The following is a 72,089-nucleotide window of genomic DNA, read 5'->3' on the forward strand; positions in this document are numbered from 1 at the left end:
TTTGATGCAGAAGATCATGACACTGTGAAGACAGCTCTCAAGAAGTGGCTTAAATATAGCACAACAGTGATATTACCTAAAACTGGATGTCCATCAAAAACATTTACTACAAAAAGTACTACATTTGCACATTATTATGCAGATGTCTATGAGACTGTAGCCAACCTCCCTGGATATGACAGCAAGAGGAAAAATGGTAACTAAAGTGTCCAGAAAAACTTCCAAAGAGATCAGAAGTGAACTCAAAAGTCAATTAACGTCAATATCAGATTACACCATCCATCTCTATCTCTAGGCTGAGTTTTGTTTCCCCATTAGTTGGTTTATGCTGCCTGTCCCTGACAATAAACCAATAAGTATTTAAAGAGACAGTGTTCCCATTTTTCCTACTTCTCTGTGGCACCACGTGAGTGAACTACTACAAGTGGTGTCTTGAATGCGGGCATCGTTCGAAGAACGCCAGTAGCAGTTGTGGTCAAAATCGCATGTTCTGGGTAAAAGAGGCCTCAAGCCAGCGAATGTCGTCAGGCAAAATGGAGGACCTCAATCAACTCTACCTGCCCATAACTTGTAGGTTTAGCCCAGAGTGACATGTTTGCCAAAGTTGTAGGCTGGTGGCCCAAGAGTGGCATGTACAGTAGAGTAGGACCCATCAGTGGGAGATCACCTTGCCATGGTTGATGGGCACACATGAATTGGCCAATTTATGCGCTAAGAATCTTCATTTTATCTATAACTGTAAGTTTTAAGAAAAAAAATGTTTTGAAAATTTTTTTATTAAAAAATATTTTTGAGTAGTATGATTCATATCAAACATTTGTCTGTGTTTTCACATGGCCTAGATTCATGTACATGTGCTGCTGTGTTCTTTTATATCTATATGATACAGCTTGCAAGCTTGCATGTGTTCACATTGGGAGTGCTGGTTGGCTTTTTTTTCTCTCTCTATATATATACAGTGGGGCAAAAAAGTATTTAGTCAGTCAGCAATAGTGCAAGTTCCACCACTTAAAAAGATGAGAGGCGTCTGTAATTTACATCATAGGTAGACCTCAACTATGGGAGACAAACTGAGAAAAAAAAATCCAGAAAATCACATTGGTTTTTTTTTTAACATTTTATTTGCATATTATGGTGGAAAATAAGTATTTGGTCAGAAACAAACAATCAAGATTTCTGGCTCTCACAGACCTGTAACTTCTTCTTTAAGAGTCTCCTCTTTCCTCCACTCATTACCTGTAGTAATGGCACCTGTTTAAACTTGTTATCAGTATAAAAAGACACCTGTGCACACCCTCAAACAGTCTGACTCCAAACTCCACTATGGTGAAGACCAAAGAGCTGTCAAAGGACACCAGAAATAAAATTGTAGCCCTGCACCAGGCTGGGAAGACTGAATCTGCAATAGCCAACCAGCTTGGAGTGAAGAAATCAACAGTGGGAGCAATAATTAGAAAATGGAAGACATACAAGGCCACTGATAATCTCCCTCGATCTGGGGCTCCACGCAAAATCCCACCCCGTGGGGTCAGAATGATCACAAGAACGGTGAGCAAAAATCCCAGAACCACGCGGGGGGACCTAGTGAATGAACTGCAGAGAGCTGGGACCAATGTAACAAGGCCTACCATAAGTAACACACTACGCCACCATGGACTCAGATCCTGCAGTGCCAGACGTGTCCTACTGCTTAAGCCAGTATATGTCCGGGCCCATCTGAAGTTTGCTAGAGAGCATTTGGATGATCCAGAGGAGTTTTTGGAGAATGTCCTATGGTCTGATGAAACCAAACTGGAACTGTTTGGTAGAAACACAACTTGTCGTGTTTGGAGGAAAACGAATACTGAGTTGCATCCATCAAGCACCATACCTACTGTAAAGCATGGTGGTGGAAACATCATGCTTTGGGGTTGTTTCTCTGCAAAGGGGCCAGGACAACTGATCCGGGTACATGAAAGAATGAATGGGGCCATGTATCGTGAGATTTTGAGTGCAAACCTCCTTCCATCAGCAAGGGCATTGAAGATGAAACGTGGCTGGGTCTTTCAACATGACAATGATCCAAAGCACACCGCCAGGACAACGAAGGAGTGGCTTCGTAAGAAGCATTTCAAGGTCCTGGAGTGGCCTAGCCAGTCTCCAGATCTCAACCCTATAGAAAACCTTTGGAGGGAGTTGAAAGTCCGTGTTGCCAAGCGAAAAGCCAAAAACATCACTGCTCTAGAGGAGATCTGCATGGAGGAATGGGCCAACATACCAACAACAGTGTGTGGCAACCTTGTGAAGACTTACAGAAAACGTTTGACCTCTGTCATTGCCAACAAAGGATATATTACAAAGTATTGAGATGAAATTTTGTTTCTGACCAAATACTTATTTTCCACCATAATATGCAAATAAAATGTTAAAAAAACAGACAATGTGATTTTCTGGAATTTTTTTTCTCAGTTTGTCTCCCATAGTTGAGGTCTACCTATGATGTAAATTACAGACGCCTCTCATCTTTTTAAGTGGTGGAACTTGCACTATTGCTGACTGACTAAATACTTTTTTGCCCCACTGTATATACCTATTCTATGTGTACACATTTATTCTACCTATTCTATTCTATTCTGTCAGTGTGATTTTACTGTACACCGCACTTAATTACCGGCTTTTCTATAGAACACCGGTGCGTATTTCTCGCAAGTCACACGCATGGTCCATGTGTAATCCGTAATTTTCTCGCCCCCATAGACTTTCATTGGCATATTTTTTGCGCAATACGCTGACAAACGCAGCATGCTGCAATTTTCTACGCCCGTAACATACCGTATATTACGGATGCGTAATATACGGCAGATAGGAGCTGCCCCATAGAGAATCATTGGGCCGTGTGCAATGCGTATTTTCTGGACGTATTTTCTGCGCTCATACGTCTGTAAAACTCGCTAGTGTGACGCCGGCCTCATATGCAATGAAACTGCCTGAAAGTATTATAAAGTAAAAGGTGCAAGAGTGCCATAATAGTGATAATGTAGAAGCTGTAAAGTGACAGGAAATGTACAGTGACATATTATAAAGTGTATGTATATATATTTGCGCTGAAGGTACCGTCAGATCACAAAAACCTATTAGTAGAAAGACTTCCCACAGAGAATAATATCCATGGCACTATGTTTGAGTGCCATGGATATTATTCTCTGTAGGAAGTCTTTCTACTAATAGGTTTTTGTGATCTGACGGTACCGTCAGCGCAAATATATATACATACAGTCGTTTGTGTTTTTACACTTAATATTGGACATTTTGGGTAGTTGTGTCCGTTTATTTGCAGCAGGAGGCCTACCAAGAAATAAGAAATAAAAAAAAACATTTTGTGCAGCGCCCTTAGTTGCTTTTATATCTTACATATTATAAAGTGCCTGGTTCATATAATAAGTAGGAAGCAAGGGATACGGTAACTTGGACATAAAATCCAAAGGAACAGTAAGTTCAATGCTCATAGATTATACAACTAACACAGTTGAAACTTAGATGAATATATAGAAATTATTTTTAAAACAAAAAGAGTAAAATGCAAGTAACATTCCAGTCTGAATAAAAAAAGCATAGTCCTGAGAAAATTGCAATGGACTAGAAAATTTACAGAGGTCCAAAACTGGTAATTCAGCATGTAGTAAGGTGTTAGTAGCGATCGGTTTCTGATAGACATCAGTGGTGAGAAGGTCATCTGGAGTTACCTGGATATCAACATCCAAAGAATTCAATTTGCGGCCATAAGTATAAGTCTGTGCGGGCTGCTGGGGCTCTGTGTGGGCTGCCGGGGCTCTGTGTGGGCTGCCGGGGCTCTGTGTGGGCTGCCGGGGCTCTGTGCGGACTGCCAGGGGTCTGTGCTACAAGTCCCTTCGGACGATGCCTGCTACAGTGACAGTGATTGACACATTATCCAATGATGGGACAGTAGTAGTCCCATCATCCGGCTAATGTGTTGAATGTAAAAAAAAAAAAATACTACATACATACTACATGCATACTACATGCATACTACATACATACAACATACTACATACATACTACATACATACTACATGCATACTACATGCATACTGCATGCATACTACATATATACTACATACATACTACATTATTCTGCATGGTTTGCTACGCTGTTTTATCCACAAGGGTCGACTGCCAAAAATGCATTTTTTATGTTTTTTTATCTGTAACAAATTCACCTACAGATGTTACTCTGAGAAGGTTATGCTAAAATATTTAGGTACAGGTTGATTTTCAAATTTCTTCTGATATACAGTATCAATGAGACATGTCAAAACTAGTGTTGAGCGATACCTTCCGATATCCAGAAGTATCGGATTGGATCGGCCGATATCCAAAAAATATCGGATATTGCCGATACCAATACCTGATACCAATGCAAGTCAAAGGGACACAAATATCGGAATGTAAATAAGCCCTTTCTGTCCTTCTACATCCTATTCCGGAGGGGGAGAGAGTGTGGGTGGTGCATGGGCAGACACTGTGCGCATCTGTGTGTGCGGGCGGGGTCTGTGCGGGCCTGCCGGGGCTCTGTGCGGGCTGCCAGGGATCTGTGCGTGTGTGCAGGCATAGCCCAATGGCACTACAAGTCCCATCGGATGATGCCTGCTACAGTGACAGTGATTGACACATTAGCCAATGATGGGACAGTAGCAGTCCCATCATCCGGCTAATGTGTTGAAAAAAAAAAACCCATACATACTACATACATACTACATACATACTACATACATACTACATACATGCATACTACATACATACTACAAACAATACATTCATACATATAGACATACAGTACATATAACATAGAGTACATACTCACCATCACTTGTCACTTTGTTCCCCGAAGCCAGTGTCAGCTGTAAAAAATATTAAAATAACAAACGACAAATATACTCCCTGATCCGCAGAAATCCACGAGTGTCCCACGATGATCTCCCGTGGAGAACGGCAGCATCAGATGATCCGACTGCTCTCCAGGGGCTCAAGGAACACAGTGACAGGTGGAAGGTATCCTTCCACACTGAATTTGTCTGCCGCTGTAAAAAAAAATAGTCCCTAGTCTCACTTTTGGCATTGCTGTGTGAGAAATTTTCCCACGCAGCAATTACCATAAAGTGAGACTTTGAACTATAGTAACCTCAGTGATGCACTGCATGAGCCATTGTCTCCTGTTAGTGTGTCACTGAGGGTCCTATAGAGCAGTGACATCACCTAATGTCACTGTTCTATAGGGGAGATCGTCGTGGGACACTCGTTATTAATTGGACTACGGCGGACAGGTAGTATACGGTTTATTATTTTACGTTTTTTGCAGGCGCTGAAGTATGGTAAGTATGGTTAAATGAAGTATATTAAAATACTTTTTTCCTAATGTGTGCGTGTTTTATTAACCCCTTATTACTATTGGATTAAAGGGAACCTGTCACCTGAATTTGGCGGGACCGGTTTTCGGTCATATGGGCGGAGTTTTCAGGTGTTTGATTCACCTTTTCCTTACCCGCTGGCTGCATGCTGGCTGCAATATTGGATTGAAGTTCATTCTCTGTCCTCCGTAGTACACACCTGCGCAAGGCAGGTATCGCGCAACACTTAGTTTTGACATCTCTCATTGATTCTGTATATCAGAAGAAATTTGAAAATCAACATGTACCTAAATATTTTAGCGTAACCTTGTCAGAGTAACATCTGTAGGTGAATTTGTTAGATATAAAAAACATAAAAATGCATTTTTGGCAGTCGACCCTTGTGGATAAAACAGCATAGCAAACCATGCAGAATAATATGCTGACAAAATGTATTTGTCATTTTAATAGATGGATTATAAGCCCTATTGCTTTGTACATGTGCATGTTGTAGTCCTTGCCAGAGATGAAAAAAGCAGATTTTGGCTGGTAGATAAAACTGAGCTTTCCTAATTTGCTTGAAGCCGTGGCCATACCATTGAAACAAGTGTACAGCATAAAAATACAAGACTTTCTGAAGCACGTGTGTGACATTCACACACCAAGGTCAATTCCTGAGGCTCCAGGTTTCAAAGCCTCTTTAAAGACTCTTAATTAAGTTGGACTTAGGTTAAAATTAACACCCGCCTTTAATGTTGGAGCCAGAGAGTTAAAGCTTCAATATTCAGCAATACACTTGCATCTGATTGAATGGCTTCCTGTACATATTCTCTGAGCCTGATTCTGCCTATAACTGATGCATCCTCAGATCAGACAAGCAGTAGATTTACTTTTCATTAAACTTAGTCAATGTTATTCAATGTGCTGTATTCTTGCCTATCCATATAGACACATGGTATTCCTGAGTACAATTACACCCTTATTGTATTTAAATTTTGTAATTTTTTGCATGTTAAATAAAAAATATGAATTTCTATTGAAGAGGGTTTTCTCTGTTATTTTACAATAAAGTTCTACAACTTTCTAATATATTTCTTTTATATGGAGCTCAGAATTTAGAGAACTGGTAGTAGATGTGCAGCAGATAAAACTGTGATTTTATCTAGACTGCAGCAACCAACAAAGTAATTGATACATCGCTGGAATCAGGGTCTATCATACTGCTCATTGATTATATGCAAAAATTGGTTACAGATTCACTTCAAAGGGAATCTGAAACATGAAAAAAGCTATTAACCTGCAGATATGGGGTTAATCAGGATGTTAATAGCTTTCTGAACCTGCTTGGTTCCAGCTCTTTGAGCCCCGCTGCCGAAATGAAATGAACTTTATTCCTCCCAGCAGCTTTCAGGTCTCAGTCACGGCAGGTGGTGCTGGTGCAGTTCAGTCACAACTCTGTGTATAGAGTGTGGCAGCTATAACTGCGCTCCTGACACTGACTGACAGCTGACTCATCATGTGCAGTCCCCCTCAGCCACACTTCGTTATGTGCAGTCCCCTTCCCCCACTTCATCATGTGCAGTCCCCCTTAACCCTCACTTCATGTGCAGTCCACTTTATCCCCCACTTCATCATGTGCAGTCTCCCTTAACCCCCAATTCATCATGTGCATTCCCCATTACCCCCCAATTTATCATGTGCAGTCCCCCTTACCCCCCATTTCATCATGTTGAGCCCCACTCCCCCTCTTCATCATGTGCAGTCCTACTCCCCTTCATCATGTGCAGCCCCAGTTACCCCCCACTCCATCATGTGTAGTCTCATTTAACCCCCAAACTCATCATGTGCAGCTCCACTCCCCCTTCATTATGTGCAGCCCCACATACCCCCCACTCCATCATGTGCAGTCTCCTTTAGCCACCCAAACTCCATATGTGCAGCCCCACATACCCCCCACTCCATGATGTGCAGTCCCCCTTACACCCCCCCCCACTTCATCACTTGTAGTTACCCTTACTCATTGAATTCATTTTATAAAGAAAACAAAAAGTTTTTATACTTACCTCACATTCGCTCCCCTGCAGCATCTCTCTGCTTCCAGCGTCCGGTTCCAGGACAGGTCGGTGCATGCGTGATGAAGTCATCGCACAGGCCCAACACCTGACCCGGAAACACAGAGAACATGGAGGGAGCAGGAGCTGCACAGCTGTCAAGGTGACGGCCATGCACAGCTTTTGGCCCCGGCGCAGATGTGTGCATTGATAGACTGTGATGCGGCTGTGTCTGCTGCCTGCCATGTCACAGTACAGTGGACATGGCTGTGCACAAATTGCTGTGCAGCTGTAGCCATCAGGCGGCCGGCTCTGAATAGCTGCTGAGGGAGAGGCCCGGGGAAGGTTTGCCTCTCTGTCACCTAGCCCATCAAACTCCAGCCTGTGACAGAAATAAACAAGTAAATAAGGCAGCACACTGCAGCGTTAAAACATGCAAACATGGAACACGAAAATTGAACTGCATTACTGCACTAGAAATATGAAAAATGAGAGCGTTTAGCGCATAAAAATGGCCAATTTTATGTGTACCTGGTAGCCACTTTACGGCATCTCTCTTATACCAGGTCCTACACTTGCCTTTCCTCGCTGAGAATAAACGTCTCCATCTGAATGGGTACCTATGAAACCTCTCCTTAGACTAAAATTCTCTCTCTCTGTGGAGGGGTAACGGACCTGTTGCGATTAAAACACCTGTGGCTAGGAGGCGGAGTGCTCGGTCAGAAGGCTAAAGAATACATTTCAAAAAACTGACCGTCACATCCAAACATAGACTAAGTGTGAACAGGTGCTGAACCTAGAGTCACCAACTCGTATATAGTCAAGTAAATAAGGCAGCACACTGCAGCGCTAAAACATGCAAACATGAAACACGAAAATTGAACTGCATTACTGCACTAGAAATTTGAAAAATGAGAGCGTTTAGTGCATAAAAATGGCCAATTTTATGTGTACCTGGTAGCCACTTTGGACCTGGTATAAGAGAGATGCCGTAAAGTGGCTACTAGGTACACATAAAATTGGCCATTTTTATGCTCTAAACGCTCTCATTTTTCATATTTCTAGTGCAGTAATGCCGGTCAATTTTCGGGTTTCATGTTTGCATGTTTTAGCGCTGCAGTGTGCTGCCTTATTTACTTGACTATATACGAGTTGGTGACTCTAGGTTCAGCACCTGTTCACACTTAGTCTATGTTTGGATGTGACGGTCAGTTTTTTTTAAATGTGACAGAAATAAAGTTAATTTCCTCCCAGCTTAAGGGACCTAAGTGCCAGCGCCAGGCCATCCATTTTTTTTTCATCCACTATTAAAAAAGTAAAGGGGGTAAATATATTTGAACTGTCTGACACTTAGCAGTGGATCGAGCAAAGGGCTCATTCACACCACCGTATTTTTGGGCCAATTGCTATTTGTGGAAAAAACGGACAGCACTTGCACCAATGTTATTCATTGGGGCAGTGCAGATGAACGATTTTTTTCAGTGACACAATCTGTGGGAAAAAAATGCAACATGCTCTAGTTTCTGCTGTAAATCAGATGAGATTTGCTTGTTTCAAGTATGTGAGTATGTAAAAAAAATCGTCTGACACGTGGAGAAGTCCTGTAATTATTAATAGAGGCTGTTGTAAAAAAAGGATTGCACACAGATGACAAATGAGAAAAAAAATAGCTTTTCTGGATGAAACGCTGAGCGTTTTTAAAAAACACTATTGTGAACCTACCCAAAAACAGATGGAAACTAGATGTCTGCAATTTTTCTTCCATTCTTGGGGATACCCATAGATTTGAAAAGTCAAGTTTGATCCTCAACAATGCATGAGATTAGAATATGCACTAAATTTAACGGAATGGACACATGACTCTGTTAAACAACCCCAGAAGTTAAACTTTGAGTCAGTGTACTGTCCATCTTAAAATCGGAGAGCACATGGATGAGCAAAATTAATGTGTGAATGTAATCTAAGAAACATATTGATGTGCATCTACAGGGGTGTATTTTTTAGTCAGAGTATGGGCCAATTTTTATCTGTCAGAATTAAAGGACCTTGGTGCAGTAATATCAACTACAGTAGAGTCAAAAATAATGGTCCAGACAGAATTGAAAATTTTGCTGTTCACTTTTTATAAATATAATGTAAACATTATCAAGTTTTAATTCCACTTTTAATGATTTTTTTCAATTTTTGAAAATATTGTATTTATGATGAAAAGTTTCAATTTTGCCATTCTGTCGGAAATAGGAATTGGTGCTCTTGAATCTTTCACTTGTCACAAAGTGACTAGGGACTGTGGGTGCCTACCCAGTCCCTTACGCCCTAGTCTATCCCTGTCCCCCGGATTACTCGTGAAGGTGGAGACGATGGGGTCACATGCCTTGCTATGCCCCTAATTTAACTCTTATCTGTTTCCTCCCCCACCCTGATGTGAGGCAGAGGTATATAGGATAACACTAACCAGACAAACAAGGGAACACAGGCAGGGATAAATGAAAACTACAACAGATTGGAACCCATGGGAGTTATGAGAGGGTGAAACCAAATAGGAGAGGATGAGGATGTAAACACAAACAAACTCCATGCAATAATCTTCAGAACAACTCTCCAAATGCCTGCTTCAAACACGAACATCACCTCCAACTCTTAAACAGGCAATAAGAACTATCACTGGCAATTCCCAAGTGCCAGTGGCGAGCATATACACTAGCGTTCAAAAGTTTAGGGTCACCCAGACAATTTTGTGTTTTCCATGAAAACTCACTTTTGTTAATCAAATGAGTTGCCAAATGAATTTAAAATCTAGTTCAGACATTGACAAGGTTTGAAAAAAAGATTTTAATTTGAAATAATAATTTTCTCCTTCAAACTTTGCTTTCATCAAAGAATGCTCCCTTTGCAGCAATTACAGCATTGCAGACCTTTGGCATTCTAGCAGTTAATTTGCTGAGGTAATCTGGAGAAATTTCACCCCATGGTTCTAGAAGCCCCTCCCAAATGTTGGTTTGGCTTGATGGGCTCTTTTTGCATACCACACGGTCAAGCTGCTCCCACAACAGCTCAATGAGGTTGAGATCTGGTGACTGCGCTAGACACTACATTACAGATAGAATACCAACTGCCTGCTTCTTCCCTAATTAGTTATTGCATAATTTGGAGGTGTGCTTTGGGTCATTGTCCTGTAGTAGGCTGAAATTGGCTCCAATCAAGCGCTGTCCACAGGGTATGGCATGGTGTTGCAAAATGGAGTGATAGCCTTCCTTATTCAATATCCCTTTTACCTTGTACAAATCTCCCACTTTACCAGCACCAAAGCAACCCCAGACCATCACATTACCTCCACCATGCTTGACAGATGGTGTCAGGCACTCTTTCAGCATCTTTTCAGTTGTACTGCATCTCACAAATGTTCTTCTTTGTGATCTAAACACCTCAAACTTGGATTCGTCTGTCCATAACACTTTTTCCAATCTTCCTCTGTCCAATGTTCTTTTGCCCATATTCATCTTTTCCTTTTATTAGGCAGTCTCAGATATGGCTTTTTCTTTGCCACTCTGCCCTGAAGGCCAGCATCCCAGAGTCGCCTCTTCACTGTAGACGTTGACACTGGCGTTTTGCGTGTATTATTTAATGAAGCTGCCAGTTGATGACCTGTGAACGTCGATTTCTCAAACTACAGACTCTAATGTACTTGTCTTGTTGCTCAGTTGTGCAGCGGGGCCTCCCACTTCTCTTTCTATTCTGGTTAGAGCCTGTTTGTGCTCTACATAAGAACACTGGAGTGATGGTTGTTGGAAATGAACCGCTATACACCTATGAAGCTATTGCATTACAACCAGACATTTGCAGCTAGAATATCATTTAGTCATTTACCACATTAGCAATGCATAGAGTGTATTTCTGAATCATTAAATGTTAGCTTCATTGGAAAAAACTGTGCTTTTCTTTCAAAAATAAGGACATTTCTAAGTGACCCTAAACTTTTGAACAGTAGTGTATAGCAGAGGGGAGTGGCCAACACTGAACAGCTGGGACAATCAAGGTTGCAGAGCTGCAGGAGATCAACTTAACTGATTAACTCTTGCATTGCTAGCAAGGAAAAAACCTGCACGTACGTCCAATGGCTGAAGCCCTGCTTTGATGTGGGCCTGTGCCACTTTCTCCCTCAGTCAGTTCTTAGCTGCTGAGGTGCCAGGCCCTGTCTCTTTGACTCCTGTGTCCACCACCCAGTGAGGTGTTGTACCCTGGCCTGTGTCCTGTGTTTGCCACCCAGTGGGGCGTAGTACCCTGGCCTGTGTCCTGTGTTTTCCACCCAGTCGGGCGTCGTACCCTGGCCTGTATCCGTGTCTATGTGCCTTGGCCTGTTCCTGACTCTGTCTTAGCCTAATCCTGTTCCTGTGTCTGTTTATATCCCTGCCTTGGTTTCTTTTCCCTGCTGTGCTTGTTCTGTATCTTGCTTTACACTCTTCTCGGCTCTGCACTCTGTGTCTTTGTTCTACCTTGCTCTGCTCCTACGTCTCTGCTCTTGGCTCCGCCTCCTGCATTTCTGTACTTGGCTCCATCTCCTGCGTTTCTGTACTTGACTCTGCCTCCTATTCTTGGCTCCGCCTCCTGCATTTCTGTACTTGGCTCCGCTTCCTGTGTTTCTGTACTTGACTCCACCTCCTGCTCTTGGCTCCACCTGCTGTGCTTCTGCTTTGCTCCGCTCCTTGCGGTCTTTCTCTACCTGTTCTCAAATACCCTCCTGTCTGAACAGGTTACCTGTTTTACATACCTGCCTGCAGACCGGTCCCTACCGGTTCTTCCAGTGTACCAGCCGTGTCTGCCTGTCCTGTTAGAGTGGCAGCCGTACATGCATGCCTGCCAGTGTCTCTGTTGTACCTGTCCACCTGCCAGTATCCCAGCCATCCCCACTTGTCTGCCAGAGTGCCAGCTTGCCTGTCTATGTTCTGTTCCCCCTGGTGGGATCAGCAACCACAGGCAGACACCACCCTGGAGTGGTACCTGTTAGATTCCTGCCGCACAAGCTTGACCTCACAATCGGAGGCTCCAGTGAATACCAAGGAAGCTACTTAGTTACGCCCCTTCCAGGGTAGTCTGGTCTGTGGCACAGTGGGGCCACTCCCCTGCACGCCCACGCCAACCAGTCTGGGCGCGAGCGTTACAGTTTGCACAGGCCATGGTGCCAGTGGGTAAACTGCCATTTCCATCCATGACCGCCCAAGACTCACCTGTTCCACAACCTGCCGAAGCAGCCACCCGAGCATGATCCAAGGGGTCTAATAAGAGGGGGCTGGCAAATCTGTAGCCTGAATCTGGTGCTGAGATTGAAATACGGTATCCTTGTGGTTGTAAAGAACATTCAGATGGTCTCTGCCCTGTGAAGCCTGTACTCCCAAACCCTGGGCCAGTAGGAGAGGCTGCCCCTGGCGAGAGTACTTCCTCTTCATCAAAGTTAATGACTGTTTCTCTACTTTCTGGGAGCTTTGGTGTGTTTAAGCCGCCTGTCATACGGAGTCAGTGTATGGTCTCCATTCTACAGCTCCAGAATCCGCTGTGGGCATTGTCTGATAATGGCTGAGCCCTGCTAAAGAGCATTCTAGTCCTGTAAGGACAACTACAGCTCCAAGTTGGAGTTTTATACATGAAGAAGTTTGTTTTCCGTATGATGTCTGTTATGCCCATGGGTCATTCTGAGCCAAGGACTCTACCACCTGCTCTGGTCAAGAGTTCCAGTAAAGTGCTTCGTTTGAATCTACCCAGTCTTGAGAAGTGTCTGGTTCCCGTGCATCAAAGACAGTCAGCTTTGTCATCTTCTTCATCTGGTCTGCTAGTCGTCGAGTCAAGATGTAGTAACGTCACCAAAGATGGGGAAGCGGTGACAATCTCTCCACACATCTCCAGCTACTATAGCAGCAATCTGTTCCCAGGAACATCCCTGCCGCTTGGACGATTTCTTCTGGATAATGGTCAGAAGATAGTTCCTATGTGGGTACCTTCAGCGTCCTTGTGGCCAGTTGGTGAAACAGAAATTTACTCATCTCAGCTTCCCTCTGACCCGATGGAGGTGATGTTCTCTTCACTCATCTCCAATCACTTTACCTGTGACCAGTAGGGTTGAGCGAAACGGGTCGTTCATTTTCAAAAGTCGCCGACTTTTGGCAAAGTCGGGTTTCATGAAACCCGATCCGACCCCTGTGCGGGGTCGGCCATGCGGTACGCGACTTTCGCGCCAAAGTCGCGTTTCAATGACGCGAAAAGCGCCATTTCTCAGCCAATGAAGGTAAACGCAGAGTGTGGGCAGCGTGATGACATAGGTCCTGGTGCCCACCATCTTAGAGAAGGGCATTGCAGTGATTGGCTTGCTGTCTGCGGCGTCACAGGGGCTATAAAGGGGCGTTCCCGCCGACCGCCATGTTACTGCTGCTGATCTGAGCTTAGGGAGAGGTTGCTGCCGCTTCGTCAGAAGCAGGGATAGCGTTAGGCAGGGTCCATTAACCACCAAACCGCTTGTGCTGTAGCGATTTCCACTGCCCAACACCACCTTCGGTGTGCAGGGACAGTGGAAGCTACATTTTTTTTTTTTTCCCCCTCAGCGCTGTAGCTCATTGGGCTGCCCTAGAAGGCTCCCTGATAGCTGCATTGCTGTGTGTACGCCGCTGTGCAAACCAACTGCTTTTTTCAAAGCACAAATCCTCTTGTTCCTTCCTTTCTGCACAGCTATCTTTTTGGTTTGTACACACTTTTTATTTAATTTGTGCATCAGTCCACTCCTTATTGCTGCCTGCCATACCTGGCTGAGATTACTGCAGGGAGATAGTAATTGAAGGACACTCCCTGTTTTTTTTTTTTTTTTGTGGGAGATTAAGATTGACATTTCTGCTAGAGTGCCATCCCTGTCTGTGTCATCTCTCACTCAGTGGGCCATAGAAAGCCTATTTATTTTTTTGCTTGATTTGGGTTATAAAATCTACCTGAAAAAATCACTACATCAATCAGTGGGAGAAAAATATTGGCCTCAGGGCTTGTGTGCCACTCTTGACTCCTGTGTGCATCATCACTCACTCAGTGGGCCATAGAAAACCTATTTATTTTTTTGCTTGATTTGGGTTATAAAATCTACCTGAAAAAATCACTACATCAATCAGTGGGAGAAAAATATTGGCCTCAGGGCTTGTGTGCCACTCCTGACTCCTGTGTGCATCATCACTCACTCAGTGGGCCATAGAAAGCCCATTTTTTTTTTTTATTTGCTTTATTTGGGTTCTAAATTCTACCTGAAAAAATCAATAAATCAATCAGTGGGAGATTAATATTGGCCTTTGGGCTTGTGTGCCAGTCCTAAGCGTGCCATCTCTCTCTCTCAGATAGTGGGCCATAGAAAGCCTATTTATTTATTTTTTTTTTTATTGGGTTTATAAATTTTCCCTGGAAAAAAAAAAAAAGTGGGAGATTAATATTGGCCTCTGGGCTTGTGTGCCAGTCCTGAGCGTGCCATCTCTCTCACAAATAGTGGGCCATAGAAAGCCTATTTATTTATTTTTTTTTGGTTTTATAAATTCTCCCTTAAAAAAAAAAGGGAGATTAATATTGGCCTTTGGGCTTGTGTGCCAGTCCTAAGTGTGCCATCTCTCTCTGTCTCTCAGATAGTGGGCCATAGAAAGCCTATTTATTATTTTTTTTATTGGGTTTATAAATTTTCCCTGGAACAAAAAAAAAAAAGTGGGAGATAAATATTGGCCTCTGGGCTTGTGTGCCACTCCTGACTCCTGTGTGCGTCATCTCTCACTCAGTGGGCCATAGAAAGCCTTTTTTTGTTTTATTTGTTTTCTAAATTCTCCCTGAAAAAATCATTTTATTTTCTTTGGTTTCTAAATTCCTCCTGAAAAAATCATTTTATTCTATTTTTTTTTTCCTAAAGTCTCCCTGAAAAAAAAAACAAAAAAAAAACAAATCAGTGGGAGATTAATATTGCCCTTTCTGCTTGTGTGCCAGTCTTGACTCCTGGGTGTGCCATCTCTCTCTCTCTCTCCAATTGTGGGCCATAGAAAGCCTATTATTTTTTTAGCTTGATTTGGGTTCCAAAATCTACCTGAAAAAATCACTACATCAATCAGTGGGAGATAAATATTGATCTCTGGGCTTTTGTGCCACTCCTGACTCCTGTGTGCGTCATCTCTCACTCAGTGGGCCATAGAAAGCCTTTTTTTGTTTTATTTGTTTTCTAAATTCTCCCTGAAAAAATCATTTTATTTTCTTTGGTTTCTAAATTCTTCCTGAAAAAATCATTTTATTCTATTTTTTTTTTCCTAAAGTCTCCCTGAAAAAAAAAAAAAAACAAAACAAATCAGTGGGAGATTAATATTGCCCTTTCTGCTTGTGTGCCAGTCTTGACTCCTGGGTGTGCCATCTCTCTCTCTCTCTCCAATTGTGGGCCATAGAAAGCCTATTATTTTTTTTAGCTTGATTTGGGTTCCAAAATCTACCTGAAAAAATCACTACATCAATCAGTGGGAGATAAATATTGGCCTCTGGGCTTGTGTGCCACTCCTGACTCCTGTGTGCGTCATCTCTCACTCAGTGGGCCATAGAAAGCCTTTTTTTGTTTTATTTGTTTTCTAAATTCTCCCTGAAAAAATCATTTTATTTTCTTTGGTTTCTAAATTCTTCCTGAAAGAATCATTTTATTCTATTTTTTTTTTTTCCTAAAGTCTTCCTGAAAAAAAAAAAAAAAATAAAACAAATCAGTGGGAGATTAATATTGCCCTTTCTGCTTGTGTGCCAGTCTTGACTCCTGGGTGTGCCATCTCTCTCTCTCTCTCTCCAATTGTGGGCCATAGAAAGCCTATTATTTTTTAGCTTGATTTGGGTTCCAAAATCTACCTGAAAAAATCACTACATCAATCAGTGGGAGATAAATATTGGCCTCTGGGCTTGTGTGCCACTCCTGACTCCTGTGTGCGTCATCTCTCACTCAGTGGGCCATAGAAAGCCTTTTTTTGTTTTATTTGTTTTCTAAATTCTCCCTGAAAAAATCATTTTATTTTATTTGGTTTCTAAATTCTTCCTGAAAAAATCATTTTATTCTATTTTTTTTTTCCTAAAGTCTCCCTGAAAAAAAACAAAAAAAAACAAATCAGTGGGAGATTAATATTGCCCTTTCTGCTTGTGTGCCAGTCTTGACTCCTGGGTGTGCCATCTCTCTCTCTCTCTCCAATTGTGGGCCATAGAAAGCCTATTATTTTTTTTAGCTTGATTTGGGTTCCAAAATCTACCTGAAAAAATCACTACATCAATCAGTGGGAGATAAATATTGGCCTCTGGGCTTGTGTGCCACTCCTGACTCCTGTGTGCGTCATCTCTCACTCAGTGGGCCATAGAAAGCCTTTTTTTGTTTTATTTGTTTTCTAAATTCTCCCTGAAAAAATCATTTTATTTTCTTTGGTTTCTAAATTCTTCCTGAAAGAATCATTTTATTCTATTTTTTTTTTTTTCCTAAAGTCTTCCTGAAAAAAAAAAAAAAAATAAAACAAATCAGTGGGAGATTAATATTGCCCTTTCTGCTTGTGTGCCAGTCTTGACTCCTGGGTGTGCCATCTCTCTCTCTCTCTCTCCAATTGTGGGCCATAGAAAGCCTATTATTTTTTTAGCTTGATTTGGGTTCCAAAATCTACCTGAAAAAATCACTACATCAATCAGTGGGAGATAAATATTGGCCTCTGGGCTTGTGTGCCACTCCTGACTCCTGTGTGCGTCATCTCTCACTCAGTGGGCCATAGAAAGCCTTTTTTTGTTTTATTTGTTTTCTAAATTCTCCCTGAAAAAATCATTTTATTTTATTTGGTTTCTAAATTCTTCCTGAAAAAATCATTTTATTCTATTTTTTTTTTCCTAAAGTCTCCCTGAAAAAAAACAAAAAAAAACAAATCAGTGGGAGATTAATATTGCCCTTTCTGCTTGTGTGCCAGTCTTGACTCCTGGGTGTGCCATCTCTCTCTCTCTCTCCAATTGTGAGCCATAGAAAGCCTATTATTTTTTTTAGCTTGATTTGGGTTCCAAAATCTACCTGAAAAAATCACTACATCAATCAGTGGGAGATAAATATTGGCCTCTGGGCTTGTGTGCCACTCCTGACTCCTGTGTGCGTCATCTCTCACTCAGTGGGCCATAGAAAGCCTTTTTTTGTTTTATTTGTTTTCTAAATTCTCCCTGAAAAAATCATTTTATTTTATTTGGTTTCTAAATTCTTCCTGAAAAAATCATTTTATTCTATTATTTTTTTTTCCTAAAGTCTCCCTTAGGGTACGTTCACATTAGCGTCATGCGACGCTGCGTCGCCGACGCACGACAACGCATGCGTCATGCGCCCCTATCTTTATCATTGGGGACGCATGCGTTGCGTTGTCGTGCGTTTTCAGTAAAACGCACGACGCATGCGTCGTAACACCGCACCTGGGTGGCGTCGGAGACGCTACATGTTGCATTTTCGGAGCGCCAAAAAAACGCGCGCGTCGCTCGTGCGTCGTCAATGCGTTACAATTTCCCATTGAAACGTATTGACGACGCACTTGCGTCGCGGGTGTGCGTCGTGCATGCGTTGTGCGACGCATGCGTCGTAACATAAAATGAAACAAAAAAGTGTCTAGACAGTGTCTAGACAGTGCAAACAGTGAGAAAAACATCCCCCATATATAAAGAAAATGTAGGATTGTTTGTCACTTCTGCTGCCGGCTACACAACAGGCAACATCAGACCAGACACATCAGAGCAACTGTCTTCTCATCCGCTGTCCAGAGATGTAAGTATAGAATGATTATGTGCATTTTCTACATGTTTTTACAATTATTTTTGCAAGTAGTGTTTTATATTCTGCACTGTGGCTAAAGATATTGTGGTCTTTTTGGTCTGGTTTTGATGTACGGCATTGTGTATAGGATGGCGTTTCATTGTCTGCGGCCTTGATTAGTGTTCTTTCCAAGATTGATTTTGAGTTTCCATTTTTTGGTTTGGTGTTGTTTTTGTATTCAGTTGTGCTGTTTAATCCTTCCGTTATATGATGGCGTTTCATTGTCTCTGGCCCTGTCGGTTGTTTTGTAAAGTATGGTAGTATAGAATGATTTTGCGGCCTTTTATTACATTTAATTGCAATTTGTGTATTATTTTCAGCACTGTGGTTGTGTAAAGAATTATTAGGCAACATCAGACCAGACACATCAGAGCAACTGTCTTCTCATCCGCTGTCCAGAGATGTAAGTATAGAATGATTATGTGCATTTTCTACATGTTTTTACAATTATTTTTGCAAGTAGTGCTTTATATTCTGCACTGTGGCTAAAGATATTGTGGTCTTTTTGGTCTGGTTTTGATGTACGGCATTGTGTATAGGATGGCGTTTCATTGTCTGCGGCCTTGATTAGTGTTCTTTCCAAGATTGATTTTGAGTTTCCATTTTTTGGTTTGGTGTTGTTTTTGTATTCAGTTGTGCTGTTTTATTCTTCCGTTATATGATGGCGTTTCATTGTCTCTGGCCCTGTCGGTTGTTTTGTAAAGTATGGTAGTATAGAATGATTTTGCGGCCTTTTATTACATTTTTATTGCAATTTGTGTATTATTTTCAGCACTGTGGTTGTGTAAATACATAGTTGTATGTTTCTGGTTGTGATGTATGGCGTTGTATCCCCTTCTATTTTCTCCGGCACTGTTGGTTTCATTGTAAAGTATTTATGTTTCTGCCCTTATTTTTTTTCGTGTTGAAATATTTTTTATTACAACCACATATTGTGTTTTTTGTGTTGATCCGTGCATACTGTAATTTTTCTTTTTTAAAAAAATCTTTTGGGATTACTACATTGTGTACTTGTTAATTTTCTTATCTTTAGCCTTTTGTACTCTGGCATTGGGTTGTCTCTGCCATTGTTTCTTTAATCTAATCAATGTGGCAGTGTAGTTTGCTCATCGTTAGTTCAGTTGGAGTGCAATGTTATTTGTGGTTTAAATGCCTTTTTTTTTAATATTATTTATTGCATGATAGTGCATAGGAGCATAGTCAATGTTATTTTTTTGTTAATTTCAGAACTGCTTTAATTAGTCATGGCCAGCGGCAGTGATTCCGGCACCCCACCGCTGAGGAGTCCGGTGAGTACATGATCTACTATTGCTTGCTATATTTTCGCTGTCATTTGTAGATGGGTCACTCAACTTTTTGTTAAACTATTTTGCAGGCTTCTTCAAGTGAGGAGGAGAACCAGGAGGAAGAGAGGGAGCAGCAGCAGGGACCACGGGGCCAAGCTGTGGTTGTAGGACGGAGCGTAAGTATTTATTTCAAACCTTTATTTTTTATTTTTTTTTTTTTTTGCGGGTATTGGGGGGGGTGGTGGTAGGGTGTGGTGTTGTGTGTAGTAGGTGTTGGTGGAGGAGATAGGGACAATTTTTTTCTCTTTCAAACCTTCATATTTTCCATTCTTTTCTAGGTTTCACAACGGGCCCTGGATGAGCCACTTAACATTGACCTAATGGTGGCATCAATAGAAGCACGGGGCCCGTTGTGGGACAGCCGTGACCCCCAGCACGCGGACCAGGGCATATTGCGGCGTCTGTGGTTGGAGGTGGCACAAACGCTGTGGGATGGCTTCGACAGCGCTAACGCCAAGGCCAAAGCCAGTTTCCGTAAGTATTTAAAAAATAGTGCTGTGACCCATCATGCCAGGATTACACAACCGTCTGTGATGTCTTTGATTGGGATTGCACACGGTTGCGTAATCTTTTTCGATATATTATCTAAAACCTTTTTTTTTTTTTTTTTTAATACACAGTTAAACAATTGAGGACCAGATGGCGCTCCATGAAGGACCGTTTCAAGAGGGGCCTGAAAAAGGAGGGACAGGCTCGTAGTGGTGCTGGCGCTTCAAGGACCTCGGTGTACAAGCATAACCGTATACTGCAGTTCTTGCGACCGGTCCTTGAAAGCAGAGAGTAAGTATAGTGCCTATTCACACACCTAGTTTTCACAACATGCATATTCACATACTACATTCCAGTCACGTTGCTTATTGCCCAGCCATTTATTTTGCCAAGTACCAAGTATATAAATGAAGTAAAAAAAGGCTAGTTCACAGAGTTGTGCAAAAATACATACTTTTCTCCTCTTGAATCATAAGCAGAGGATCAAACATCAGCACAATACAATAGACTCTATCTACGTGTTTCAGGTGACAGGGAACATCAGACCTGAAACGCGTAGATAGTTTTTTTATTGTATTGTGCAGATGTTTCATCCTCTGCTTTTGATTGAAGTTAATAATTTTTTTTTTTTAAACTTTTCACCACTCGTTGACCTTGAATTTTTTATTCATTTCTTATCTTCTCACACTTGCCAGGTGTATCTACGATTTTTTATACATAATAAAGTTAAATATAATAGATACGGCATACATTCCACTGCAAAGCTGGTTAGGTTCCCATGGTTGCTCAGCTCGCAGGACCTGTGATGACGTCTCGTTCACATGACCGTGACGTCATGGCAGTTCCAACCTAAGCATAATTGTCTGGCGTTGCAAACTAAAAACATGGGTGACTCTTTAGAATTAAATAAATACCGTTTGTTTAATATTGATGGTGCATATGCAGTGTCAATATTAAAAATAGTGTAATATTAATGGCGGTAATGGATACCTGGCGGTAAAATGTTCTGACGCATGTGAAATGTGATATTTTTTATACTAATGGTTTCCTTATGTTTTCACAGAACACACAGCAGCACCCGCGAGACTGTCCAATCCTCAAGACGACCCTCAAGAGCGGTCCTTTGTGAAGCGCCATCTGAACTGTCGCGGCCATCCCACAGCGAGAGCAGGTCTGCAACAACACAATCTGGCGAACCGGCAGCCGGTCCATCAGATGTTCCTCTGGCCGAGGCCTCTGTTGCTCCGTCCTTTGGGTCTTACCGACAGCGTCAGCGGGCCTCGGACAGGGCGCCCATGTCCGAATTTTTACATCTGAGTACCGTATTTCAGAATGGTTTCAAGGCGCTGTGCGATAAAATGTGCAATATCGAACGGCGTCTTGAAAACATCGAAACGGATCTCTCGAGGCCGGCAAAACATTTCTTTAGTGCCATTCACAACGGCATGGTGGAACATCTTACGCCGGAACTCCAGATTTCGTTCATGCAGGGCTGCAACAATTTATATGTCAGTGCTCTGCAGCAGGCTCGGGTCATGCAGTCAGCGACAAATATGCCCGCAGTACCATCGCTGGCTGCCATGACTCCGACTCCTGCTGCAGAGCACCACCACAGAGGTCCGCGTGCCGAGGGCCACCGCCGCCGCCACCGCCACCACAGAACTGAGCCCCAAAGTTCCGAGCCTGACAGGCCTTCAAGGGGGCACAGACGGGAAGCCGACCCCCACCCAGAGGGAGAGAGGAGGAAAAAGAAGAAGAAGAAGACCATGACGACCACAAGCACTACGTCCTTGGCTATGGCTGCTCCCCAAAGTACCACCAGAACACAGCCTGGGTCGACCCGGAGCACACCAAGTACCCAGGCTGGGTCTACACGGAGTACACCCACTACCCAGCCTGGGTCAACCAGGAGTACACCATCTACACAGCCTGGGTCGACCCAGAGCCGGAGTAGCCAGCCAAGGACACTGGTCGTCCCTCCTCCTCTCTCACCTGCTTCTGTTGCAGTCTCGCCACCACCATCCACTGGCTGGACTGATGTCGGCATCCCGTCTAGTGTCATAGAGTATGCTGCTTCCTCCCCCTCTTCCTCCTCCTCGGTCTCCTCATCACAAAAAACTGGGGGATATGAATCCCCTTTGGTTGCGGACATTGGCACCCCTTAAAACCGGGTTCCCTTTTTTTTTTTTTTTTTGTAACACAAAATAAATTTGTTATATTTTTTTAAAAAAAAATTTTGGTTTTTATTGTCTCAAATAAAGTTTGCACCAAATCACACCTTGCGCCGTACACACAAATCGTGTCTTTGTAACACCAGATGTGCAATGTGTGACAATATTATCTCTATTTTTTTTAACATTTTCTTATATGGCTGTCGTTCATTGTACTCAGATGTTACAAACACAAACAGCATTGCTCAATATGTCACGTTTACAAAGTACCATCACACAACGATTTCAGTATGGATATAGTTGTTTTAACTTTGTCTTTTCTGAAATCGTAAAACGATTGAGCCCCTGCTGTGATTTTTTGGTTATCAGCAAATGATTTGGAATTTTTTTTGGGTAACTTATCAGAAGCTGTCATTGTTGGATTGGTGAGTTCACACCAATCCAGCGATGTCTTTGTTTTAAACAAGGGAAAATTGGGTAGTGCACTGTTTTAATCACTGAAATAAAAAGTTTACAATACCCCACTAATATAAAAAGGTGTCTACCAAGTCCCTCGCCGTCATCTTTCCGCACTGACACTGTGATTCCCGCCCGTAAAGCTGAGCACACCGTTGCCTTAAACGCTGTGCTGTGCTTTAGGGCTGGCACAGTACGGGAAGCTGACGGCGATGGACGTTTCACACACCGTAGTGTAAAGGTACCTTCACACATAACGATATTGTTAACGATATCGTTGCTATTTGTGACGTAGCAACGATATAGTTAATGAAATCGTTACGTGTGACAGCGACCAACGATCAGGCCCCTGCTGGGAGATCGTTGGTCGCTGAATAAAGTCCAGAACTTTTTTTCGTCGCTGGACTCCCTGGAGACATCGCTGGATCGGCGTGTGTGACACCGATCCAGCGATGTCTTCACTGGTAACCAGGGTAAACATCGGGTAACTAAGCGCAGGGCCGCGCTTAGTAACCCGATGTTTACCCTGGTTACCATGCTAAAAGTAAAAAAAACAAACACTACATACTTACCTAACGCTGTCTGTCCTCCAGCGCTGTGCTCTGCACTCCTCCTGTACTGTCTGTGAGCCGGAAAGCAGAGCGGTGACGTCACCGCTCTGCTTTCCAGCTCACAGACAGTACAGGAGGAGAGCAGAGAAGCAAAGCGCAGCACTGGAGGACAGACGGCTGTAGGTAAGTATGTAGTGTTTGTTTTTTTTTACTTTTAGCATGGTAACCAGGGTAAACATCGGGTTACTAAGCGCGGCCCTGCGCTTAGTTACCCGATGTTTACCCTGGTTACCGGCATCGTTGGTCGCTGGAGAGCGGTCTGTGTGACAGCTCTCCAGCGACCAAACAGCGACGCTGCAGCGATCCGAATCGTTGTCTGTATCGCTGCAGCGTTGCTAAATGTGAAGGGGCCTTAAGGTTTTTTTTGTAATTAACATTACATTAACAATAGTAAATATCGTGAGTGTGGCATTACACAGATTGCTCTTTTTTTGTTGCTGGGGAGCTGTATGTGTGACAGCTCTCCAGCAACCATGCGACAACTAAACAACGATCTCGGTCCAGTCGTATCACTGGTCGGTATCGGTGGATAATAGTTTTATTAAATGTACCTTAAGAATATTGTTCAGGTGAGATGGAAGCAATGTTGACAGTGTCACCACTATTTGACTCTGGACGTATTATAGCATCCTGAGTACAATAGTGTTCACTCTGTAGAGTTTAGCAAACATGATCGTCTCCCTCCTTGTCAAGCCTTGTTCCATATGCAAATAGTCTGCAGGATTAAAAATGGTTGACAAGGTGGGAGCCGATTATGTTATGCCTCAATACTATGAAACACACAAATTTTGTGGCACACACATTAGTACTTTCAATAAATTCAATAAATTTCAATAAATTTGGATTTTTTAAATTTTATTAATATGTATAAACGTATGAATTTTTTTTTTTTAAAAACTGAAAGGCTCAAGAAGTGTATTTGAAAACACAACACATTATACATCCAGGGAACATTAAAACAATAACCATAGAATCACCATACATAGGATGGTTAAATGATGAACACAACAGTGTTTACATGACATCATAATAAAACATACAGAATTAGACCATTTCATCTTGCCATGAAACACGGCCAACATCGGAAACAAAGTGTGCAGCAAATTGGTCCCTCATATGAGCAATCTCCACAGTTGTCCGCAGAGGATGATCTTGATAATCAGGCAATGGATTTTGTATGTGTTCATCGAGTTCCACGTTGACTCTCTCTTTATCAATAATAAAATTGTGGAGAACCACACACGCCTTCACCACCTCATCCACTGTCTCAATTTTCAAATTTATAGCGGATCCTAATATACGCCATTTGGAGACCAGGATGCCAAAGGCGCACTCCACAGTTCTTCTGGCCCTGGACAGTCTATAATTAAATATAGTTTTGGTACGGTCCAACCCACGACTGGAGTACGGTTTCAGTAGGTTGCCACTCATTTGAAAAGCCTCATCACCAACAACAACAAATGGCAGGTCCGGGCCGTCAGTGTTGGGAAGAGGTCGTGGATGGGGGAAATTAAAATTGTTATTGTACAATCTTTGGCCCATATCAGACTCCTTAAATGTCCGTGAATCATTTGCACGACCAAAGGCTCCAATGTCCACAGCGAGAAACCTGCAGTCCGCACCAGCAATTGCCATCAGCACAGTGGAAAAGTATTTTTTATAATTATAAAAAAGAGATCCACTTCTTGACGGCTTGGTAATCCTAATGTGCTTCCCATCCACAGCTCCGATACAGTTAGGGAAAGAACAAACTTTGTGGAATTTTTGGGCGTTGGCATGCCATATTTCTTGTGTAGGGATGGGCAAAAATTCCTCCCGGAGGTTGTCCCACAATGCGCGGCATGTGTCTGCAATAATACCCGACAGTGTTGAGACTCCAATCCGAAACTGGAAATGCAGTGATCTCAATGTCTCTCCGGTAGCCAGGAAACTGACAAGAAGAAAAATAAATAAATATAATTAATTTAATTGTTATGAATGAATTTTCCATTTTTAATTACAATCCCCCACCCCGCAAAACAAAAACATGTTAATTTAAAAAAGGGCTAGAACATATAAATCCTTCACATTCCATTACGTACCGTAGAGTCACCAGCAGACGCTCCTCAGGGGAAATCGATTTACGGAGCTGCGTGTCCTGCCTGGAAATGGTTCCTTCCACCAGACGCAGCAGATATCGAAAGCTGTCTTTTGTCATCCTGGTGTATTCTAAGTATTTGTCCTGGTTCTCATTTAATTCGCCAAAAAGACAATGGTACGCTCCACGACTCTCTCGGACTTCCACTATAGGGTGAAGCCAAAAACGCCGCCGACTCCTTCTCCGTAGTTTGTCTCTTCTCCTCTGTTCATGACAGGCAAAAGCATAAGCTATAGCAAGGGCTAATTCCAGCTCAAAAGTGAGGTAGATACTCTCCATGGAACGATCCATCTTGATGCTGTATGGTTGGAAATAAGGTATGCGGGGGTATATATACCACTATGACATTAATACCCACCTCCATCTACCCATTGGTGACATTATCGATTGTCTAGACACTAGACCCACCCTCTTCTATTCATTGGTGGTGTTATCTAGTGTCTAGACACTAAATTGTGGCTCAAGATCCAATCAGTGTTTGCCAACGCATGCGTCGTAAAACGCTGCGTTTTTTGGTAAAACGCACCAAAAACGCACCGAAAACGCTGCGTTTTACGACGCATCCGTCAGACGCTTGCGTCATAAAAGTTGCGTTTTGCGTGCGTTTCCGATGCGTCGTGCGTTGCGTCGGCGACGCAGCGTCGCATGACGCTAATGTGAACGTACCCTTAAAAAAAAAAAAAAATCAAATCAGTGGGAGATTAATATTTACTTTTGTGCTTCAGTGACAGTCCTGCGTGTGTGGCATCTCTCTCATTTGTTGCCACCAACAACAGAGTGTGTAACATTGTGCCTGATTTTCGTTGTGGTCTCACTCACCTATAAAGGGGTAGCTAAATCATACTGAAGTTATAGCTCACCGTGTAATTTGTGTGACAGCAACAAATACCGTTAGTTTGTTTATGTTTTTAAAACAATGAGGAAGTATGGTGGAAGAGGTCGTGGCCGGGGGCGTTCATTGTCAGCTGGTAATGAGGGTAGTGGTAGTGGTGGAGCATCAGCTGGTCGTGGGAAAAAAAATATTGCACCTAAGTCTGGAGCTGTGGAGCCAGGTTCGTCGTCTGGCTACACAAGGCCTCGAACGCTCCCTTTTCTGGGAGTAGGAAAACCGCTTTTAAAGCCGGAGCAGCAAGAGCAAGTTTTGGCTTATCTTGCTGACTCAGCCTCTAGCTCTTTTGCCTCCTCTCGTGAAACTGGTAAATGTCAAAGCAGCGCGTCGTTAGTGGATGTTAACGGTCAGGGACAAGTCGCTTCCTTGTCCTCTTCAGCAAAAACAACAACAGAGAAGAATGCAGCAGGCGACACAACGGGTTACTCCATGGAGCTCTTTACACATACCGTCCCTGGCTTAGAAAGTGAAGCAGTTAACAGTCCATGCCCATTACAAGTTGAATCTGACATGGAGTGCACTGATGCACAGCCACAGCCAGACTACTATGCTGGTCCTTTGACTCAGACCACAACATTGCCCTCGCAGGGTGCTGATCAAGAATCAGACCCTGATGAGACTATGTTGCCCCATCACGAACGCTATACCACCGACCGACACGGTGACACAGACGAAGTTGCACACGAGCTACAAGAAGAGGTAATAGATGACCCAGTTCTTGACCACGATTGGCAGCCATTGGGGGAACAGGGTGCAGGCGGCAGCAGTTCTGAAGCGGAGGAGGAGGGGCCGCAGCAGGCATCAACATCGCAACAGGTTCCATCTGCCGGGCCCGTATCTTGCCCAAAACGCGTGGCAAAGCCAAAACCTGTTGGAGGACAGCGTGGCCATCCGGTTAAAGCTCAGTCTGCAATGCCTGAAAAGGTATCCGATGCTAGAAAGAGTGCAGTCTGGCATTTTTTTAAACAACATCCAATTGATCAGCGCAAAGTCATCTGTCAAAAATGTTCAACTACCTTAAGCAGAGGACAGAATCTGAAAAGTCTCAATACAAGTTGCTTGCATAGACATTTAACCACCATGCATTTGCAAGCCTGGACTAACTACCAAACGTCCCTTAAGGTTGTAGCACCCTCGGCCAATGAAGCTAGTCAGCAACGCAACATCCCTTCTGGCAGTGTAGGGCCACCATTTTCCGCACCACCTGCAGTATCTGTGCAGGTTTCTTTGCCAGGCTAAAGCAGTCAGGGTCAGGGAATCACCAGTTTCGTAGTAGGAAACACTGCATCTAGGGCACCGGTGGCAACAATACCATCTCCCACCGTCTCTCAGTCTGCCATGTCCACCGGCACCCCCGCTAGTTCCACGATCTCCAGCTCTCCAGTCCAGCTCACCCTACATGAGACTATGGTTAGAAAAAGGAAGTACTTAGCCTCGCATCCGCGTACACAGGGTTTGAACGCACACATAGCTAGACTAATCTCGTTAGAGATGATGCCCTACCGGTTAGTTGAAAGCGAAGCTTTCAAAGCCCTGATGGACTACGCTGTACCACGCTACGAGCTACCCAGTCGACACTTTTTTTTCCAGAAAAGCCATCCCAGCCCTCCACCAGCATGTTAAAGAGCGCATCGTCCATGCACTCAGGCAATCTGTGAGCACAAAGGTGCACCTGACAACAGATGCATGGACCAGTAGGCATGGCCAGGGACGTTACGTGTCCATCACGGCACACTGGGTAAATGTGGTGGATGCAGGGTCCACAGGGGACAGCAAGTTTGGGACAGTTCTGCCTAGCCCACGGTCTAGGAAACAATTGGCTGTAGCCGTTCGCACCCCCTCCTCCTCCTCTTCGTCCTCCTGCAGAAGCGAGAGCTCATCCACAGACCGCAGTCGCACAACCACTCCATCCGCAGCTGCCACTGTTGCACACCAGGTCTCCCATTATGGGGCAGCTACTGGAAAACGTCAGCAGGCTGTATTGGCTATGAAGTGTTTGGGCGACAACAGACACACCGCGGAAGTTCTGTCCGAGTTCTTGCAGAAAGAAACGCAGTCGTGGCTGGGCACTGTAGATCTTGAGGCAGGCAAGGTAGTGAGTGATAACGGAAGGAATTTCATGGCTGCCATCTCCCTTTCCCAACTGAAACACATTCCTTGCCTGGCTCACACCTTAAACCTGGTGGTGCAGTGCTTCCTGAAAAGTTATCCGGGGTTATCCGACCTGCTCCTCAAAGTGCGTGGACTTTGCTCACATATCCGCCGTTTGCCCGTACACTCCAGCCGTATGCAGACCTATCAGCGTTCTTTGAACCTTCCCCAGCATCGCCTAATCATAGACGTTGCAACAAGGTGGAACTCAACACTGCACATGCTTCAGAGACTGTGTGAACAGAGGCGGGCTGTTATGTTTTTGTGGGAGGATACACATACACAGGCAGGCAGTAGGATGGCAGACATGGAGTTGTCAGGTGTGCAGTGGTCGAAGATTCAAGACATGTGTCAAGTCCTTCAGTGTTTTGAGGAATGCACACGGCTGGTTAGTGCAGACAACGCCATAATAAGCATGAGCATCCCCCTAATGCGTCTGCTGATGCAAAGTTTGACGCACATAAAGGATCAGGCGTCTGCAGCTGAGGAAGAGGAAAGCCTTGATGACAGTCAGCCATTGTCTGGCCAGGGCAGTGTACAGGACGAGGTAGCGGGCGAAGAGGAGGAGGAGGACGAGGAGGATGATGGGGATGATTATATTTTTAATGAGGAAGCTTTTCCGGGGCCACTGGAAATTGGTGGCGCGGCAAGGCCGGGTTCTGGTTTTTTGAGGGACACAAGTGACGTGGATTTGCCTGAAACTGCCCCTCAACCAAGCACAACCGCAGATTTGAGAACTGGAACTTTGGCCCACATGGCGGATTATGCCTTACGTATCCTCAAAAGGGACACACGCATAACTAAAATGATGAATGATGACGATTACTGGTTGGCCTGCCTCCTTGATCCTCGCTATATGGGCAAATTGCAAAATATAATGCCACATGAGAACTTGGAACTAATATTAGCAACCAAACAATCAACTCTTGTTGACCGTTTGCTTCTGGCTTTCCCTGCACACAGCGCCCGTGATTGTTCTCACACGAGCTGCAGGGGCCAGCAGACCAGAGGAGTTAGAGGGGCAGAAATCAGAAGTGGCGTTGGCCAGAGGGGTTTTCTGACCAGGTTGTGGAGTGATTTTGCTATGACCGCAGACAGGACAGGTACTGCAGCATCAATTCAAAGTGACAGGAGACAACATTTGTCCAGTATGGTTACAAACTATTTTTCATCCCTTATCGATGTTCTCCCTCAACCGTCATTCCCATTTGATTACTGGGCATCAAAATTAGACACCTGGCCAGAATTGGCAGAATATGCATTGCAGGAGCTTGCTTGCCCGGCAGCTAGTGTCCTATCAGAAAGAGTATTCAGTGCTGCAGGTTCAATACTAACAGAAAAAAGGACTCGTCTGGCTACCCAAAATGTAGATGATCTAACCTTCATTAAAATGAACCACAACTGGATTTCGAAATCTTTTGCCCCACCTTGCCCGGCTGACACCTAGCTTTCCTATGAAACGGTCTTGCCTGTGGACTATTCTGAATGCCTTTTCCAATCTCGTAATTTTCTGCACCTGATTGTCCAGCATACGACATGTTTAGACCTCACTAAATGGCCAAACTCCCCACACGGGGCCGTGGTATCGACACTTGGCGACAGCACCCGTGAGAGTGCAGTTTGTCTGAAGAGGTGGGTGAGCCCGCTTTTGGTCGACGGCACTGCCACTGGGTCCCTCCTAGTACAATAAAGTGTCTCTGGCGGTGGTGGTGCGCACCCAACGTCAGACACACCGTTGTAATATGAGGGGCCCTGGGCCTGTACCGCCGGCCACAAGACAGTTTCCCCCCACCCCAGCTCAAACAGTGCTCTACCACTTGCAAAATTATCTCACAGCTCCACCAATGTTTAGTCTATGCGCTGACATCCTTCAATGCCTGCCACTGACAATACCATTGTATTGACATTTTTGTTATGTTAGGCCTTCGATGCCTGTCTGTGGTCACTCCTTCCACTAGGCCTCCACTGACCACACCACTGCTGCCCGTGTACCCCTGTAACCAATTTAAAATTGCCTACAGCCATGTGTTATTATTTTAGGCCTTCGATGCCTGTCTGCGGTGACTCCTTCCACTAGGCCTCCACTGACCACACCACTGCTGCCCGTGTACCCCTGGAACTAATTTAAAATTGCCTACAGCCATGTGTTATTATTTTAGGCCTTCGATGCCTGTCTGCGGTCACTCCTTCCACTAGGCCTCCACTGACCACACCACTGCTGCCCGTGTACCCCTGGAACCAATTTAAAATTGCCTACTGCCATGTGTTATTATTTTAGGCCTTCGATGCCTGTCTGCGGTCACTCCTTCCACTAGGCCTCCACTGACCACACCACTGCTGCCCGTGTACCCCTGTAACCAATTTAAAATTGCCTATAGTCATGTGTTATTATTTTAGGCCTTCGATGCCTGTCTGCGGTGACTCCTTCCACTAGGCCTCCACTGACCACACCACTGCTGCCCGTGTACCCCTGGAACCAATTTAAAATTGCCTACAGCCATGTGTTATTATTTTAGGCCTTCGATGCCTGTCTGCGGTCACTCCTTCCACTAGGCCTCCACTGACCACACCACTGATGCCCGTGTACCCGTGGAACCAATTTAAAATTGCCTACAGCCATGTGTTATTATTTTAGGCCTTCGATGCCTGTCTGCGGTCACTCCTTCCACTAGGCCTCCACTGACCACACCACTGCTGCCCGTGTACCCCTGGAACCAATTTAAAATTGCCTACAGCCATGTGTTATTATTTTAGGCCTTCGATGCCTGTCTGCGGTGACTAATTCCACTAGGCCTCCACTGACCACACCACTGCTGCCCGTGTACCCCTGTAACCAATTTAAAATTGCCTACAGCCATGTGTTATTATTTTAGGCCTTCGATGCCTGTCTGCGGTGACTCCTTCCACTAGGCCTCCACTGACCACACCACTGCTGCCCGTGTACCCCTGGAACCAATTTAAAATTGCCTACAGCCATGTGTTATTATTTTAGGCCTTCGATGCCTGTCTGCGGTCACTCCTTCCACTAGGCCTCCACTGACCACACCACTGCTGCCCGTGTACCCCTGGAACCAATTTAAAATTGCCTACAGCCATGTGTTATTATTTTAGGCCTTCGATGCCTGTCTGCGGTCACTCCTTCCACTAGGCCTCCACTGACCACACCACTGCTGCCCGTGTACCCCTGGAACCAATTTAAAATTGCCTACAGCCATGTGTTATTATTTTAGGCCTTCGATGCCTGTCTGCGGTCACTCCTTCCACTAGGCCTCCACTGACCACACCACTGCTGCCCGTGTACCCCTGGAACCAACATCAGAAAATATAAAAATAAGTATTTTGCTTATAAAAAAGAAAATACTGGAGAGATATCAAATGCAGACATTTTAACATTAAAAACAAACACATACAACAAAAATCTGGTACAGTACTAAAAATGGCCACCAGCTACAATAACTTTCTCCTGCAAGTAGTTAACTGAAAGGTTTTTTCAATTTTAAACACAGATATGGCATCCACCGAGTGTTGTCCTGTCGCGTCTTCTTTATATTATTGCCAAGAAGATGCAAAACAATGAAAATAATAAAATCATTATTTACCAAAAAAATAGAGTAAGTCAAAACCACATTGCAAATAAACATTCATTACAAATAAAGAAGCAGGGCGCGTCCGAGGGTGAGTATATACCTAATAAGAATATAATCACCCTCGGACGCGCCCTGCTTCTTTCCGACAGCCTTCCTTCCTAAGAATCAGCCCTTCCGTGGTGTAGAGAGAGGGTTTGTTACACTCCAAGGTGTTCCCCAGGTTGCCTTTCCTGAGCTTCGATCTTCCGGCTCTCGTTTAGTAGTTGTTGGAAACTACGCTGCATTGGGCCTACAAATTGGGTATGGGGTGTAGAGAGATGGTGTGTTCCACTCCAAGGTGTTCCCCAGTTTGCCTTTCCTGAGCTTCGATCTTCCGGCTCTCGTTTAGTAGTTGTTGGAAACTACGCTGCATTAGGCCTACAAATTGGGTATGGGGTGTAGAGAGATGGTGTGTTCCACTGTAGAGAGATGGTGTGTTCCACTCCAAGGTGTTCCCCAGGTTTCCTCGCCAATTCTTCGATCATCATGCTTTCGTTTAGTAGTTGTTGGAAACTACGCTGCATTAGGCCTACAAATTGGGTATGGGGTGTAGAGAGATGGTGTGTTCCACTCCAAGGTGTTCCCCAGGTTTCCTCGCCAATGCTTCGATCATCATGCTCTCGTTTAGTAGTTGTTGGAAACTACGCTGCATTAGACCTACAAATTGGGTATGGGGTGTAGAGAGATGGTGTGTTCCACTCCAAGGTGTTCTCCAGGTTGCCTTTCCTGAACTTCTATCTTCAGGCTCTCATTAAATTGTGGTTAAACGGAACAACTGCATTTGGCGTACTAGTTGGTTTGGGGCCTACTATCGGTGTCTGCCGCTCCTTGCTGTTCTCCTGGTTTCCTGTCCTGAAATTCCGTTTTCAGGCGCTCGTTAAGTAGTTGTTAATGTTAGACTGCATTTGGCCTACTAGTTGGGTTGGGGCCTACTATCGGTGTCTGCCACTCCTTGCTGTTCTCCTCCACTGAACAAAGCTGTGCCGCCTGTTTACTACTGTTGCCAATTTTGAACTGCATTTCGACTACTTACTCATTTGGGCCTACTCTCTGTGTCAGCCTCTCATTCCAGTTGTCCTCCACTGCAATGCCCCCTGATTAGTCCTGTGTTACCAATTTTGAACTGCATTTAGCCCACTTTATTCTTTGGGCCTATATCTGTGTTTCCTCCTCATCCTGCCCATTGCCCAGCCAGTGATAGATGAGTCTGCTGGTACATTGACCCATAACGCAACATTTCCCGTGCACGCTACACTGCAAGATTGTGACCCTGCTGAAAGTCAGGTCCCCCTTCCCGCATACCATACCACCTTACACGGGGACAAACAGGAAGGTGCAGATGAAAGTGCAGGTTCCTTCATCAGGTGGGGGGAGGAATACTAGTTGGCGACGTCACTGGCACAGGGCCTCTCATGGTACGCAAAAGTGTTGCTGCCGGTGGGAGGCGCCCCCGCCGTGCAAACACACCGCTGTACTTTGAGGGGCCCTGTGCCAGTGCCAATGCCAACGAGTGGGCCCCCCCTGCTTGCTCAGGTTCACAGCACTTGCAAAGTTGAAATACTTACCTCTCCCTGCTCCACTGCCGTGACGTGGTCCAGATTTCCTGGGCCCACTAATTACTTGAACCAGCCCTACCCACCACAACTTTAGCCAAATGACCCCCAATTTCAAATGCCTTCCAATTATTATAAGGTAAATTACGCTTGACAAGCTTCATTAAGAAGAATGGATGGTTTTGACATTAAAATGGGCACTCTAGGTGTTTTCCTGGCCCCCACTCACTGCCGACTATGCTGCCCCATTGACTTGCATTGGGTTTCGTGTTTCGGTCGATCCCGACTTTACGTCATAATCGGCCGATTTCACTCGACCCGACTTTTGAGATAGTCGGGTTTCGCGAAACCCGGCTCGACTCTAAAAAGGTCAAGGTCGCTCAACTCTAGTGACCAGTACTCGGGAACATCTTTGTCACTTGGAAATGTTTCTTTGGATATTGGGCAGAGGATGGATCCTGTGAGTGTTCCTTCAGCTTCTGTGAGGCCGGCTGGAGAAAATTTCAAATCAGAAGTTTATTCACCTCAATTTTTCTCTGACCCGGTGGAGATGTTGTTCTCCACACTCATCTCCAATGACTTTTCTTGTATTCAGTACCCAAGAACATCTCTATTACCTGTTGGGAAAAGTTGAACCCTCTGAGAGGGTTTCCAATTTCCACGTATCCGATTGATGCAAATGTCAACACTGTAGCATCCATTTCCCTGCTTCCTATTCACTTGGAGGAGGAGGTCCAGCTCATTGTGGAAGCTAACCCTGTTGAGCACAAAGAGACTTTGCTTTCTGAGATTGCTGGTGACGCGCCTGCCTTATTATTATGTGTGAACCTATACTTCTTCTGCAGATTATCCTGGCGAGCTTGAAGAGGTGCCGTAAATGGGGGGGGGGGGGGGGGGGGGGGAGGGTTACTGTAACAACCCTGCTGGCATTGCTGCATGGCCTCCCATCCCCCACCTGCTTTACACATAAACTCACTTACTTCTCTGGGCCATGTTGTGACTTCTCTCTGCTGCTGGCTCCATGCTGTGTGCCTCATGTCTCCTGCTTATTCTATGTATGCCTTCTGTCTGTGTTCATAGGGGGCGGTGCTGGCAACTCCAGTTTCTTATTGAGACTGTATGCACCTTGCTAAGGTGTCCTCAGTCAATTGCCATGAGGATTCCTGTATTTAAGACTGCCCCACCCATTGGTGGGGGCCTGTGCTACTTACTCCCTCAGTCAGTTCTTAGCTGCTGAGGTGCCAGGCCCTGTCTCTGTGAATCCTGTGTCCACCACCCAGTGGGGCATTGTACCATGGTCTGTGTCCTGCGTTTGCCACCCAGTGGGGTGTCATACCCTGACCTGTGTCTGTCTCTCTGTGCCTTGTCCTGTTCCTGACTCTATCTTAGCCTAGACCTGTTCCTGTGTCTGTTTATATCCCTGCCTTGGTTTCCTTTCCCTGCTGTGCATACCCTGTATCTTGCTTTGCTCTGCTCTCGGCTCTGCACTCGGTGTCTTGCTTTGTTCTGCTCTCGGCTCTGCACTTGGTGTCTTGCTTTGTTCTGCTCTTGGCTCTGCACTCTGTGGCTTTGCGCTGCTTTCGGCTCTCCACTCTGTGGTCTTGCTCTGCCCTCTACGGCTTCGCTCAGCTCTCGCTCTGTGGCTCCGCTCTTTGCGGTTCTTCCCTGCTCTGCTCCTTGCGGTTCTACCTGGCTCCGCTCCTACAGTACATCAACAATGAATCATTGTTGAACCGCATGGATGCAGTCCTTCGAGCCCATGGAAGTCACACAAAATATTAAATATGACTCTAATAGCACCACAACTTCATTCTCAAATGTTATGCAACATATATTTGTATTTTAAGTCAATTATTTGATTGAATATCACATTTCTTTCTGTGGGCGACAAAAACTTTTGTTTTGCCAAAATCTGACCATTCTGTGTCCATTAACTGATCAATATTTCAAACGCATAAAAAGAGAAAAAAATGCAGCACTTACCCAAATCTTCCAAAAATCAGAAGTCCTTTATTTAGGCATTACAAGCCATGTCGGACGTGGCGCGGCATAGACAACACTGCGGAGGGGAACGGGAGTGAATGGAGACAAGACAGACGACGATCGTTTCGCGCTCCTGCGCTTCTACGTAGAAGCGCAGGAGCGCGAAACGATCGTCGTCTGTCTTGTCTCCATTCACTCCCGCTCCCCTCCGCAGTGTTGTCTATGCCGGGCCACGTCCGACATGGCTTGTAATGCCTAAATAAAGGACTTCTGATTTTTGGAAGATTTGGGTGAGTGCTGCATTTTTTTTTTCTTTTTATGCATTTGGATCACCATCTATGTATGCATAGCACCGCCTCAGCTTCATTGGGAACAGAACACGCCTAGCCTGTTGGAGATCACACTTACAATTGTTCTGAGGAATAGCAGCTTGTTCAGTGCTGGGCATACTTGCATTTTGTGCATTTCTTTTTTGAATCGGAGTGATCAATATTTCTGCATTGATGCCAATTTATTTTCTTAACTTAAACCACATTTCGGAGGGTGTCAGCTTTCAAAAGAATAATTTATACAACCTGTCACGATATTGTATGAAATGTAATATGATTTTGTAGCTTTGCTGTGGGCTAACCCCCACTTTCTCTCTTTGCTTCTATGTGTGAGTGAAGCTTTTCTTCTCAATGCTCTGCCCTGCCCCGCAAGCCAGAAAGGTTTATTGCGCTTGTGGCGGCACAAATCTCCCACCAGCTGAAACTGGTCTGATCTCTCTTTTAAAACATGAGGCTCTTTGTCTTAATCTTGTAAGATTCTGGGCCACTGATTTGGGCTAGGAAAATAATAAGTACATATTGCTAAAGTCCATCGGCGGATCTATCAGCCACTGTAAGCACTAGCCTCTAATTCCAACAGGTAAAAAAGTACGGATTTCTCTGGAACTGTGTGTCCCAACCAGGGGTGGATTAAGGGTAGCCAGGGCCCCGGGCTGTTCAGACACTGTGGGCCCCCCCCGGTCATGTGACGGGGGTCATGTGACGGGGGTCATGTGACGGGGGTCATGTGACGGGGGTCATGTGACGGGGGTCATGATATACCCGAACCAGATTATTCCAGAAAAATGGCCGGGCCCAACTCTACTGTAACCTATTAAATATTTGTTAGAATCTGCAATACAATTTAGGTATATTTTGACCAATAATATCACATACAAGGAACAAATACCACCGCACCGTGACCAGATCACAAATTACAACCACAGTGATCGAATAATATCACATACAAGGATCAAATACCACCGCGCCATGACCAGACCACAAATTACAACCACAGTGATCGAATAATATCACATACAAGGATCAAATACCACCGCGCCATGACCAGACCACAAATTACAACCACAGTGATCGAATAATATTACATACAAGGATCAAATACCACCGCGCCATGACCAGACCACAAATTACAACCACAGTGATCGAATAATATCACATACAAGGGACAAATACCACAACACCATTTCCAGACCACATATTACCACCACATAGTGACTGAATACTACAATACTGATCAGTAAAAAACAACAACACAATACTATCACCATAAGTGCCAGTATTCACAGGAGATCTGTACTTAGTATGCAGTGTCTGTGTAGAGGTAATACAGAGATCACTGGTGGTATTATACACAGGAGCTCAATATAGTATACATTGTATAGTGTCAGTGTATAGGTAACACTGACTCACCAGTGACGTCTCTAGGTGAAGTCCTTCATCTTTCAGCCAGCACAGACCGCCATCATTTCTTCCAGCCAGGACTCGTTTCTGCAGGAAATAACACAGTTATCTCGAGCTCCGCTTGCAGAACACATTACTTAATTTTCACAACTTCTACATTACACCACATGAAGAAAAAAAGGTGATATAGTGTCACTCTGCACAGTAACAGGACCGCCCCCCATTTAAAACAGTATACTCAAAAAATAAAATAAATACATCACTGCAGTAATAATATCCCTAAATTAGCCCCTATGGTAATAATATTCCACATCCTGGCCCCGTGTGTCTCATTCCTGGCTCCAGCCATATGTTCTCGCATCCTGCCCTCATGAGTATCCATTCTACCCCATATGATCTCCACATCCTGCCCCATATGTCTCCATCGTATCCATCCTGCCACATGATCCAATCCTGCCCCATGTCTTTAATTCTGCCCCGTGTCTCCAATCATGCCCCGTGTCTACATTCTGCCCATGCCTCCAGTCCTGCCCCCATTGTGTCCAGCAATCTGCCCCAGTATGTCCAGCATATTGCCCCAGTGTCCAGCAATCTGCCCCAGTGTCTCCAGCATATTGCCCCCAGTGTGTCCAGCATTGCCCCCAGACAGTGTGTCCAGCAATCTGCCCCAGTGCGTCCAGCATTGCCCCCAGACAGTGTGTCCAGAATATTACCACCAGTGTGTCCAGAAATCTGCCCCAGTAAGTCCAGCATTTCCCCCAGTGTCTCCAGCATTGCCCCAGTGTCCTCCAGCTCCAGCCATCTGCCCCAATGTCCTCCAGCATTGCCCCAGTGTCCTCCAGCATTGCCCCAGTGTCCTCCAGCATTGCCCCAGTGTCCTCCAGCATTGCCCCAGTGTCCTCCAGCCATCTGCCCCAGTGTCCTCCAGCATTGCCCCAGTGTCCTCCAGCATTGCCCCAGTGTCCTCCAGCCATCTGCCCCAGTGTCCTCCAGCATTGCCCCAGTGTCCTCCTGCCATCTGCCCCAGTGTCCTCCAGCCATCTGCCCCAGTGTCCTCCAGCCATCTGCCCCAGTGTCCTCCAGCCATCTGCCCCAGTGTCCTCCAGCATTGCCCTCAGTGTGTCCAGTCCACCGTTGTAAAAAAAACAAAAAAACAAAACAAAGTCTCCTCACCTGTCCTCGCTCCAGCGCCGCGGTGAGCTCCCTCCAACAGAGCACACTCGCCGGCGACTGACAATGACGTCAGACGCCGGCGACGTGTGCGCCTGCGGCCGACATCAGCCGCCAGCCTCCAATTGGCTGGCGGCTGGTGTTAACTATTGACGTGCGGGCGCGTGCCCGCACGTCAATAGGAAACCGCCGCAGGCAGCGCCGGAAGGGGCCCGGTGAGCAGATGAGAAGGGGCCCGATGCGGGCCCCCTCTCTCTGCCCACCGGCTACGGCAGGGGGCCGGGGGCGGGCACATAAATGCCGGCGGCGGCGGCCGGCAGCGGCATTCGAATAACAGATGATCAGAGGGTCAACAGTGCGGTAGCCCAGGGCCCCCCCAGACCACTGGGCCCTGGGCTACCGCCCATATTGACCCTCTGATAATCCGCCCCTGGTCCCAACTAGCCCAAATTTAGTATCTATAGAGAGCAAATGTTAATACAAGATGGATGAGGGGTGTGTTATGACTCTGCCAGATTCTCCAGCGAAGATATGACAATCATAAGAATGGTTGGAGAAAACTGTACAGCTGAGGAAAGAGGAGGGTGATCTTAACTCAACCCCTTTAGTGATGTCACGAGGCTGGAGTTTAAAAGTCTTTACACTTAAGCCAGCCTGGGAGTCAGCAGAGTTATTACTTAAGGAGCTGTTTCTATCCAGACCTCCTGATGCACTGTGACATTTGGGGTTCCACCTACCAGCATGGTTTTGCCTGACATGACCTGAGAACATGTGAGTTTTACCTTTCTTATTTAATCCCTGTTATTTTTAAAATTACCTTTGTACATATTTCAATTGTCTCATATTGTAGCATCTTTATATGCCTTTTTTATAAACACTGCCTTCTTTCAGAGTAAAATATATAAATTACTAGTTTTCGTTCTTCCTGCTCTAAAACGTTCCCTAAGTCTTCTAAAGGGAATTACGTACTGTTCTGGGTTAGCTTTGGACCCGTTCAATCGAAGCTGGTGGCAGCATACCTTGTACGGTGCCTTTGGGAGTCATTGTAGCGATGGTGTCGTTGATAATTATTGTTCCTGCCTGAGTAGGAGTAGTTATATCGCCTCGCTGCAGCATGCCCAATAGCCAGTACATAGCAGGCAGCCTTTCTGGTGACTAGGTGCAGTACCTAGTCTGACCTGAGGGTGAGGGGGCGCCAGAGAGCTGCAAGTTTTCAAGCGGAACTAAAAGGCTGCCGTCACACTAGCAGTATTTGGTTAGTATTTTACATCAGTATTTGTAAGCCAAAACCAGGAGTGGAACAAATAGAGGAAAAGTATCATAGAAATAAAGTATATGCACCACTTCTGCATTTATCATCCACTCCTGGTTTTGGCTTACAAATACTGATGTAAAATACTGACCAAATACTGCTAGTGTGACGGCAGCCTAAAGCGGGATATACATAAATCCCTGCAGTTCGTGGTATATTGAAGAGCAGTGGGATACCTAAAATAAGCCCCTGCTGTAAACTAAGAGGTCAATAGCCTTGTGTGTTTTTTTTTCATCACATTGTCGCAGTGGAGGGATAACTAAGATAAGCCCGCCTGCACATGTGATAGCCGTCTGTTGGCCTAAAGGCACCCCGATCCATGATGTTGGGGTGACGGTCACGGTGTGAATTGTGACACAACCAATGGACAAATTTAACGTCAGGTTATAAGCTTTTATTTACATAATAACATGGATAAGCGACATAACTTCTGTCAGGGAGTGTATAATATCTCGCCCACACTGCCTGTCTCCATAATATCTCCCCCAACACTTCCCCTCTCCATAATATCACCCCACACTGCCCCTCTCCATATTATCCCCAACACTTCCCCTCTTCATAATATCTCCCCTACACTGCCCCTCTTCATAATACCCCTCCACACTGCCCTTCTTCATAATGTTCCCTCACACTACCCCTCTCCATAATGTCCCCAACACACTGCCCCTCTCCATGTCACTCCAAACTGCATCTTTCCATATCTCCCCCATACTGCTTCTCTGCATAAAGTCACTCCCACCGTACATTATACTATGCCCCTTTCACAATCCCCCCTATTTGCTCATAATGTCCCAAATTGCCTCATAATGCCCCCCACTGCAACATAATAACCCCAATAATGGCTCCCATAATATCCCTCATCGCTCCATAATCTTCCAAATTGCACCATAATGGCCCCCATAATGTTCCCCATTGCCTGATAATGACCCCTATAGTGTAATCTCCCTTGTCCCATACTGTTCCCCATTGACCCATAATATCCGCATTGCCTCACAATTTTCCCCATTGCCCCATAATGCTGCCTATTGTCCCCTAATTTCTCCCATAATGTCCTCTACTGCTCCATAAGGGCCCCCGTAGAGTCCCCCATTGCTTCATAATGTCTTCTTGAAAGTAACATGAGGCACAAAACAACCATATTTCATCTTCAGCTCCTCCTGGAGCATTTACTAGTGCCCGCCACATCCTCGCCACCTCTGCGCCCTGACCTCATCACTCCAAAGCACATCGGGGCCATTGCTGGCGAGCTATTGCACTGCTCTTGTCCCACAGTGTTAAAGGGACACTGTCACCTGAATTTGGAGGGAACAATCTTCAGCCATGGAGGCGGGGTTTTGGGGTTTTTGATTCACCCTTTCCTTACCCGCTGGCTGCAATATTGGATTGAAGTTGATTCTCTGTCCTCCGTAGTACATGCCTGCGCAAGGCAAGATTACCTTGCCCAGGCGTGTACTATGAAGGACAGAGAATGAACTTCAATCCAATATTGCAGCCAGCATGCAGCCAGCGGGTAAGGAAAGGGTGAATCAAAACCCCAAAACCCCGCCTCCATGGCTGAAGATTGTTCCCTCCAAATTCAGGTGACAGTGTCCCTTTAAAATGTATTCGTGTCTGAAAGATGTCAATACTTTTGAATTCAGGAAGGTGGGAGCAGCGTCTCCTGGTCAGCTCTGGGGGCAGCACGACATCCTTTGGCAAGTTTGCATTAAATGATCAGAAAACACAGGCAACAAAGTTTCATTTGAAAAGCTACCAAATCTGATTTATTTCTGCCCATATACTTTATTTTATTAATACTTTTAAACACATCAATTGCTATTTACTGGATTGATATTTGGGAGATATGCAAATCATGCACAAGATAGCAGCAAAGCTCGCTCTATAGTTTTAATTAACCAAATTAGTTGCTTATCTTGATTAAGAATCTGCATTCCTCTGAAGCATGGGGCTTCATCTCCCTATGACAGACTATAAATATGGATGAACAAATACCTGGGGCCATATTTGAAATAACACGTGTATGAAAATTTCTGATAAGATTTCTGGTTATGTTGCTACCAGTTGTTGAATGAAAAAAAAACAGCACTTCAGAATTACAGATGCCTGTGGATGTAAAATAACACCTTAATGAACCCACACTTTCCAGAGGTGCAGAGGCGTGACAATGATTCATTAAGTTGCAGAGTAAATTAATAGCTGCAAACATCTTACTAAACTAATTAATGCATCATTTCTCTAATACTGTGTACCTGTCCTACATAGTGTGAAGCCATTGCAATTGAAAGGGCACATGCTGTTTAGCATATAATGCAAGGAAAAATATTGTGACTTGAACCATCAGATGGCGCGTTATGGAGGCATCATCCCCTAGAAAAATGTCCCTGTTATATAATTACAGACAGACAGTGTCCGACTGGGTTGCCAAGGCCCACCAGTAACCAGCTTCAGGGACCCACTTTTCAACTACATGCACATGTGACATTGTCTTCAATTTTGTGAAATTAAGCTTAAAATAGAAATTAAAATGTATTAATGCAATGTTTGAACTGTTTGCAAACATTTGTATATGAAAAATAATCTATATTTTCTTACAAATATTTATTTACCACTAGGGTGAGTATTTTGCGTTTTAGACCTCAAGAAGCTATAGTGAGACTTACCAGCTACTTACTGTTAGCTGGAAAATTTGGGCAGTAACTGCTGACATCACTATTCCCCTCCTCTTTTGTGTGGTCTAGTATCTTTGGGGTAGAATGAAGAGTAGCATCACACAGCAGTGCCATTTTGTGGGAGACTGCCCTGTGATCTGCTGTCACCAGCAGTCACTGTTTTTCTTTCTCATACCAGTCTCTCTCACCCAGATGACATGTTTCTGTCACCTCCCTCCATAATGCCTGGCCATTCACTGCAGCTCCTTATCTTAGGAAGGGATGAATCACAACTCCTGCTGAGCAGCTGACAGCTCCTGTTCCCATAATGCTAATGGTACACTGTTCCTCCTTGATGTCTCTGCTATTCTGCTGGGCTTTTCTCCTGCATTTTACTACTGTCAGCCCTCAATCTAGGATCTGTTCTGCTGGAAGCAGTACTGCTTATGTTTAGTTAGCAGATACGAGGTCTCCATGAATATGGCAGCAGAACACTCCCACTACTGTGAAATGTGCAGCCCACAGAGGCGTGCCAAGTTCCCAGTGGTGACTGCTCGATTACAATAGATAGGATCAGCGTGGTCTGTTATCCCCTTTGACCATGGGGTGCCATATTATGAGACTGATAGTGTCATGCTGCTGCTGTGAAAACAAGAAGTCAGCCCCCAGTGCCTTCTTTAAACTCCTATAACACACAAAATATGTTTGAAATGCATTCAAAACTTGGTTATAACAGCATGCTATGCTACATTACATTGATTTATTAATGATCTACAAAGGTGGTACCTTCCATTTAAGAAAGATGGTGGTGGCACAGTCCAAGCCTGGACTATAAAAGAGTGATGGGCCAGTCTAAGGACAGACGCTGGAGGACAGACGGCTGTAGGTAAGTATGTACTGTTTGTTTTTTTTACTTTTAGGATGGTAACCAGGGTAAACATCGGGTTACTAAGCGCGGCCCTGCGCTTAGTTACCCGATGTTTACCCTGGTTACCAGTGAAGACATCGCTGAATCGGTGTCACACACGCCGATTCAGCGATGTCTGCGGGGAGTCCAGCGACCAAATAAAGTTCTGGACTTTCTTCCCCGACCAGCGACAGCACAGCAGGGGCCTGATCGCTGCTGCCTGTCACACTGGACGATATCGCTAGCGAGGACGCTGCAACGTCACGGATCGCTAGCGATATCGTCTAGTGTGACGGTACCTTAGGTCCTCTGTGACAAAACCTGGCACCATAATTGAGGGACAAGTTTAAAGGGGAACCTGTCATCATGAAAATACCGTCCAATCTGAGGGCACTCTGTCATAGAGTAAGACGAGCTGAGTAGAATGATATATACTGTATTTTTTGGGAGAAAAGATTCAGTATAACCTGTGTTTAATCACTTAAATCCGGTGGCCGGTCATATAGGTGACTGACAGCTTTACTTCTATAAGTGTACATGCAGAGATAGCTGTCAGTCACTGATAGGACCGCCCACTGGCCCGATCATCCCAGAAAGAGCAGAGGATTAAATGATCTCTGATTCAGGTTACACTGAATCTTTTCTCAGAAAACTACAGTATATATCAACTCTGCTCTCCATGCTCTATAACATGGTGCCTGCAGATTGGACTGTAATTGATGTTGACATTTTCCTTTTAATCCTTGATATTGGCCTTTTATATTCCATGTATATCACTGTTTATATGTGCTGCCATACAGACTCCATGCACAAGAGTATCTCCCTGAAATACACCATAGTATAAGCATTTATCTTGTGATATTTGAACTATATTTTATCCAAACCTCAAGTTGCAGGAGTTGTCTGGATAAAACATGGTACTTATTACCTATTCACAAGATAGGTGATGATTTGCTGATCAGTGGTTGTCCCACCTCTGGGCCCAGCACTGATACATAGATCTGGTAACTTTTATCTCTGTTACAAGATAGCATGACTGGTCAGACACTTGTCTTGATTCAGTGTCTACGGGTCTGCCAGAAAAAGCCGAACATAGTGCTTGGGAATGAATGGAGTGCAGGTCTTACATGATTACTGCTGATCCATTCTTGTGGGAATAAAAGTTTGCCTTTCTGACAATCATTACAGGTCTGAGTGGTGAGACTCCCACCGGTTAACATGTTATCACCTATTCATGGGAATGGTGATAACTTGCTTTCATTGTATAACCCCTTTATGGATTGTTTTTTTCATAGCACTAAACCCACTACATACCACAGTATTTATAAATGTGCCCCTATTTTAGCTCTAAAATAGGACAAGTGACAATATTCAAAATTCTTAGTATATTATACAAGGAATGTGTTTTCTGGGTGAATAATAATAAATGTGCAGTTTACTATGCAGCTAAGTGTCTAGCCAGGTAGAAAATCAATGACAAAGCTAGCACATAATGCAAATTCATTTCAACTGCGGCAAATCTGCATCTATTATCTCAATCATCCTAGCACGGATTAGACAATGTTCAATCATGAATTAATTCTTACAAATGTGATTAGACGACCTGTTGAATTCTATAAAGTGTAATGTTTGTGGTTTGAGCACAACTCTTTCTGGAATAAAATATATAAATTAATTCATTAACATTTCGTACATTGGGATTTTGCCTCCACAATCTTGATGTAATGTATTTCACAATTGGTAATTGTCAATGTTAATTGATTGAAAGGTAAAAATTGCCTTTAATTAGAGTAAATCATTTTTTGCAAAACCTTGAAAATAGATAGATGTAACAGAAGGCCTTCATCAAATACAGTGGGTACGGAAAGTATTCAGGCCCCTACATTTTTCACTCTTTGTTTCATGGCAGCCTTTTGGTAAATTCCAAAAAGTTAATTTTTTTTCTCATTAATGTACACTCTGCACCTCATCTTGACTGACAAAAGCAGAAATGAAGAAATTTTTGCAAATTTATGAAAAAAGAAAAAACGAAATATCACATGGTCATAAGTATTCAGACCCTTTGCTCAGTATTGAGTAGAAGCACCCTTTTGAGTTAGTACAGCCATGAGTCTTCTTGGGAACGATGCAACGAGTTTTTCACACCTGGATTTGGGGATCCTCTGCCTCGGGCATCATGGTGGCGCAGTGGATAGCACAGCAGCCTTGCAGCGCTGGCGTCCTGGGTTCAAGCCCCACTAAGGACAACATCTGCAAAGAGTTTGTATGTTCTCTCCGTGTTTGTGTGGGTTTCCCCCAGGTACTCCGGTTTCCTCCCACATTCCAAAGACATACTGATAGGGAATCTAGATTGTGAGCCCCAACGGGGACAGTGATGTGTGCAACCTGTAAAGCGCTGTTAGCGTTCTATAAAGATTATTATTATTATCATTCTTCCTTGCAGATCCTCTCCAGTTCCATCAGGTTGGATGATGAACGGTGGTGGACAGCCATTTTCAGGTCTCTCCAGAGATGCTCAATTGGGCTTAGAGCTGGGCCAGTCAAGAATGGTCACAGAGTTGTTCTGAAGCCACTCCTTTGTTGTTTTAACTGTGTGCTTATGGTCATTGTCTTGTTGGAAGCTGAACCTTTGGCCAATTCTGAGGTCCAGAGCACACTGGAAGAGGTTTTCATCCTGGATATATCTGTACTTGGCCGCATTCATGTTTCCTTCAATGGGAACCAGTCGTCCTGTCCCTGCAGCTGCAAAACACCCACCTGAGATTTCTTGAGTATGCTAAGGGGTCCTCCGAGTATTTTTTTGTGCTCGGAGATTTAGTTTTTCTTGCTGCAGCTGAATGATTTAAATATGTTAGCCAGCATAAGTGGGGATTCCCTAGCAACCAGGCAACCCCCACATGTACTTATGCTGGCTAACATGTGTAAATCATTCAGTTGCGGCAAGAAAAACTAAATCTCCGAGCACTAAAAAATACTCGGAGGACCCCCGAGCATGCTCGAGGAATCTCGAGTAACGAATATATTAGCTCATCACTAATTCAGATCCATCTAATGGTGCAAAAATATATAGTTTTTATTTTTTCGACTATGTTTACACCTGTGATGTTTGTCTCTTCTAGAGCAGGAGACACTCTTAGTAGCCACTCTTTACTGTTACTGTATTCACATGACCAAGAGGCATTCTAAGCAGCCACTACTTATTATGGCTGGATCCTCCAGAGCAAGAGACATTATGAGCTGCCACTAATTGCCATGTTTACAGAGCTGGAGACACTCTTAGAAGCCACTCATTATAATCGTTAGATTCTCGAGATTATGAGACATTCTTAGCAGCCACACATTATAATTTTTAGATCCTCCAGAGCAAGAGATACTTTTAGCAGCCACTTCTTATTAACCCCTTTACCCCAAGGGTGGTTTGCACATTGATTGATTATGATTAAGGGAGCTTAGTCTCCAGAAACGCGTTGAGATTCTTACCCATATGGTTCGTGCTGAAGTCTGTATCCTCTATGCTTAAGTTTGTGAATAAAGAAAACTATTTTTATGGATTCAGTGAAGCTGGACATTCTCTTCTTTTTTTCCCCACAAGTGACACCAATTTGGAATGTAGACTCCCTAACGAACTTACCTAGATGGGGGGTGAGCACTTTGAACCCCCAAGTGCTTCACAGAAGTTTATAATGTAGAGCCATAAAAATAAAAAATCATATTTTTTTTTCATTTTTTGGAATGCAGACTTTGATGGAATAGTCTGCGGGCATCACGTTGTGTTTGCAGAGCCCCTGATGTACCTAAACAGTAGAAACCCCCCACAAGTGACCGCACATTGGAAACTAGACCCCCCAAGGAACTTATCTAGATGTGTTGTGAGAACTTTGAACCCCAAGTATTTCACTAAAGTTTATAATGCAGAGCCATAAAAATAAAAAATATTTTTTTCACACAAAAATGATTTTTTAGCCCCCCTATTTTTATTTTCCCAAGGGTGACAAATTTGTCCTGGGTACGCTGATACCCCATGTGTGGGAGTAAACCACTGTTTGGGTGCACGTCGGGGCTCGGAAGGGAAGTAGTGATGTTTAGGAATGCAGACTTTGATGGAATAGTATGCAGGGATCACGTTGCGTTTGCAGAGCCCCTCGTGTGCTAAACAGTGGAAACCATCCAATAACTCCAACCCTAACCCCAAACATATTTTTATTGGTACCATTTTCGGGCACATGACATTTTTTGATCGCTTTTTATTTTTGTTAGGAGGAATGAACAAAAACCAGCAATTCATGAATTTCTTTTGGGGGAGGCGTTTATCCCGTTCCTCATTTGGTAAAATTGATAAAGCAGTTTTATTCTTCGGGTTAGTACAATTACAGTGACACCTCATTTATATTTTTTTATGTTTTGGCGCTTTTATACAATAAAAATTATTTTATATAAAAAATAATTATGTTTGCAGCGCTTTATTCTGAGGGCTATAACTTTTTTTTTTCGCTGATGATGCTGTTTGGTGGCTCGTTTTTTGCAGGAGAAGATGACGTTTTCAGCGGTACCATGTTTATTTATTTCTGTCTTTTTGATCATGTGTTATTCCACTTTTTTTCGGCGGTATGATGATAAAGCATTATTTTTTTGCCTCTTTTTTTTTTTTTTTTTACGGTGTTCACTGAAGGGGTTATCTAGTAGGACAGTTTTATAGGTCGGGTCGTTACAGACGCGGCGATACTAAATTTGTGTACTTTTATTGTTTTTTAATTTACATAAAGAAATGTATTTATTGGAGCAATATTTATTTATTTTTTTCTTTATGTAGGAATTAAAAAAAATATTTTTACGCAGTGTTTTTTTTTAAAAACTTTTTTACAGGGTGGGACATCACTATATATTATCAAATCGCTGATCTGACACTTTGCAAAGCACTGTGTCAGATCAGCGATCTGACAGGCAGTGCTGGAGGCTTGCCGGTGCCTGCTCTAAGCAGGCACTCACAAGCCACCTCCATGCAGGAGCCGGAAGGACCTCTGCAGCCATCTTGGATCCAGGGCCTGCAGAACAGAGCAGACCCTCGGAACAACGCGATCACATCGCGTTGTTCTGAGGGTCTCAGGGAAGCACGCAGGGAGCCCCCTCACTGCACGATGCTTCCCTACACCACCGGAATGCTGCGATCATTTTTGATTGCAGTGTTCCGGGGTTTAATGTGCCGGGAGCGGTCCGTAACAGCTCCTGGCACAGTGCCGGATGCCAGCTGTGATAATCAGCTAACACCCGGCCGTGATCAGTCGTGCTCCCCCCATGAGAGCGGCTGTTCACATATGACATACTATCCCATCGGTGGTCATACGGGCCCAGGCCACCTTGACGGGATAATATGTCAGATGTCTGAAAGGGGGTAAAGGCCCGCCCCGGAGCACGGGCATATCATTGACTCAAAGCTGAAAATAAAGATTAAACAACAACAACAAAATTGATTTCATCAACAAATTTACCATTTTAATCAGTATAACTGTGCCAACCTGACATTGTCTATAGGTTACTGAGCACAATCCTGCTGACAGGTTCCCTTTAAGGTTGAATACTCCAGAACAAGAGTCACTCCTTATTATAGCTGGATCCTTCAGAGCAAGAGACATTCTTAGCATGCGCTCTTTGCCATTAATGTGGAAAATACCCAAGCGAGATAGCCATGGGCGAGCTTCTGTTCCCACTAACTTTGATATCCCAAACAACAAGTGTTCCAGTCCTGGTGTACTGCTGAGTGTGGGGTGCATCACACTTACATCAGGTCTCTTCTGGCTCCAGGACAACAATCAATACAGGAGACACAAGGTTTATAACAACAACCAAACTTTCACTTGGTGACTGGCAGTATTTACAATATTTAAAGGCAGGTGTAAAGGATAAGGACCAACGCTTTGTCATCTTTCTCGCAGGTACTGGACACAACTTCGGGCCTGTTCTCGGTATAGGTGGAACATTCCTTTTACTATCTTCTTTAGCTCTAGTAAATCTTCTTCTCTAGCAGTATATCTGGATTCCACCTCACTCTACCTCCTTTGCAGGCGGAATGTGCCCCAAGGCCCCGACGTCTCTCGAGGTTCCCAGGCTGGCAAAAGGGGACTCGTGCAGAAGGGTTCTGTGGCAATCCACTGCCCCGAGGTTCTAGGCTTATGCTGTCCCTAGCAGACCTTGACCGAAGCCTGCTGCTTGACACTGCTCACAACTCACTCCCTTGTCACTTCCTGAACTTGGCAATAACCCTCAGTTTCCCTTTCTCCAATCTGGGCTAGCTGCTACAGTTAACCCTACCCAGTCTAAACTGCAGTCCTGGAGAGTTCTACTTTCAGAAACACACATTCAACCCCTGTTGAGTGTCGGGGATCAAACCATCGCCTCCACCACTTCTACAATTGGATCCTACAGTGCAAGAGCTACTCTTAGCACTCACACTTTGACATATTTGGATCCTCCTGAGCAAGAGACGCCCTAAGAAGCCACTACTTGCTATTGTTAGATCTTCTAGATGAAAAGACACTCTTAGCACCCACTCCATGCTATGGTTGGATCCTCCAGTGCAAGAGACACTCCTATCAGCCACTCTTTACTATGGATCCTCTTTAGTAAATCACTAGAATTTTTAAAAACAATCTTAAAATATTATTTCACAAATTTTAATAACGTATTTGCAAATGGGTGTGATACAACAAGTCTACCACTATTACCTTCAAACTTACATGTTTAATAAATCAGAAGGAGCTAATTAATGTAAATCAGTGAATTTTGTATTGATAAGCAAAGCGTTTGATTTATTAACATAGTGTCAAATTGAGGGTCAGTTTTATTTCCATTTTCATAACGTCAGGCAGTCTGATAACCTCCCTGTGGGCCATAGGCCTCTCTTGTACTGTGCAGTGAAATATGTGATATGATTCATTATATGAAATCTAGCTGTGAATGTGCCACTAAGCGCTTGAGCAAAACACTATAACTTACTGAATACTACGTAATTGCTTTAGCGATACTGAGGTTTATGAAATACTAATATATCAATTCACCCCTTTAGCTTTTAAATAATCAATCAATGCTAGTTAAGAGTTGAGAACATAAGGTGGCATTATTCACAAAGCAATGTCATATATTCTATAACTGAACAAATCTACGCCTGAACCCTTCACCCCTGACATTTTATTAATTCTAAGCCAGAAATATGAGTCAAATAAATGTGCTAGGAGCACAAAGTGACAAAGAAAAAATATATATATATGTATTCTTTATGAAAAGCTATATTTTTACACAGTGGATATAAAAATCAACACACCCCTATTAAAATATCACATTTTTATCATGTAAAAAAATCATACCAAGAATAATTATTTCTGAACTTTTTCCATCTTTAATGTAACCCACAATTTGTACAATTCAAAAAATAATAATGTGGTTGCATAAATATTCACACCCTTAACTTAAACTAGTACTTTGTCACAGTATTATTTAATGTATGACAGTATTCAATCTTTTTGGGTTGGAGTCTATAAGCATGGCACAACTAGAAATGGCATTCCAAGTCTGTTAGATTGCACAGGCATCTCTTGTATACAGTCCTCTTCTGTTCAACCCACATATTCTCTATTGGATTCAAGTCTGGGCTCTTACTGAACAATTCTAAAATGTTGATCTTCTGGCATAGCCATTCTTTTGTTGATTTGGAAGTATGCTTAGGGTCATTGTTTTGCTGAAAGGTGAAATTCCCCTTCATCTTCAGCTTTTAGTACAGGCCTGAAGGATTTGTTGTAAAATTAACTACTGTTTGGAACATAGTTCTCTCCATCTTGACTAAAGCCCTGGTTCAAGCTGCGGAAAAACAGCTCCAAAGCATAATGCCACCTTTACCATGCTTTACTGTAAGTATGGTGTTTTTTTGGCTATGTGAAAGTGTTGGCTTTACATCAAACATACCATATGGCCAAAAATTGAACCTGATCTCGTCAGACCAGAACACGTTTTCACACATACATTTGGAAGACCTGATATAGGTTGTGGCATAGCATAGCCAGACTTCTGTATTTATCTTAGTAAGAAAAGGCTTCCATTTTTCCACCCTGCTTCATAGCCCAGGTATATGAAGAATACCAGAGATTGTTATCACCTGCAGTACACAACCAGTAATTATCAAAAATTTCTGCAGCTCCTTTAATGTTGCTGTAGGCCTCTTGCTAGCCTCCCAGAACACATTTTTTTCATTGTCTTTTCAACATTTTTTGAGGGATGTCCAGTTCTAGGTAAAGTCACTGTTGTGCTAATGGAACAGTCTTTAATGGTATATCTAATAACTGAATAACACTATGGTCAAAATTACCATGTTTACTTTTATCATTATCTAGGTTGTCTATCAACAACAATGTACCGCAGGGAATTATATCCAACCCATCAAATAAATAACTGGTATAGCAAAAAATGAGAGTATTAAAAGTTAACATTTAATTAAGTACATAAAATCAGCAAAAAAGAAATCAATATCACAAAAAGAACATGTGTTTCCGCACAGCTGCCCTCCACCGGTTAACAGTGGTGTGTGTAGTACCTATAAATGTCTTAGTCACTATTTTCAGCACACAAAATATTAATAAGACATAGTCCAAATTACTCAAGGACTTAAATGTCAATACCTTGTTATTCTTCTATTATTAAGTGGGTACTAACTGGTACCCTTTTGTTGAGTGCCATTTATTTGCCATATACTTGTTGCAGGTTCTATTGGTCAAGCTTGACAAAACCTTTAATATATTGGCAGGCCCAGTGTCTACTGGATGACACACTCCATGGTCACATCATGCATCCATGTAGCCTGCCATCTAGATGTAGCAGAGCTAGACCAGTCATGGAACAAATAGATTAAAAGCATCTCTGCGGAAAGGTGAGGAATATTGTTTGGTTTCTTACCTCTTTTGCAGATGACGAGGGCATCAGGAGAATGGGCGAGGTCGTAAGTAGGGTTTAATAATCCTTAAGATTATTAAAGAAGTTTAAGGTCTCACAAGGGGTCTGGAGATCTCATCTCAGTACGTAATGGCAGTCAGGCTACCTCTGGCGAGCACATGGAGGGCTGTGCGGCACTCCAAAGAAATGCCACCCCACACCATTACTGACCCACTACCAAACCAGTCATGCTGACAGATGTTACAGGCAGCAGATCGCTCTTCACGGCATCTCCAGACTCTTTTACATCTGTCAAATGTGCTCAGTGTGAATCTGCTTTCATCTGTGAAGAGCACGGGGCGCCAGTGGCAAATTTGCCAATCCTGGTTTTCTGTGGCAAATGCCAATCGTTCTGCCCGGTGTTGGGCTGTGAGCACAACCCCCATCTGTGGATGTCGGGTACTTAGACCATCTTCATGGAGTCTGATTCTAACCATTTGTGCAGACACATGCATATTTGTGGCCTGCTGGAGGTCATTTTGCAGGGCTCTAGCAGTGCTCCTCCTGTTCCTCCTTGCTCAAAGACTGAGGTAGAGGTCTTGCTGCTGGATTGTTGCCCTTCTACGGCCCCCTCCACGTCTCCTGGTGTACTGGTCTGTCTCCTAGTAGTGCCTCCAGCCTCTGGACACTACACTGACAGACACAGCAAACCTTCTTGCCACAGCTCGCATTGATGTGCCATCCTGGATGAGCTGCACTACCTGAGCCACATGTGTGGGTTGTAGAGTCCATCTCATGCTCCCACGAGTGTGAAAGCACAACCAGCATTCAAAAGTGACCAAAACATCAGCCAGAAAGCATTGGTACTGATATGTGGTCTGTGGTCCCCACCTGCAGAACCACTCCTTTATTGAGTGTGTTTTGATAATTGCCAATAATTTCCATCTGTTGTCTATTCCATTTGCACAACAGCATGTGAAATTGATTGTCAAACAGTGTTGCCTCCTAAGTGGACAGTTTGATTTCACAGAAGTTTGATTTACTTGGAGTTATATTAGGTAGGACTGCTATATATGGGTATACCTTGACGATTGGTGGAGCAGCATAGTATACATTTTTTTGCAAAAAAAAGTATCAACTAAATACCCTGTTTTTTCCATCTTTTGACTAGCAATTGCTTATTACTGTGATTTTTATTTTACAACAGAGAATTTTTGACCTCACTGTGCTCTTTTGTGTCTTCAAGTTTCTTGGTGGTGTGTGAACAGGTTCCTACAGACTTGTTCATTGTGCAAGTAGCCCATGTGTTTCTGGTTCTGTAATTGTTCTCTTGTTTCTACAAGACTAGGGAGTCCACCACTCCTTATGGGTCATTTGCATCAAAGCTTTTCCATCCAGCATGTCCACATGAAAATTCCCTCTCTGAACCCTGCTTATACAGGTACTATACAGATGATCAGGTTTTTAAATACATCAGATAAGGATTATATACATTAGGTAGGACTGCTCTATATGGGTATACCTTGACGATTGGTGGAGCAGCTTAGTATACATTTTTTTTGCAAAAAAAGTATCAACTAAATACCCTGTTTTTTCATCTTTTGACTAGCACTTGCTTATTATTGTGATTTTTTTACAACAGAGTATTTTGATCTCACTGTGCTCTTTTGTGTCTTCAAGTTTCTTGGTGGTGTGTGAACAGGTTCCTACAGACTTGTTCATTGTGCATGTAGCCCATGTGTTTCTGGTTCTGTAATTGTTCTCTTGTTTCTACAAGACTAGGGAGTCCACCACACCTTATGGGTCATTTGCATCAAAGCTGTTCCATCCAGCATGTCCACATGAAAATTCCCTATCTGAACCCTGCTTATACAGGTACTATACAGATGATCAGGTTTTTAAATACATCAGATAAGGATTATATACATTAGGTAGGACTGCTCTATATGGGTAGACCTTGACGATTGGTGGAGCAGCTTAGTATACATTTTTTGTTTCTGGTTCTGTAATCGTTCTCTTGTTTCTACAAGACTAGGGAGTCCACCACTCCTGTTGTGAATTCTGCTTTTGGGTTCCCTCCAGTGGTTGTAGGTGGTAATGCAGTTGTCCCTGAGTTGCAGTCCTGGTCAGGTGTTTCTGCTGATTGCAGTTCTGACTGGGGTATTTAGGTGTGCAGGATTCATTAGTCCTTGCCAGTTGTCCATGGTTCTGGGAGGTTTTGGATCTTTGTCTGGTTCCTCCTGCCTTGCTGCCAATTCAGCAAAGATAAGTGTCTGGTTTTTGTTTCTGTGGCACACATGCTGTGTGCTTAATAATTTTGTGCTATTCATTTGTTTTCTCTTGTCCAGCTTAGACTGTGTCAGTGTTTTCTCAGTCTTGTTGGATTCTCTGGAGTTGCAGATATACGCTCCACATCTTTAGTTAGATGGTGGAATTTTTTGTATTTTCTGCTGTGGATTTTTTTGGAAGGATTTTAATACTGGCCGCTTAGTATTCTGTCCTATCCTTTCCTATTTTAGCTAGAGTGGCCTCTTTTGCTAAATCCTGTTTCCTGCCTGTGTGTGTCTTTTCCTCTACTACACACAGTCAATATTTGTGGGGGGCTGCCTATCCTTTGGGGTTCTGCTCTGAGGCAAGGTAGAATTCCTATTTCCATCTATAGGGGTATTTAGTCCTCCGGCTGTGTCAAGGTGTCTAGGATTTGTTAGGCACACCCCACGGCTACTTCTATTTGCGGTGTTAAGTTCAGGATTTGCGGTCAGTACAGTTTACACCAACTCCAGAGAAAGTTCCATGCGGCTCCAAGGTCACCGGATCATAACAGTACAACTGGCCGATAATGAGTTAAATGCATCTCAGAAGAAGGGAAGAAAGGTGTTGAGCCATTTTTTTTTCTGCACTCTGTTTTGTCTTCTCTTCCCTCTTTTTCTCTGGGAGGCTGAGGAGTCTTGTGCTAGCATGGATATTCAGGAATTAGCTTCTCGTGTGGACCAGCTTGCTGCTAGGGTACAGGGTATTTCTGATTATATTGTTCAGACTCCTGTTTTAGAGCCTAAGATTCCTACTCCTGATTTGTTTTTTGGTGAGAGGTCCAAATTTTTGAGTTTTAAAAACAACTGTAAACTGTTTTTTGCTCTAAGACCTCGATCCTCCGGTGAATCCATTCAGCAGGTTAAAATCATCATCTCCCTGCTGCGTGGCGATCCACAGGATTGGGCATTTTCCCTGGAATTTGGGAATCCGGCTTTGCTTAATGTAGACTCCTTTTTTCAGGCTTTAGGTTTATTATATGATGAACCTAATTCTGTGGATCAAGCGGAGAAGACCTTGTTGGCCCTGTCTCAGGGTCAAGAGGCGGCAGAATTGTATTGTCACAAATTTAGAAAATGGTCTGTGTTGACTAAATGGAATGATGATGCTTTGGCGGCAATTTTCAGAAAGGGTCTCTCTGAATCCGTTAAAGATGTTATGGTGGGGTTTCCCACGCCTTTCGGTCTGAGTGATTCTGTGTCTCTGGCCATTCAGATTGATCGGCGCTTGCGGGAGCGCAGAACTGTGCGCGCTGTGGCGTTGTCCTCAGAGCAAATTCCTGAGCCAATGCAGTGTGATAGGATTCTGTCTAGAACGGAACTACAAGGTTTCAGACGTCAGAATAGGTTGTGTTATTATTGTGGTGACGCTTCTCATGTCATTTCTGTCTGCCCTAAGCGGACAAAGAAGATCGCCAGTTCATTTACCATCAGTACTGTACAACCTAAATTTCTGTTATCTGTGTCCTTGATCTGCTCATTGTCATCATTTTCTGTCATGGCGTTTGTGGATTCAGGCGCTGCCTTGAACTTAATGGACTTTGAGTTTGCCAGGCGTTGTGGCTTTCCCTTGCAGCCTTTGCAGAACCCTATTCCTTTAAGGGGCATTGATGCTACACCTTTGGCAAAAAATAAGCCCCAGTTTTGGACACAGGTGACCATGCGCATGGCGCCAGCCCATCAGGAAGATTGTCGATTTCTGGTGTTGCATAATTTGCATGATGCTATCGTGCTGGGTTTCCGTGGTTGCAGGTACGTAATCCTGTGTTGGACTGGAAGTCTATGTCTGTGACTTGTTGGGGTTGTCAGGGGATTCATAATGATGTTCCTTTGATGTCAATCTCCTCTTCTTCCTCTTCTGAAATTCCAGAGTTTTTGTCTGATTTTCAGGATGTATTCGATGAGCCCAAGTCCAGTTCCCTTCCACTGCACAGGGACTGTGATTGTGCTATTGACTTGATTCCAGGCTGTAAGTTTCCTAAGGGCCGACTTTTCAACCTGTCTGTGCCTGAACATACCGCCATGCGGAATTATATTAAGGAGTCTTTGGCGAAAGGGCATATTCGGCCATCTTCTTCACCGTTGGGTGCGGGATTTTTTTTTGTTGCTAAGAAGGATGGCTCCTTGAGACCCTGTATTGATTATCGCCTCTTGAATAAGATCACGGTCAAGTTTCAATACCCTTTACCTTTGCTTTCTGATTTGTTTGCTAGGATTAAGGGGGCTAGTTGGTTTACTAAGATTGACCTTTGGGGGGCATATAATCTTGTTCGTATTAGGCAGGGTGATGAATGGAAAACTGCGTTTAATATGCCCGAAGGTCATTTTGAATATCTTGTGATGCCATTCGGGCTCACTAATGCTCCATCTGTTTTTCAGTCCTTCATGCATGATATCTTCTGGACTTATCTTGATAAATTCTTGATTGTATATTTGGACGATATTTTGATTTTTTCCGATGATTGGGAGTCTCATGTGCAACAGGTCAGGATGGTATTTCAGATCCTTCGTGACAATGCTTTGTTTGTGAAGGTGTCTAAGTGTCTCTTTGGGGTGCAGAAGGTTTCTTTTTTGGGCTTCATTTTTTCTCCCTCATCTATGGAGATGGATCCGGTTAAGGTTCAGGCCATTCATGATTGGATTCAACCCACATCCGTGAAGAGCCTTCAGAAATTTTTGGGTTTTGCAAATTTTTATCGCCGTTTCATTGCTAACTTCTCTAGCGTGGTTAAACCCTTGACCGATTTGACGAAGAAAGGCACTGATGTGGCGAATTGGTCCTCTGCGGCTGTCGCTGCCTTTCAGGAGCTTAAATGCCGATTTACTTCTGCTCCGGTGTTGCGCCAACCAGATGTTGGTTCCTTGATGAAACCGTGTGACTTCTTTTCCCGTAAGTTTTCGCCTGCTGAACGCAATTATGATGTCGGCAATCGGGAGTTGTTGGCTATGAAGTGGACGTTTGAGGAGTGGCGACATTGGCTTGAGGGAGCTAAGCACCGTATTGTGGTCTTGACCGATCATAAGAATCTGGTTTACCTCGAGTCTGCCAAACAGCTGAATCCTAGACAGGCTCGATGGTCCTTGTTTTTTTCCCGTTTTGATTTCGTAGTTTCGTATCTTCCGGGTTCTAAGAATATTAAGGCTGATGCCCTCTCTAGGAGTTTTTTGCCTGATTCTCCTGAGGTCCTTGAACCGGTCGGCATTCTGAAAGAAGGGGTGGTCCTTTCTGCCATTTCCCCTGATTTACGACGGGTTCTTCAGGAATTTCAGGCTGACAGACCTGACCGCTGTCCAGTGGGGAAACTGTTTGTTCCTGACAGATGGACTAGTAGAGTGATTTCTGAGGTTCACTGTTCTGTGTTGGCTGGTCATCCTGGTATTTTTGGTACCAGAGATTTGGTTGGTAGGTCCTTTTGGTGGCCTTCTTTGTCACGTGATGTGCGTTCTTTTGTGCAGTCCTGTGGGACTTTTGCGCGGGCCAAGCCTTGTTGTTCCCGTGCTAGTGGGTTGCTTTTGCCATTGCCAGTCCCTGAGAGGCCCTGGACGCATATTTCTATGGATTTTATTTCCGATCTTCCGGTTTCCTGGAAGATGTCTGTTATCTGGGTTATTTGTGACCGGTTCTCTAAGATGGTTCATTTGGTGCCTTTGCCTAAATTGCCTTCCTCTTCAGATTTGGTTCCGTTGTTTTTTCAGCATGTGGTTCGTCTGCATGGTATTCCAGAGAATATTGTGTCCGACAGAGGTTTTCAGTTTGTTTCTAGGTTTTGGCGGGCCTTTTGTGCTAGGCTGGGCATTGATTTGTCTTTTTCCTCTCATCCTCTGCATTTCATCCTCAGACAAATGGCCAGACCGAGCGAACAAATCAGACTTTGGAAACTTATTTGAGATGCTTTGTGTCTGCTGATCAGGATGATTGGGTGGCCTTCTTGCCATTGGCCGAGTTTGCCCTTAATAATCGGGCTAGTTCGGCTACTTTGGTTTCGCCTTTTTTTTGTAATTTTGGTTTTCATCCTCGTTTTTCTTCTGGGCAGGTTGAGCCTTCTGACTGTCCTGGTGTGGATTCTGTGGTTGACAGGTTGCAGCAGATTTGGGCTCATGTGGTGGACAATTTGGTGTTGTCTCAGGAGGAGGCTCAACGTTTTGCTAACAGTCGTCGGTGTGTTGGTTCCCGGCTTCGGGTTGAGGATCTGGTCTGGTTGTCTTCCAGTCATGTTCCTATGAAGGTTTCTTCCCCTAAGTTTAAGCCTCGGTTTATTGGTCCTTATAGGATTTCTGAGATTATTAATCTGGTGTCTTTTCGATTGGCGCTTCCGGCTTCTTTTGCTATCCATAATGTCTTCCATAGATCTTTATTGCGGAAATATGTGGTGCCCGTTGGTCCCTCTGTTGATCCTCCGGCCCCTGTGTTGGTTGATGGGGAGTTGGAGTATGTGGTTGAGAAGATTTTGGATTCTCATTTTTCGAGGCGGAGGCTTCAGTACCTTGTCAAATGGAAGGGTTATGGTCAGGAGGATAATTCTTGGGTTTTTGCCTCTGATGTCCATGCTGCTGATTTGGTCCGTGCCTTTCATCTGGCTCATCCTGATCGTCCTGGGGGCCCTGGTGAGGGTTCGGTGACCCCTCCTCAAGGGGGGGGGGGGTACTGTTGTGAATTCTGCTTTTGGGTTCCCTCCATTGGTTGTAAGTGGTAATGCAGTTGTCCCTGAGTTGCAGTCCTGGTCAGGTGTTTCTGCTGATTGCAGTTCTGACTGGGGTATTTAGGTGTGCAGAATTCATTAGTCCTTGCCAGTTGTCCATGGTTCTGGGAGGTTTTGGATCTTTGTCTGGTTCCTCCTGCCTTGCTGCCAATTCAGCAAAGATAAGTGTCTGGTTTTTGTTTCTGTGGCACACATGCTGTGTGCTTAATAATTTTCTGCTATTCATTTGTTTTCTCTTGTCCAGCTTAGACTGTGTCAGTGTTTTCTCAGTCTTGTTGGATTCTCTGGAGTTGCAGATATACGCTCCACATCTTTAGTTAGATGGTGGAATTTTTTGTATTTTCTGCTGTGGATTTTTTTGGAAGGATTTTAATACTGGCCGCTTAGTATTCTGTCCTATCCTTTCCTATTTTAGCTAGAGTGGCCTCTTTTGCTAAATCCTGTTTCCTGCCTGCGTGTGTCTTTTCCTCTACTACTCACAGTCAATATTTGTGGGGGGCTGCCTATCCTTTGGGGTTCTGCTCTGAGGCAAGGTAGAATTCCTATTTCCATCTATAGGGGTATTTAGTCCTCCGGCTGTGTCAAGGTGTCTAGGATTTGTTAGGCACACCCCACGGCTACTTCTAGTTGCAGTGTTAAGTTCAGGATTTGCGGTCAGTACAGTTTACACCAACTCCAGAGAAAGTTCCATGCGGCTCCAAGGTCACCGGATCATAACAGTACAACTGGCCGATAATGAGTTAAATGCATCTCAGAAGAAGGGAAGAAAGGTGTTGAGCCATTTTTTTTTCTGCACTCTGTTTTGTCTTCTCTTCCCTCTTTTTCTCTGGGAGGCTGAGGAGTCTTGTGCTAGCATGGATATTCAGGAATTAGCTTCTCGTGTGGACCAGCTTGCTGCTAGGGTACAGGGTATTTCTGATTATATTGTTCAGACTCCTGTTTTAGAGCCTAAGATTCCTACTCCTGATTTGTTTTTTGGTGAGAGGTCCAAATTTTTGAGTTTTAAAAACAACTGTAAACTGTTTTTTGCTCTAAGACCTCGATCCTCCGGTGAATCCATTCAGCAGGTTAAAATCATCATCTCCCTGCTGCGTGGCGATCCACAGGATTGGGCATTTTCCCTGGAATTTGGGAATCCGGCTTTGCTTAATGTAGACTCCTTTTTTCAGGCTTTAGGTTTATTATATGATGAACCTAATTCTGTGGATCAAGCGGAGAAGACCTTGTTGGCCCTGTCTCAGGGTCAAGAGGCGGCAGAATTGTATTGTCACAAATTTAGAAAATGGTCTGTGTTGACTAAATGGAATGATGATGCTTTGGCGGCAATTTTCAGAAAGGGTCTCTCTGAATCCGTTAAAGATGTTATGGTGGGGTCCACCACACCTTATGGGTCATTTGCATCAAAGCTGTTCCATCCAGCATGTCCACATGAAAATTCCCTCTCTGAACCCTGCTTATACAGGTACTATACAGATGACCAGGTTTTTAAATACATCAGATAGGGATTATATACATTAGGTAGGACTGCTCTATATGGGCATACATTGACGATTGGTGGAGCAACTTAGTATACATTTTTTTGCAAAAAAACGTATCAACTAAATACCCTGTTTTTTCCATCTTTTGACTAGCACTTGCTTAATACTGTGATTTTTTTTACAACAGAGTATTTTTGACCTCACTGTGCTCTTTTGTATCTTCTGTTGTTTAAGTGTTCCCTTTATTTTTTTTAACAGAGTGTGTGTATATATATATATATATATATATATATATATATATACACACAATACATACCAAAAGTTTGGAGACACCTCATTTAAAAATGTTTCTGTATTTTTTATGACTATGAAAATTGTACTTTCACACTGAAGGCATCAAAACTATGAATTAACACATGTGGAGTTATATACTTAACAAAACAGGTATGAAAACAACTGAAAATGTCTTATATTCTAGGTTCTTTAAAGTAGCCACCTTTTGCATTGATGACTGCTTTGCACACTCTTGGCATTCTGTTGATGAGCTTCAAGAGGTAGTCACCGGGAATGGTTTTCACTTCACAGGTCTGCCCTGTCAGGTTTAATAAGTGGGATATCTTGCCTTATAAATGGGGTAGGGACCATCAGTTATGTTGTGCAGAAGTCTGGTGGATACACAGCTGATAGTCCTACTGAATAGACTGTTAGAATTTGTATTATGGCAAGAAAAAAACAGCTAAGTAAAGAAAAAACGAGTGGCCATCATTACTTTAAGAAATGAAAGTCAGTCAGTCCGAAAAATTGGGAAAACTTTGAAAGTGTTCCCAAGTGCAGTGGCAAAAACCATGAAGCGCTACAAAGAAACTGGCTCACATGAGGACCGCCCCAGGAAAGGAAGACCAAGAGTCACCTCTGCTTCTGAGGATAAGTTTATCCGAGTCACCAGCCTCAGAAATTGCAGGTTAACAGCAGCTCAGATTAGAGACCAGGTCAATGCCACACAGAAGTCTAGCAGCAGACACATCTCTACAACAACTGTTAAGAGGAGACTTTGTGCAGCAGGCCTTCAGGGTAAAATAGCTGCTAGGAAACCACTGCTAAGGACAGGCAACAAGCAGAAAAGACTTGTTTGGGCTAAAGAACACAAGGAATGGACATTAGACAAGTGGAAATCTGTGTTTTGGTCTGATGAGTCCAAATTTGAGATCTTTGGTCAGGGGTGGATTAAGGGTAGCCATGGCCCCGGGCTGTTCAGACACTGTGGGCCCCCCCTCCCCCCGGTCGTGTGACGGGGGTCATGTGACGGGGGTCATGTGATGGGGGTCATGTGATGGGGGTCATGTGACGGGGGTCATGTGACGGGGGTCATGATATACCCGAACCAGATTATTCCAGAAAAATGGCCGGGCCCTACTCTACTGTAACCTATTAAATATTTGTTAGAATCTGCAATACAATTTAATATTAATAATCTTTATTTTTATATAGCACTAACATATTCCGCAGCGCTTTACACTTTGCACACATTATCGTCGCTGTCACCGTTGGGGCTCACAATCTAAATTCCCTATCAGTATGTCTTTGCAATGTGGGAGGAAACCGGAGTACCCGGAGGAAACCCCCGCAAACATGGAGAGAACATACAAACTCTTTGCAGATGTTGTCCTGGGTGGGATTAGAACCCAGGACTCCAGCTCTGCAAGGTTGCTGTGCTAACCACTGCGCCACCGTGCTGCCCCTAATTTAGGTATATTTTGACCAATTATATCACATACAAGGAACAAATACCACCGCACCATGTCAAGACCACATATTACCACCACTTGGTGACCAAATATCGCATACAGGGGACAAATACCACAACACCATTTCCAGACCACATATTACCACCACATAGTGACTGAATACTACAATACTGATCAGTAAAAAACAACAACACAATACTATCACCATAAGTGCCAGTATTCACAGGAGATCTGTACTTAGTATGCAGTGTCTGTGTAGAGGTAATACAGAGATCACTGGTGGTATTATACACAGGAGCTCAATATAGTATACATTGTATAGTGTCAGTGTATAGGTAACACTGACTCACCAGTGACGTCTCTAGGTGAAGTCCTTCATCTTTCATCCAGCACAGACCGCCATCATTTCTTCCAGCCAGGACTCGTTTCTGCAGGAAATAACACAGTTATCTCGAGCTCCGCTTGCAGAACACATTACTTAATTTTTCACAACTTCTACATTACACCACATGAAGAAAAAAAGGCGATATAGTGTCACTCTGCACAGTAACAGGACCGACCCCCATTTAAAACAGTATACATAAAAAATAAAATAAATACATCACTGCAGTAATAATATCCCTTAATTAGCCCCTATGGTAATAATATTCCACATCCTGGCCCCGTGTGTCTCATTCCTGGCTCCAGCCATATGTTCTCGCATCCTGCCCTCATGAGTATCCATTCTACCCCATATGATCTCCACATCCTGCCCCATATGTCTCCATCGTATCCATCCTGCCCCATGATCAAATCCTGCCCCATGTCTTTCATTCTGCCCCGTGTCTCCAATCATGCCCCGTGTCTACATTCTGCCCATGCCTCCAGTCCTGCCCCCAGTGTGTCCAGCAATCTGCCCCAGTATGTCCAGCATATTGCCCCAGTGTCCAGCAATCTGCCCCAGTGTCTCCAGCATATTGCCCCCAGTGTGTCCAGCATTGCCCCCAGACAGTGTGTCCAGCAATCTGCCCCAGTGTGTCCAGCAATCTGCCCCAGTGTGTCCAGCATATTACCCCCCAGTGTGTCCAGCAATCTGCCCCAGTATGTCCAGCATATTGCCCCAGTGTGTCCAGCATATTGCCCCCAGACAGTGTGTCCAGCAATCTGCCCCAGTGCGTCCAGCATTGCCCCCAGACAGTGTGTCCAGAATATTACCACCAGTGTGTCCAGCAATCTGCCCCAGTATGTCCAGCATTTCCCCCAGTATGTCCAGCATTTCCCCCAGTGTCTCCAGCATTGCCCCAGTGTCTCCAGCAATCTGCCCCAGTGTCTCCAGCAATCTGCCCCAGTGTCCTCCAGCATTGCCCCAGTGTCCTCCAGCATTGCCCCAGTGTCCTCCAGCATTGCCCCAGTGTCCTCCAGCAATCTGCCCCAGTGTCATCCAGCAATCTGCCCCAGAGTCCTCCAGCATTGCCCCAGTGTCTCCAGCAATCTGCCTCAGTGTCCTCCAGCATTGCCCCAGTGTCCTCCAGCCATCTGCCCCAGTGTCCTCCAGCCATCTGCCCCAGTGTCCTCCAGCCATCTGCCCCAGTGTCCTCCAGCCATCTGCCCCAGTGTCCTCCAGCATTGCCCCAGTGTCCTCCAGCATTGCCCCAGTGTCCTCCAGCAATCTGCCCCAGTGTCCTCCAGCAATCTGCCCCAGTGTCCTCCAGCATTGCCCCAGTGTCCTCCAGCATTGCCCCAGTGTCCTCCAGCAATCTGCCCCAGTGTCCTCCAGAAATCTGCCCTAGTGTCCTCCAGCATTGCCCCAGTGTCCTCCAGCATTGCCCTCAGTGTGTCCACCGTTATAAAAAAAAAAACAAAAAAAAAAACAAAGTCTCCTCACCTGTCCGCGCTCCAGCGGTGAGCTCCCTCCAACAGAGCATACTCGCCGGCGACTGACAATGACGTCAGACGCCGGCGACGTGTGCGCCTGCGGCCGACATCAGCCGCCAGCCTCCAATTGGCTGGCGGCTGTTGTTAACTATTGACGTGCGGGCGCGCGCCCGCATGTCAATAGGAAACCGCCGCAGCGCCGGAAGGGGCCCGGTGAGCAGATGAGAAGGGGCCCGATGCGGGCCCCCTGTCTCTGCCCACCGGGTACGGCGGGGGCACATAAATGCCGGAGGCGGCCGCCGGCATTCACAGATGATTATCAGAGGGTCAATCTGTGCGGTAGCCCAGGCCCCCCCCAGACCACTGGGCCCTGGGCTACCGCCCATATTGACCCTCTGATAATCCACCCCTGTCTTTGGTTCCAACCTCCATGTCTTTGTGCGGCGCAGAAAAGGTGAACGGATGGACTCTACATGCCTGGTTCCCACCGTAAAGCATGGAGGAGGAGGGGTGATGGTGTGGGGGCGCTTTGCTGGTGACACTTTTGGGGATTTATTCAAAATTGAAGGCATACTGAACCAGCATGGCTACCACAGCATCTTGCAGCGGCATGCTATTCCATTCGGTTTGCACTTAGTTGGACCATCATTTATTTTTCAACAGGACAATGACCCCAAACACACCTCTAGCTGTGTAAGGGCTATTTGACCAAGAAGGAGAGTGATGGGGTACTACGCCAGATGACCTGGCCTCCACAGTCAACAGACTTGAACCCAATCGAGATGGTTTGGGGTGAGCTGGACCGCAGAGTGAAGGCAAAAGGGCAAACAAGTGCTAAGCATCTCTGGGAACTCCTTCAAGATTGTTGGAGACCATTCCCGGTGACTTCTTTTTGAAGCTTATCAAGAGAATGCTACTTTGAAGACCCTAGAATATAAGACATATTTTCAGTTGTTTCACACTTTTTGTTAAGTTTATAATTCCACATGTGTTAATTCATAGTTTTGATGCCTTCAGTGTGAATGTACAATTTTCATAGTCATGAAAATACAGAAAAATCTTTAACCCCTTTCTGACATATGACGCACTATCCCATCGAGGTGGTATGGACCCATATTAGCACCGACAGGATAGTACGTCATCACCGATCAGCCACGCTCACAGGGGGAGCGCGGACGATCGGGGCTGGGTGTCAGCTGACTATCGCAGCTGACATCTGGCACTATGTGCCAGGAGCGGTCACGGACCGCTCCTGGCATATTAACCCCCGGAACACTGTGATCAAACATGATCGCAGCATTCCGGCGGCAAAGGGAAGCATCGTGCAGGAAGGAGGCTCCCTGCGTGCTTCCATGAGACCCTCGGAGCAACGCAATGTGATCTCATTGCTCCAAGGGTCTCCTACTTCCTCCTCCCTGCAGGCCCCGGATCCAAAATGGCCACAGGGGCCTTCGGGTCCTGCAGGGAGGTGGCTAGCATACAAGCCTCCCCGCAGTGCCTATCAGCTCAATTATCTGACACAGTGCACTGCAAAGTGTCAGATCAGCGATCTGACACTATATAGTCATGTCCCCCTCCGGGGCAATGTAAACAAGTATAAAAAAAAATATTTACACTTGGAAAAAAAAAAAATAAAGGAAAAAAAATATATTGTTTCAATAAATACATTTCTTTATGTAAATAAAAAAAACAATAAACGTACGCATATTTAGTATCGCCGCGTCCGTTACGACCCGACCTATAAAACTGTCCCATTAGTTAACCCCTTCAGTGAACAGCGTAAAAAAAATGAGGCAAAAAACAACGCTTTATTATCATACCGCCGAGCAAAATGTGGAATAACACACGATCAAAAAGAGGGATGTAAAAAAAGTCATCATGTGCCGCAAAAAATGAGCCACCATACAGCGTCATCATGGAAAAAATAAAAAAGTTATAGTCCTCAGTAGAGTTGAGCAACTTTTACTTTTTAGGATCAAGTCAGGTTTCGTGAAACCCGACTTTGTCAAAAGTTGGGTCGGGTGAAATCGGCCGACTATTTCGAAAAGTCGGGGGCCGACCGAAACACGAAACCCAATGCAAGTCAATGGGGAATCAAAGTCGGCAGTGAGTGGAGGACAGGAAAGCACCTACAGTGCCCATTTTAATGCCAAAAACATCAATTCTTATTTAAGCTTGTCAATCTTAATTTACTTTATAATAATAGTTGGGCATTGAAAACAGGGGGTCATTTGGCTATAGTTGTGGGGGGTAGGGCTGGCTCAAGATTTCCGTGGGCCCAGGAAATGCGGAATATGTCACGGCAGTCGAGCAGGGAGAGGTAAGTATTTCAACTTTGCAAGTGCTGTGATCCTGAGCAAGCAGGGGGGGCCCACTCGGCTCTTGGCACTGGCACAGGGCCCCTCATAGTGCGGCGGTGTGTTTGATGGTGGGTGGCGCCTTCCACTGCCAGAGACACTTTTGCGTACTATGAGGGGCCCTGTGCCAGTGACGTCGCGAACGAGTATGCCCCCCCACCTGATGAAGGAACCTGCACTTTCATCTGCACCTTCCTCTTTGTCCCCTTGTAAGGTGGTATAGTATGCGGGAAGGGGAACCTGACTTTCAGCAGGGTCAGATTCAGGCTGTGTAGAGTGCAAGGGGAATGTAGTGGTCTGGGTCAATGTACCAGCAGACTCATCTAGCAGTGGCTGGGCAATGGGCAGGATGAGGAGGAAACACAGATATAGGCCCAAATAATAAAGTTGGCTAAAAGCAGTTCAAAATTGGTAACAGGACTAAACAGGCGGCATAGCTTTGTTCAGTGGAGGACAACTGTAATAAGTGGCGCAGACACAGTTAGTAGGCCCAAAATAAAAAAGTTGGCTAAATGCAGTTCAAAATTGGTAACAGGACTAAACAGGCAGCCTAGTTTTGTTCAGTGGAGGACAACTGTAATGAGTGGCGCAGACACGGTTAGTAGGCCCAAATACAAAAGTAGGCTAAAAGCAGTTCAAAATTGGTAACAGGATTAAAGAGGCGGCATAGCTAGGTACTGGGGTGGGCTCCTCTGCTGAGTAGCAGACAGTGGTAGTAGGCACAAAGGATTAACTGGTCTAAATGGAGGCCAGGTCCCCTGTATATTTTAACTATCATCTATCATTTCAACAAATTTGTATTGGCAGTGCCATTGAAGGATTTAACAGCACAGACTACACAGTGGTGGAGCAGGGAGAGGTAAGTATTACAAGTGATAGAGAACTGTTCGAGCTGGGGGGGAACACTCTCTTGTGGGCTGCGGTACTGGCACAGGGCCCCTCATATTATGACGGTGTGTCTGACGTTGGGTGTGCACCACGACCGTCAGAGACACTTCATTGTACTATGAGGGACTCTGTGCCAGTGCCGTCGCCCAAGAGTGGGCGCACCCACCTGTCCAGGCAAATGGCACTTGCATGGGTGCTTGCGCCAGGTGGTGACCACGGCCCTGTTGGGGGAGTCAGCCCATTTCGGGAGGTATAAAAATGGCCTATGGTGGACATTCAGCAGCTGCAAATGGTGGAATTGGAGAAGTCAGTAAGAGGAGGCCAAAAGCAAGACATTTTTCAGGCAAGCTACGTGTCAGCAGGAGAAGGTGGGGCAAAATAATTTGAAATCCATGATTGGTTCATTTTAATGAAGGCTAGATCATCATCAAAATTCTGGGTAGCCAGACGTGTCCTTTTTTCGGTCAGTATTGAACCAGCAGCACTGAAGACTCTTTCTGATAGCGCACTAGAAGCAGGGCAAGTGAGCTCCTGTAATGCATATTCTGCCAATTCAGGCCAGGTGTCTATTTTAGATGCCCAGTAATCAAAGGGGAATGACCTGTGAGGGAGAACATCGATAAGGGAGGAAAAGTAGTTTGTAACCATACTGGACAAATGCTGTCTCCTGTCACTTTGAATCAATGCAGCACTACCTGTTGTGTCAGCGGTCATTGCGAAATCACTCCACAACCTGGTCATAAAACCCCTCTGTTCAACGCCACTTCGGATTTGTGCACCTCTAACACCTCTGCCATGTTGTCCTCTACGGCTCGTGTGAGAACCAACACCGCCGCTGTGTGCTGGGAATGCCTGAACCAAACAGTCTACAAGAGTTGCTTGTTTGGTAGCCAATATTTGCTCAAGGTTCTCATGTGGCATGATATTTTGTAATTTTCCTTTATATCGTGGATCCAGGAGGCAGGCCAACCAGTAATCGTCATCGGTCATCATTTTGATAATGCGGGGGTCCCTTTTTAGGATACGCAAGGCATACTCAGCCATGTCGGCCAATGTTCCAGGTGTCAATTCACTGCTTGGGCTGGGTTGAGGAGCACTTTCTTGCAAATCAACATCACTTGTGTCCCGCAAAAACCCTGTACCTGACCTTGCAACGCCACCAGCCTTGACCACTGCACACCAGACAACTCCATGTCTGCCATCCAACTGCCTGCCCGTGTATGTGTTTCCTCCCACAAATTAACTACCTTGCCTGTCTCAAGATGTACACTGCCCAGCCATGACTGAGTTTCTTGCTGCAAGTACTCGGCCAGTACTTCCGCGGTGTGTCTGTTGTCGCCCAAACACTTCATTTGTAACACAGCCTGCTGACGCTTACCACTAGCTGTTCGATAATGGGACACCTCGTGTGCAACACTGGCAGCTGCGGATAGAGTGGTCATGCGACTCCACTCTGTGGACGATCTTTCGCTTCTGGAGGAGGAGGAGGAGGGGTGGCGAACGCCTACAGCCAACTGTTTCCTAGACCGTGGGCTAGGCAGAACTGTCCCACTATGGCTTTCCCCTGTGGACCCTACATCCACCACATTAACCAAGTGCGCTGTGATGGACACATTCCACAGAATGTACCATACCATACCATAATGTACCATACCATACCATAGTCCGTACCCATAACTAGGTGCATCAGACACAGGAGCTACCTCCAGATGTAGGGGCTCCCCTTTTTCAGAGAAGATCCCATAATCCTTACATTTTTTTTCCCCTGATGAATCTCCCCTATGGGAGAGGAAACGCGTAGGGAATTTCACATGGTTATGGTGGGTACAATTTATTAGCCTGACTTGGGGACTGCCCTTGTCAGGGCGGGAGCAACACAGGGGCACGACTGGGGTAGTATAGAAACTGTTTCCCCCTCCCCCTCAATGTATATGGATGCTCCCGTGAAGGAAACTACATATTTGGTGAGATAAAACCATTTTTTACCGAGCACTGGTTACATGAGCACTTTTTGCACTTTATCACTTTGTTGTCTTGCATTATCCATTGATCTTTTAGACATTAAAGGTTATGTTTTAATCTATGTAAGGTGTTCTCCTAGCTAGTCTGGATATTTACAATTAGAGGACCTCTAGGGGTATCAAATTGGGATACACCCTATATTTGGCTTATTTTGGCACTCCCCACATTGGTAAAACTGGTGACCTGTAGGGAAAGTTAGTTGCTGGCTGAGCATCGCTCAGGTAGTTGGTCCCTGACAGGGGTGGGATCCTGTCAGAGATCGAGGGAGAAGGACATGGAGCTGTGCATGCCCTCAGAGCTGCAGCTCCTAGAAAGAGACATCAAAGGCAGAATTGTATTGCAGCGAGCGTGCAAAGAAGTCGTAGCAAAGGAGTGGATATCAGAAGGGGACCAGCCCTACACAGGCTGCCTCCTTCTAAGGCGCAGAAGCCCGGTAGCCGGAACACCGAGGGAGTAATGTTCTTTATGCCTTGCTCCAGAGACCAGCAGGACAGCTAATTTCACGTTACCTGTCCGCCCTACACCCAGGAGGCATGGTGGCAACCTTAGAGGCTGGGGCATGATAGAGTCCCTATAAACCGCCTCAAGCCACCAGTCACATGGGTTTGTAATATCCTATCCGGGGGACAGAGAGAGAGACATAACATCTACAACAGTTGTGAGGACCTTATGAGAAGCTTAGCAGTAAGGGACTACAACACTGCAACGCTAGACGAAGGCTACTGATTTCCACCTGGACAAGGGGACTCTGGACTTGCCTCCAAACCAGCCGAACTCTGCCAGCCCTGTGATCTGGTGCCCTGGACTGTGGATGCTGAAGTCTTCAGTTAAGGTAAAGAGACTGCAACCTTGTGCCTCGTTCTTCCCTGCGCCTCTCACCATCCACCATGTACACAGCGGGAAGCCCTGGGGATATACTTCACCTGTGGGAAGGTATACCATCTAGCTGCCGTAACATCACCCCTGCGGACCCCTTAAAGTGGCTTCGGTCACCCTGAACGAACATTCCTTTTAAAGGGAAGGTGCCGCAATTTTGTTTTTGTATTAAAAATGATTGTTTATATAAACAATTATTTTTAATACAAAATATTTTTTTTTACTTTAATATCTTTTTTATTATTAATTATTTTTGCAGCCACTGGGCGCCGCCATTTTGCTTTGCAGGAGTGTAAGAGTCCCAGCACGACACTTACACTCTGCAAATACGGCAGCCCTGGGCATAGGAGACTGCGGTCGGGAGCCGACCCCATAGCTATCATTGTGCTGTGATGTGGCCACGCCGCCTGGGCTGTCTCCACATCACAGCAGAGGCAGGAGCTCAGCGCCATCTTTCTTCAGCCCACAGTGTGTGAGCTCCACTCACTGTGACTTGATAGCTGGTTGCGCTGTTATAGGAGGGACAGCTCCAGCTGTCTCCCCTTTCACATTATCAGCAGCGGCCGTTCCCTGTCCTCTGCTAAGCTGCCTGGTGTGTGGCTGTGATCTCTAGAATCGCTAGAGAGGATGAAGTGCTGTGGTCTGATGTCCTCTATCAGGAGCTGCAGAGAGGTAACAGAGGGGGATGGGGGAGAATCTCTGTGCTGCTCCGACCCTGCCTCTCACTGCAGCTCCTCATCAAGACTACAGACTGTGTATCTATCACTATACTGTGCTGAGCTGTGTATCTAATCCTCTCCTGTGTGATAGTGTCTGCTCGCCCATGTGTCTAATCCTCTCCTGTGTGATAGTGTCTGCTGACCTGTGTATCTAATCCTCTCCTGTGTGATACTATGCTGAGCTGTCTATCTAATCCTATACTGTGTGATACTGTCTGCTGACCTGTGTATCTAGTCCTATACTGTGTGATACTATGCTGAGCCATGTATCTAATCCTATCCTGTGTGATACTGTCTGCTGAGCCATGTATCTAATCCTATCCTGTGTGATACTGTCTGCTGAGCCGTGTATCTAATCCTATCCTGTGTGATACTGTCTGCTGAGCTGTGTATCTAATCCTATCCTGTTGATACTGTCTGCTGCGCCATGTATCTAATCCTATACTGTGTGATACTATGCTGAGCCATGTATCTAATCCTATCCTGTGTGATACTGTCTGCTGAGCCGTGTATCTAATCCTATCCTGTGTGATACTGTCTGCTGCGCCGTGTATCTAATCCTATCCTGTGTGATACTGTGCTGAGCCGTGTATCTAATCCTATCCTGTGTGATACTGTCTGGTGAACCGTGTATCTAATCCTCTCCTATGCACTCCTCTCCCCTATGCATATCTTTCCCCATTGCACACACAACTCAATGCGTGCAATAACAGGAGCTGCAGGGGTCATGCTGTATTATGGCATTATGTGAGATCTATATGACGGTATTATGTG

At 44.6% G+C, this 72,089-nt stretch overlaps 1 protein-coding gene across 2 annotated transcripts; it reads left to right on the forward strand.

The window, feature by feature from the left end:
• The first annotated feature begins 17,725 nt into the window (after window positions 1-17,725).
• On the forward strand, window positions 17,726-22,327 carry LOC138670438 (pneumococcal serine-rich repeat protein-like). 2 transcript variants are annotated; one of them, XM_069757776.1, is made up of 7 exons: window positions 17,726-18,227; window positions 18,596-18,678; window positions 19,503-19,564; window positions 19,651-19,737; window positions 19,900-20,095; window positions 20,242-20,401; window positions 21,174-22,327. In XM_069757776.1, the coding sequence occupies exons 3-7, from the start codon at window positions 19,520-19,522 to the stop codon at window positions 22,273-22,275; spliced, it is 1,590 nt and encodes a 529-aa protein (XP_069613877.1). In that variant the 5' UTR covers window positions 17,726-18,227; window positions 18,596-18,678; window positions 19,503-19,519; the 3' UTR covers window positions 22,276-22,327. The 2 variants fall into 2 exon arrangements, with proteins under 2 accessions (XP_069613877.1, XP_069613878.1); XM_069757777.1 differs by having other exon boundaries at window positions 18,596-19,564.
• Window positions 22,328-72,089: the final 49,762 nt, after the last annotated feature.

The sequence above is a fragment of the Ranitomeya imitator genome, chromosome 3, assembly GCF_032444005.1.
Source record: "Ranitomeya imitator isolate aRanImi1 chromosome 3, aRanImi1.pri, whole genome shotgun sequence".
NCBI lineage: Eukaryota > Metazoa > Chordata > Amphibia > Anura > Dendrobatidae > Ranitomeya > Ranitomeya imitator.

Coding starts and splice junctions, on each gene's coding strand:
- LOC138670438 (XM_069757777.1), top strand. CDS start 19,520: ATGGCCAGCGGCAGTGATTCCGGCACCCCACCGCTGAGGAGTCCG. Junction 19,565..19,650: donor CCCCACCGCTGAGGAGTCCG/GTGAGTACATGA, acceptor ACTATTTTGCAG/GCTTCTTCAAGTGAGGAGGA. Junction 19,738..19,899: donor CTGTGGTTGTAGGACGGAGC/GTAAGTATTTAT, acceptor ATTCTTTTCTAG/GTTTCACAACGGGCCCTGGA.